At 32.7% G+C, this 72,089-nt stretch overlaps 1 protein-coding gene across 3 annotated transcripts; it reads right to left on the reverse strand.

Annotated features, from left to right (window-relative positions):
• Positions 1 to 25,762: 25,762 nt before the first annotated feature.
• LOC111403769 (formin-like protein 13) lies at positions 25,763 to 56,719 on the reverse strand. Of its 3 annotated transcripts, XR_002704530.1 has the most exons (18): positions 56,351 to 56,709; positions 54,011 to 54,711; positions 40,820 to 41,041; positions 38,843 to 40,722; positions 38,578 to 38,710; positions 38,018 to 38,089; positions 37,231 to 37,329; positions 37,008 to 37,049; positions 36,797 to 36,877; positions 36,660 to 36,710; positions 36,489 to 36,570; positions 28,555 to 28,649; positions 27,937 to 28,008; positions 27,704 to 27,820; positions 27,327 to 27,395; positions 27,158 to 27,224; positions 26,461 to 26,865; positions 25,763 to 25,927 (listed from the first exon to the last, which is right to left on the reverse strand). XR_002704530.1 is itself a non-coding variant. In XM_023032389.1 (17 exons), exons 1-17 carry the CDS (start codon positions 56,421 to 56,423, stop codon positions 26,684 to 26,686), a joined length of 4,038 nt encoding a protein of 1,345 aa, XP_022888157.1. In that variant the 5' UTR covers positions 56,424 to 56,709; the 3' UTR covers positions 26,194 to 26,683. The 3 variants fall into 3 exon arrangements, 1 of the variants encoding a protein (XP_022888157.1); XM_023032389.1 differs by lacking the exon at positions 25,763 to 25,927 and having other exon boundaries at positions 26,194 to 26,865; XR_002704531.1 differs by lacking the exons at positions 25,763 to 25,927; positions 26,461 to 26,865; positions 27,158 to 27,224; ... (1 more) ...; positions 27,704 to 27,820; positions 27,937 to 28,008 and having other exon boundaries at positions 28,597 to 28,649; positions 36,797 to 36,882; positions 56,351 to 56,719.
• Positions 56,720 to 72,089: the final 15,370 nt, after the last annotated feature.

The raw sequence follows: 72,089 nt of genomic DNA on the forward strand, positions 1-72,089 counted from the left end.
ATAATCTAAACCCTCTAACTTTCATTATTAGCAAAGCATATCCCAAATTTAAACTTGTGTCCAACTTACATATTCAAAAATTGTAGATTGTAACATAATTTAATCATTTGGTCAATTGAAGTCCTAACAAAAATAATCCACCTCATTCAATTTCAATCTTGACTTATGTTCCGATTAACTAATAATCACTTCATACATACACAACCTTTGACACTTCATGCCTACATTCATTAACTACCTCTAGCATTAACCACTACAAAGGTGGTGTCCCCTTTTTCTTATGGCCAAAAAGAATATTGAAAGTTAAATCACTATCCTACGGAAATTTAAACAAGCATAAAATTTCGGAGTATTACAGGTCGGAGGTTGACCAGCCCGTCGATCGGCCTCACGGCTGGTTGACGATCGACCAGCCTTGTTGGCCGGCAGGCCAACGTCGATCGGCCATCAACTGGCGTCGATCGGCGACACGTCGCCCGACCCAACACACAATGGGTCGAACGACACACTCATCCCCTCATTTTCGCTTTCATCGGAAAAGGAAGTGATAATGGTTTTGCACATAACAAAAAGAAAGACAAAAAAAAAAAAAAAAAAACTTAGAATAGAAAGAAAGGATGAGAGGAGTACCTTACTATTGGAAACAAAAGATTTATGAGGGAAGAAGTGAGAATGAGGGAGGGTCCCCCTCTTATATAGCCAAATATTTTGAAAATTTTGGAGGGAAGTTTCCCCCCAAAAGTACCATGCCCAGTTGAGAAATGTCATGTGTAGGGTTGTCACTACCCAACGCCACCTAGGCTGCTCGACCCATTCATATTGAGCCAACTGTGGTCGAGTATTAAAAAAAGATTCGAAGGCATGGGAAGGGAGAATAGATGCTACCCCTTACCGATAAATATCGACAAGGGGTAGAAGGGGCTAATGATATTGGACATCACTAATTACTTACAATAACTAACAAAGTTATGGGTTTTGCCGCCAGCCCACACCACTTGTGGGCATACAACACACATGGTAAAACGTCGACCCCCATGGGTGCTCTACGCCCATGCCGAGTGTCGACCCTCATGGGCACTTTCCGCTCATGCCGGGCGTCGACCCCCATGGACGCTTTGCACCCATGTCTAGACATCGACCCCCTAGGCGCTCTGCTCCCACGCCAGACGTCGAACCCCTAGGCACGCTATACCTATGCTGGGATATCGACCGCCATGGGGCTCATCACCACTATGCGGGTCAATACAACACTTAGCCAAAAATCACAACTTGGGTAGAGATCATGCGATGGTCGTTACAAATACGACTGACAATTGAACGAGCGGAGGTTACCCACTAAGAACGTGGGGGCAGCGGAAGGGTTACGTGGGACATGTGGCACCATAAGCGCCCGACCTTCACAAGACTCCAATTGCCTATAAATACTCCAAAAGGCGAAACAGGTAAAAATCTTAGAAAAACCTTGGTTATTGGAATATCTCCTTTTTTCTAACTCTCCATAATTCGATACTAATTCTCACGCCGAAGGTACAACGGGGGAGAAAGCTCTGACCTCACTTTTGCAGATAACAATTGGTCATCAGAACGGCGAAAGCACCCCACACCGCCAGGAAGGCACGGAGGTTCTTTCCTTAGCCATTTCTATTTCAATCATACATTCATACATTCAAAATTATTACTTATTATTACTTTTACATTTTCCTGCTACTATTTTTTATGTAGTTCTTCTATAAATTTCAAAATTAAGTTTAGACCAACTAATTTGGACGTAATCGATTCTTTGTACTTTGTAGCGGAGATGGATAGGGATGATAAAAATATCGATCAAACCCGATACTTGCGGAGCCCTGACTTGAAGGGGGTGAGGATTGTTTGTTTAATTGGATAATCATATGGAGTACGAGGTGGGAAATTCCACCCTAAGGCTAGTACGGGTAGCAAGGCGGCCCCCAGGCTTGCCCTCGCCCAGTTTAATTTTTTTCTTTTTATTTTTATAAAGAATTCAATACTTTAAATAGAATAACTTTACGAAATTTCATTAATTCTAAAAAAATATTGCAACTAAAATATATAAGGAATATGATAAACAATAAAAACCTTAGTCTATCAAATATATTCGAATAATTTAATTTTAAAAAATAAATTAATTAATTAAAAAATTAAATAACTATATTATTGTCTTACTTGAATTAATGAAGGCAATAAAATGATTATAAAAAAACTAATAAATAAACAAATGGGGTATGTAAACTCCCCACTCCACACCACCCATCCTTAAACGGGTAATGGGGCTCCCCCGCCCCGTTGCCAACTCTAGAGACAGACCAATGAACAAAATTACATTTTTGAAATAAGGAAAAATTGTAGCAAAGGTACCTATATTTGTTATAATTGCAAAAGGGCCTCTATATTTTAAATATGTTGACACTACCGTCCTCATTCATAAGTGTAACAGCAAAATCCTTACGATAGGAATCTAAACAAATATGAAGATTGCACGTGTTTAACATTTTAAAGGGCAAATGGGTGATACATAATTTTAGTTAATTATATTCACACAACAAAATTTTTTTCTTCTTGTTGCACCACGTTTAAATTGTATTTAGGGTCCTTGACCTTTGCTCATTTTAGCAACTATATTCCTAACTTTTTTTGTCGAATTCTTATGGACGATCTTTCATGTATTAGCATATCTCATTTTCGATGCATAATTTGTCAAGAAATTAAGTTAGCATAATTTGAAATAAATGGATTATGGTTGCGTACTTTGCATTTTTTATTTTAAAAAACATGATAGGCAAATAATCATTTTAAATGAGAACTATCATCAAAGACTGAATGTGGACAATAGGTAGATAAAAAGTCATAAATCTATGAAATATGTAAATTAAAAATATGTTTCCATTTTAATTATTCGTCTTTGTTTTTTGACTAGAAACAAATGATTGCATTCTGGAAATATATAATATTACATAAACTAATATATATATATATATGTAATATTTTCCTCTGTCTTTTTATAAATGAATTTTGTCTTTGTTCGAGATTCGATAATTACAAATGATTATTTTATCACTCTAATTATTCAACGGTCCTGTGAACCAATTACAAATGTCAAAGTTTAGCCGTCACTAAACATTGTGTGATTTATATTCGTTCAATATAAAACACATAAATGGTCACTCTATTCATATTTCAGGATGAGAGTTCCCAACACGAATTCGTGACATCCATCCACTCATCCTCACACTCTCTAACTCGCTAGCATATTTAATCAATAAAATTGATCCCTCTCATTGATAAAGCAGAGAACCATTTAACTCATGAAAAGGATATACACAACATTGTCAAGGGATTTAGATAAAATGTGTAACGACCAATTGAAATTTAATTTTCACAAGGTTATGATATAGAAACTTGATATAGGGTTCATTTGTACACTAAGTGTACTAATATCATCTTTAACTATTTATGTGATAATGACAAATCTCAAATCCAAAATTAGTCAATATTACAACATTGCAATACATTGTGAAAATCTTTATATATCGATCATAAATAGAATTACTTATAATCAAATTATAAAGTGTGTCCTACCGTGCTTCTCAACGAAAGCACCCAACTTATATTATTACAAGTGATCATATGTATTTTAATTCGCATGCTCAATATAAAATAAATACATTAAATGAATAAAATTACAATTTATTTATTGTACAATAATATTTTTGTCACAGATATACTATATAGGTTTACAATCTTACAAATCTACCACTTGCTCTAGAGTCGTACACTATCAAATCTCACAAATCCATTCGAAAACTTTGCTTGATAATCTCTTAGTAATCGTGGTTGTAAGGTTATTTCAAATAGCATGAACCACATTTTCTCTACTAATAATTTCTCTTAAGAGATGATATTTTCATTCAATGAGTGTTATCCTTCAATGATTTCTTGGTTGTTTAGCATTTGTTACTATCTCGCTGTTATCATGATATATTCTCAAAGACTGTGTAGAGGCATGACCGCCTTAATCTCCTTTAGGATTTTCTTCCCATACAATGATTTTCTTTTCATACAACTTAGTTAGTCCTTGTTTGAGCCATATTATTTTCATAAGGATGTATTTTTTTGAATAGTGTATTGATGGGAAATGTTTGGTTAAAAAATAAGGAAAAATTTTGAATTTGCGTGTAATATTATTTTATTGAAGAAAGTGTAGTTAAAATGATGTTAAATCATTGTTTAAAAAAAATATTTTTTGAAAAAAATGTGGGTCAAACAAGGCTTTAGTATCTTTATCAAGGTGCCAAATACTTGATTATCATGGTGGAATCATTAATAGATGGTTGCTTGATACTTCTCTGAACCACCACCAAGTGTAAACAACGATCTTGATGTAGACTACTAAGAGTTTGTATTAACATGGAAGTCTAAATGAATTATAGCCTATCGAAACAACATATGGTGATGAGTAAACTAGCATATGACTCCTTCTCCGGAGGTACCTAAAGATATACTTTATAGCCTTACAGTGTTTCGGCCCATGGTTAGATTGATATCAACTCACCGTATCAACATTAAAATAAATGTCAGATTTAGTGTACAACATAGCATATATAAGACTACCTAATGCCTGAGCATAAAGTATCTTACTTGTGTGTTCCATCTCTTCAAGATTTAGTGTACAACATAGCATATATAAAACTGACCTCATTCATATTGATCCGTTCTCTGATGATATAAATAGTCCACCTTCCCATACCCTATGTACTATTGATTTTTCATGTCCTATACATACACATGCTCCAGATCATGCTACCACTCCTTCTTCTATAGCTTCGCAAGTACTGCCTGAGATTGTTGATCAAGCTCCCGCTTCATCTCTTCCTCGTTATCCTCAACGTATTCGTACGTCCACTCAGTTACCTGATTTTTTATTATTCTTGTTATTCTGAGTCCTTATGCTGCTTTCTAACATCCATTCATAAGTTATTGAACCATCTTTCTATAAAGAAGCTATTTTGGATTTTCTTTGGCAACAAGCTATGGCTGATGAACTTTCTACTCTGCATAAGACAGATACTTGGGACTTGGTTGAATTGCCTTCACGTAAGCATGTTATCGGTTGTAGTTTGGATTTATAAGATTAAAACCAAAATCTGACGGTTTAGTTGAACGCTACAAGGCTAGATTGGTTGCGAAAGGTTTTAATCAATAGTAAGGTTTGGATTATGAAGAGACTTTTGCTCCTATTACCAAGATGATCACTATTTGTACACTTATTGCAGTCGCATCTGTTCGTCAGTGGAGTCTCTTTCAATTGAACGTAAAAAATGCCCTTTTGAACAGAAATCTTCAAGAAGAGGTTTACATGGTTTCTCCTCCCGGTCTTTCTCACTCTCCTAAATTTGTTTGCAAATTCAAGAAAGCACTTTATGGCCTCAAACAACCACCTCGTGCCTAGTTTGAGAAATTTTTCACTGTTATTAGCTTCTTGGTTTTATATCCAGTCATCATGACTCAGCTTTATTCTATAGATGCACTTTAGCTGGTCGCATTCTATTATGGCTATATGTTGACAATATAACTATTACTGGTGATGATGTTGATGTTGATGGAATTGTAGGTTTGAAATCAGAATTGGCTGGTCGTTTTGAAATGAAGGACTTGGGTACATTGTCGTATTTTTTGGGGATCGAAATTGCTTCTTCTTCTAGAGGTTATCTTATCTCTCAGTCCAAGTATATTATGGGTATTATTGAGCACGCTTGTCTTACTGATACTAAAACTGTTGATACTCCCCCTGAATCCAACGCTCGATATTCATCCTCTGACGGTGTACCTTGACTAATCTCACTTTATATCGCACTATTGTTGGATGTCTAGTTTATCTTACCATCACACGTCCCGATATTGCTAATGCTATTCACATTGTTAGTCAGTTTGTTCAACTCTTACTACAGTTCATTGGGCAGCAGTTGTTCGTATTTTACGCTATATTCTTGGTACATACTTTCTGAGTCTTTTGTTTCCATTGACCTCATAGTGCTCCGTGCCTACTCTGATGTTGATTGGGCCAGCGACCCCATTGATCGCAAGTCCACTACTGGTTTTTGTATATTTTTTTGTGATTCTCTTATCTTTTGGAAAAGTAAGAAGCAAACTGCTGTTTCTTGTTCCTCTACAGAAGCAGAGTATCGAATTATGGCTTCCACTACCACTAAGATTGTGTGGTTGCGATGGTTACTTGCAAATATGGGTATTTCTCATTCTTCCCCAACTCCCATGTATCATGATAATACCAGTGCTATTCAAATCTCTCATAACTTTGTGTTCCATGAACGCACAAAGCATATTGAGATTGATTGTCATCTGGTTCGTCATCATCTGCAGACTGCCACCATTTCCCTACCTTTTGTTTCTTTCTCGTTGCAGCTTGCTGACTTATTCACTAAGTCTCATCCGGTTCATCGTTTTCACTTTTTGCGTGAAAAACTCTCGCTGCTTCTTGCTTTAGCATCGCGAGTTTGAGGAGGGATGATAATATACGTGTTTATATTTATTTTATTTGGCATAATATTTAATTTCCTTATCTTAGATTTCCTATTATTTTTAGGTTTCCTTATAGTAGTATAAAAACTATATTTATTTTCATTGTAAACCCTATTTCTTGTTGCTCAATAGATTGTTGTTTTGTCTCTTTATTCTTCTTCTTTTCTTCGTTTTGGATTGATTCAACATATTGGTTTAAGATAGATCATATTGTTATTTGACATGACGGGATGCCACATATATATTACATTAGTCACGTCACCAATTCTCTTAAAATTTTGAAATGAATGTTATGACAGTGAGTAACGTGGCAATTTGATAACAGCTTGACGAGGCGTAAGCATGTGCATTCCGTTGGCCAAGTCCCAAATTCTCTTAGAGGTTTGAAATGAATGTTATGTCAGAGAGTAACATCCAGCTTTTGAATAAGTTTAGAAGTTAAAACACGTTATTTTAAACTTTAGTCAACAATAAAAAATATAGACATAAATTCATTGATTATTGGGATAATTAACTCATAAATTTTTTTGTTTTGAGAACACATTTGTAAGAAAATATATTTGCTACAAAATTTGCTTTATTTTTAAAAAAAAAAATATTTTAAGATGTAATATAGTATTGACGAAAAGTAATTCATATAACCGATCCTTGAACCGGAGTTGAAAAGAGGGATAATGTCAAAGGTTGGGATGAATTATTAGGTGATCTTTTTGGTATATATTCCTTCACTTTTATGTCAAAGGATCTGCGTTTTTACTATAACCGAGGCAGCCAAAAGTCATTAGCCTTACATGCTGCATGCAAAATAATAATAATAATAATAATAATAATAATAATAATAATAATAATAATAATAATAATAAAACACAGATTCTGCTTTAATTTTTTTCTTTTTTAAATTAAATTAGGACTAATTTCTTGAATTTAATTGGGTCAATGGTCTTATTGATATTTAATTATATGATGAACTATGAGCTAAGCTTTAGATAAACAGTTTCTAACCTAATTAGATCCATTCAATTTGAATGCACGTTCAAAAGAGTCTTGGTAATAGGGAGGAATAAGCTTAGTATTAAACTGACATAAACTCTTCTGAAGTATATGCAATAATAATATTAAATTTCCATCTTTATGGTAAAGCACTGCTTGTCATCATTGATTGGAGGTTTACTTTAAAAAAATTGTAATTATCGTATGTCACTTATTAAAAGATTTTTTTTTTATTTTTTATTTTTTTATATGGCGACAATAGTATATAGAATTTAATATAGTTTCTATTTTTTAGGTCTGTGGATAAGTGAGATTAGCATTAAAAAAGGTTTATGAGTGAAATGAACAATAATTGAAATTAACTTATCAAACAATTAGGGCAAGTGGCAATGCACTCGACTTTCTTAGATTTGTTGTTCAAATATTCTTGCACTAATTTGCGTTGTTTAATATGTTTGTTTTGATGAAAGGGATTGTTGCTTGTTGAGTCATTAGAATGTCTTTGTATTTTGAAATTATTTTTGTCAATAGACTAACTCGAATTGATCTGGTACAATTTGACCATTATGTCATCCAAGTTTTTAGATAATGAAAATCAACGACGTTAAATATAGACCTAGGATAACTCACCTAGAAGGGAATTGAATAGGTTGTGTGTATGCTTTTTTATGTCAAATTTTGAATGCTATCGGATATAGAACATGCAATTAAATAATCACAATCGATTTCAGTATCCTTAATTAGATTAATGTTTAGACAGTCTCAGTTTCATAGTTTGACAAACGTTCTAAAAGTTTGAGATTCAGAATTCGATCATTGTTTTGACAATCGAAATTCTATAGTTCGAGCATTGTTCCAACAATCAAGAAATAGTTAGTCACAACAGAATCTATTATGCACGTGCAATACGTAAAGCAGTAAATAAAGGAGAGTAACAATATAGTTATTTTACGCGGCAAACTCCACAAGAAGGGAAAATTACCACTAGAAATGCTCAAAAACAAAATTCAATTTGGAAATAAAAATGAATAGTGAACACTATAATTTCAGTTTTGTAAAATTCCAAAAACTTATTTTCTGTGATGTTTTTTAACATGCATTTCGAAAACAAAGTTAAACTTGTAACATAAAACTCAAAACATTTTTTTTTTTTTATGTTTTTAGCGTTTTCAATGAAAACATAAAAACCACTCAAAATATGAAAATTATCATTTAAATAAAAAAATTCTATAAATATAAAAATTATAAAAAATCAAATTCTATAGTTCTAAGAAAAAATAAAAACTTAATTCAAAATTAAGAAAAAATCTAAAAAATAAAAACTCTTATTGATTATTATAATAAATACTCTAAAAAATATTTAAATAAAAATAGATAAAAATTCTCAGTCCATTTTACTAGTCTTTATTATTATTTTTTATGTTGTGTCAAGTTAATTTATTATTTTTTTGTATTTTACTTTGTAACAAAAAAAAATGTAAGTTTTATCAACTTTAAAATGTACATATTTCTCAATAATGTACTAGCATAAACATATTCTATTTTATTAGAATAATTAAATTGATGAAATAAAATATCATAAGATAATTTATCAAAACTTTAAACCAAGCATGTTTTTCAATTTTTTTTTTATTTTGAGAAACAACTCTTAGGAATGGACAAATCAAATACATTTTCGGTAAACATACTCTCAAAATGTAAAATTAAAAATGAATTTAAACTCAAAATTGAAACACAAACCAAACGTGCCCTTATAATTTTGGTAGAAGTTGAATACAAGATACAGTGCAGTTTCATTAAAGCTAGATTACTCTTTATGCAATTTAACCGATGATCAATTACTTCGAGCACTCCTTGAATCACTTAAAGGAACAAACAAATCATCCATCATTATCTAAAATTACACCACATTTAATCTTTTATTTTGACCAATCAAAATAAGATGCAATTTCTCCAATTTTTAGATGACATGCAAATATAATTGTAATTGATACGAATGACTAATCATTTAAGCATGCATGCTTGTCTACCATTGAGTTATTAAATGATATAATCACTTATGACAAATCAATTAGAATTCAATTTCAACCAATCAAACAAATTGATCCAACATATGTCGTTTAATCCTCGTCTGGTCAGGAGATTTTGTTTATCTGATTATATAAACGAAATATACAAGAAATTAACTTTAGCTAGATCGTTTTCAAAATATTTAGTATTAAGAAAGCCAATTTCGATTAAAAAAATAAATATATATTAAAATTCTAATTTTTCCTTACAAACGGCTATCATAGTAAAAATATGGGGTGTGATTGTGAAAACCAAGAAAGTTTGTGGAAGGTATGGAAGGTCCTACCTCCCACGCCTTTTCATGCCAGGACAACTTCACAAATAACGTTGCATCTGAATTTCAACAGAGGTTCCACCGACACAATTTTCTTCCAACTTTTAATAACTTTAATCCTATTCAGTACTCTCCTTAGTTTTCTATAAATCTTTTCTTAGAATCACGTATAAATCCCTTTTTTTCATTTAAATTTTCACCATCTATGACACATAAACTTGAACCTGATTTCTTTTGATAAGGTTATCCGTGGCACTCCTTTATAAAATTCTTAAATTAATTTATTCCTTTTCCCCAGCATCTTTAGAAAACATCAAAAGACTTACTCCGACCAAAAGTTTTCTCTTATCTGGATCACTCAGAATTAACCTAAAAACAGTATGACTTATAGAAATTAAGTTATGATTTTATTATATGCATAGAATGAAATGATTTATCAAATATTTACATGACTAATATGCATAAAACATTAAACTAACTATAGATGCATAAAACATTAAAACATTAAACAAAGATTTATAAATTCATCTTAAAAGATTTACAACTAAAGATTTCCCTTATGGGAAGTCCCTAAAGTTCTTAAAATAAAACTTAAGAAAACAAAAGTATCTTAAAATATTCACAGGAACTTCAGTTATACAATGATTTTGGATTGAGAATTTTTTCTGTAATGAGGTTTCAAAGGGTTTTTTGGATAGCAGTGATTACACAGATTGTAAACTTCTGCCTTAACCAAATGAAACGTACTCCTTAAATAGAGAAATTTTTGGGAGCAAAAAGTCTAATCTACCCTTAATGGGAAAGGCACTCACTTCGTCGAAAAGTTTCTAGCCAATCAAAAAAGTCTCTTTAAACATTAGTGGGATTCTTTCTTTTATAAAAGTCTTCCACTATGTCGAGGAATCTTTACTGTTTTCTCTTTATGTCTTATTGAAGCATCTGCTTTTTGAAAGTTCTTTGTCTTCTTGCGTCGGCAATCTCATCTTATCATTTCATAGCATTTATGATATTTTGTTCTGCTGCAGGTGAAAATGACATTCCACTGTCTGAATTATTGAACCCTACATTTTCTGGATCTTCTTCTCCATTATTTGGTTAAGATTCGTCTTCTTTATTATTTTCTCTTTGTAAATTTTCTGGAATCTCTTTTTCTTCTTCATTTTTCTTTTCAAAGATTGTCTCAAAAACTTGTTTAACTGCTTTTCGAATTTGTTCTTTTAATTCTTCATCATTTTTCTTCTTCTTAATTTGAATCTTTTTCTTTCTTCTAGATGAAGTTTCTTCGTCTTTTTTAAATTGTTTTTGGAATTCTTCAATTTGAAAGAAAATCTTTTCTAAAGATACAACATCTTCATTTGGATTTTGGGCATATTGAAATAATGTTGGATCTTGACTGTCTTGAACAATTGTTTTACCTTTGTATTGGTTAGAATGAACTTCTTGGGTCGAAGATGAACTTGAATTATCAAAATAATATTCTGGTGGACTATATTTGACATAATAATCAAATTTACAACTGGGCTGGCCCAATAAATCCCAATTTTCTTTATCTTTATTTGTAGCGGATTTATTAGTCTGCTATGTCTAATTTTCTATTCTAGTAGAAGAATCAATAGTCCTCTGAGTCTGTTGGGCTTTTGGCAAGTCCACAGTCTTTAACGGGTTTGATAAGTATTTACCAGTTACCGTTTGAACTGGACTAGCTATTGACTTCTTGGGCTCAATAGTACCTCTAGATAAATTGAGTTTTAGCTCAATTATCTCTTTTTCAAGTTCTGTGATCTTTCTTTGTAGTGAAGATCTTTGTGTCATGAGAGTCTGGTTAGATTCATTAATTATATTAAAATTTTTCTGCATGCATTCACAATAACTACAGAAAATATGTTTGTCTTTGTTTGGTGAGAAATCAAGAGGGGGTTCTGAGTAATTTCTGAGTGAAGGAGAAACAAAGAAGTTAATCCGAATAATCTGTCTGGCTGAATCTAAAGTTTCTTGAAAATTATGAAAAACTTTGTAAAGAGGGTCTTTAAAATATTTTATGCAATCTACAACTTCTAACCATGTATGAAAAACACCAGGGTTTTTTGCCCTTGACTACTACATAAAACTTAAACTTATTCTTGTTCTGATTAAAATGTTCTGAAAGTGCATTCAAACATGCAAGAAAATACTTTTAGTCTTTTTGATTCTTATTATAAAATATCCATAAATTGTCTAATAAACATTTTTCTTCTTTATTTAAAGAGATATGTTGTAAACTTTAAAAGAAATATTACTATTAGGAAAACTTATCAATTCTTGATTACAAAATCTCATTCGTTCTTGGTACAATGGTCTGTTCTAAGTAGATGAAGTCTTTATCAATGTATTTGATGCATAAGAATTCCCTGGCGGAATTCCTGGTCTTGGAGGTGGTCTGAACATCTGCCAATATTATAATGAATTAATTTCAAAAAAAAAAATCTTTATTTTCTATCATTCTATTAAGAATATCTCCTGCTTTATTATCACTACCTTTTATATGTTCAAATTATATATTAATTTATGTATTAATAATTCTATCTATAAAATTAAACCATCTTCTCCTACTACTTTTCTTGGAGTCTAACTTAAGTTTATTTTAAAAGGAAACTATTGCAATACAATTTGTTCTAATAATTATTTCTTTTTTAGAAATACTGAAAAATTCAAAGTTATCTAAAGCATAATTTACAGCAAGTAATTCTGCATCTATACTACTCATGTTTCCTTTTTCTCTATAATTTCCACTATTATATCTACAAATTCTTTCTAAACTTTTATCAAAATATTTATTAGGTTTACAAAGTAAAACTGTACCCCATCCTAATAAACTTCCATCTGTCTCAATAATTAAATAATATGTATCTAATGGCATTGTTAATTCTGGTAAATTTTTTATTATTTTTTATTTCTTGTACTAATTTTACATCTTCTTGGTTAAAAATATTTATCCTGTTAGTGAAGTTTTTGCATATAAAGGTCATGCAATTTTTCCTAAATCTTTTATAAATGATTTAGTATAATTAACTAATCCTAAAAACTTCTGAATTTGTTTTAAATCTTCTAATTTATCTGAAAATTCTAAAGCTTTTTGAGCGATATATGGTTGTAATTTAATTTTTCCTTCTTCTATATTTACTTCTAAGAAATCTATATATTCTTTAAATAAAATCATTTTCTTGTTACTAATAATTAATCTATGTTTAATGAATTCTGAAAAACTATATGTAAATGACCTCTATGTTCTCTTCTATTTCTACTAAATACAACGATATCATCTATGTATACTACTACAAATTTATTATGCTTATCAAAAATATTTTTCATTTTTCATTGAAAAATATTTGGTGCATTCTTAATTCCAAATAGCATAACTAACCATTGAAAATGGCATTCTGGACATGTAAATGCTGTCCATTTTATACTATCCGGATGCATCTTAATCTGCCAAACTCCCGACTTTAAATCAAGCTTACTAAAAATCTTACAATCTTGAATCTTATTTATTAAAATTGTTTTGTCTGGTATATTATATGCATCATTTATTGTATTGTCATTTAATCTTTTATAATTTATTACCATTCTACTCTTTCCTCTAATAATTTCTGAATGTTTTCTTATTATAAAAGCGGCTGATCTATGAGGACTATCTGATTTTCTTATTACTCCTAATTTTATAAGTTCTTCTATATGCATTTTAAAGTCTTCAATGTCATTATTTGTAGCTTCTATATTTGTTGTCTTTATTATATACTCTGAATTTTTTATTTTTAATTCACACATTATTCTATCTTTTTCCCAATATTTTAATACATTTTCTCCTGTTATTTCCATTGTTTCTAGTTTTGGTATTAAACTTTCTATTTTTTGTTCTGTAACTAATTTATTATATATTTTTTCATTGTCTAAGATTCATAATCTATTATTTCTATTGTCTCTAGATCTATTTCATATTCTTCTTCTATATTATTTTCTATTAACTGACATTCTTTTTCTATTTTACAAGGACATTCTTTTTCTTGACTACTACTACTACCACTACCACCACCACGCTTCTCTATGCACTCTGATATAAAGTGATTAGTTTGTGTAGGTGTGAATAATGTATGTTTTTGTAAACGTACAAAATCTTTAGTAATTGTTATATTATCATTGTCTTTTAATAAAAAACTTAATCCAATAATAAAATCTATGTTTTTTTAATTTTAATGGTCTTACCCATGTAGATTCTATAGGTAATGTATATTCTGTACTTAATCCACAATTAGTTTCAAAACTAATTTTACTTTTTGGTTTTAATTTTTCTGTATAAGTATATGATTCTCCATTCATTTGTTGTGCATTAACTAGTTCTTTTGATTTTACAATATATTTATCTGGTATTAATCTTTTATTAATTACACAATTACTAAATCCTGAATCTATAAGTGCTAAGCATTTTATAATATAATTGTCTATTCTTATTTGACATTTTATTTTAATATCTTTTAACTTTTCCGAATTACAAACTACTTCTATATATTCTGTTTGTATTGAGTCTTGATTTTCTTTTATAATACTTTTTCCTTTATTATTTTCTAAGATTTCTATTCTTCTTATAAATAATTTTTGCATTTTTTCTAAATTTTCAATTCTTTTCCTAAGAATTCTTATTTCTAAAATTTCTATTTGTTCTTGAGTAAATTCTGTTTTAATTTCTTTTTTAATTATTAAATTATTATTTTCTAAACATTTTGCTCTTAATTTTCTAATTGGATACTAAAAACATAAATAACATTCTATATTATCTGTTCCTGTATTTTTCTGCCAATTATGTATGCAATCCTTTATTTCTACTAGTTCTATATCTTCTTCTGATTCTGATTCATTATTAATTTTTAAATCTAAAAATTCATCTAAAATCTCATAATCAGATTCTTCTTGTCCTATTTCTATATTTCTATCTTCAATAGATATTATACTGTATATAGATTCTTTATCTGATACATACTCATCTACCTGTATTAGATCTTCATTAGCGTATTTTATTAATGTACTCTTTTTATCATTATTATTTATTCTTTTTGGACAAGTCTTAGCTAAATGCTCATTACTATTACAAACATAACAATTAAGTTTATTTCTATAAATTCTATTTGATTTAAATTTTTTAACATGTCTTTTTTCATCTAAGTAAGGTTTTCTAATAAAATATTTTTTCCTAACTGGTCTTTTATCTATTTTATATCTTTTCTTATAATTCTTTGAACTAGAGGCTCCATATGTTTGTGGTGTAAAAATATCTTTACAAAATTTATAATCTGTCTTTTTAAGTTGTTTTTGGACTTGTAGTTCTACACATTTTCCCTCTAAACATCTTATTACATGTTGAATTCTATGTCCTATACTCCATAGTTTTTCTGGATGTTCTTTTACTGAATTTAAATTATTCCATGAGTCTGTTATTTCTAATCCTAATGGTCCTGATAATTTATGAAATAACTTATTTCCTATTTCTTGATTAAATGTATTTCCTAAAATTGAACTAAATAATAATATTCATTTAAAAATCTCTTTACATGTCTACCTTTAGTCCATTTATATAAACTAAGTTGTTCTAAGTCTCTCATTGCTTTCCTTTGTATACTCATATGTCCTGAATTTGTATTTGCTCCAGTAATTAATATATGAATTTTATTAACAAAATTATAAGGGTTACTTCCTAGGCTTACTAATTGTTCAAATTCTTCTTTTCTTTCTGTTTTAAATGCTTCTCATATTGCTTTAGTACTTTCTCCTAAAAATGTTTCTAAATACCTATACATATCTAAAGGTTCAATTTCTTGGAAATTTCTAATAAAATGTCCTATTATAGTATTTTTTCCATACATCTATTACATCTGTCCATGTCTGTGGATCATGTGCAGTAATATTTAAGATTTGTGCTTTATTGACTACTTGAAATTCTATTTTATTTTCTAATGGTCTTTCACTTCCTCTAGAAACATATTTAGTATTTTTTGGTGGGTTATTATAATTATTATAATCTCCTCTTGGAGGATAACAATATTCATAAGTTAATGTCTCATGTTTTATGGTTCTATCAAAAGGTGTCTCGTCAAAAGATTTATAAACATTTTCATCATCCATAAGTTCTTTGTAATCAGATTTTTCTGATCTTGTTTCTTCTATTTCTTCTTTACTTATTCCTATCTTAATTTCTTCTGAAAAATCTTTTATAGTTATTAAAAAATTTGGATTACAATAAATTATTTCATTATTGCTATTCATGTCTACTTCCATACTAGCTATTTGACTTTTATCTCTATTATTAATTCTTTCATCATATATAGTAATTAAAACTTTACATCCTAAATTTTTTCTCATTAATCCCTTAATACCTATAACTATAAGTCCTAAATGCATAAATCTAAAATTTTTCTTTCTTAATTCTTTTTTAGATCTTGCATTCCTATCAATGAAAGACGAGCCTCTATAACTAAACATAAGATAATGGAATCTAAGCCTCGATTGAAGATTCCCTTGAATCGGATTGCTCGAGCCGCGATTTTCTATACTCTATATATATATATATATATATATATATATATGTATATATATGTATATATAGCTAATAAGCTTAAGAAACTATAATTACTTTAATCATATATAATCTTTTTTGAAACTTGAAAGAATACTCTACATATTGTAATACCCTTTTTTTTTTTTTTGTACTTTCAAATTAAAAGTTACTTATCAAGTAATTTTTATATTACCGGCAAAATAACTAAATAATTTTTATTTTAACTATTTACTTGTAAGTGACCTTTTTAGGTGTAGGCAAATATGCTTCCGGTGGTTAATAACTTTATACTTTAGTGTCTTTCTTTTGTATGAAAAGTAAGAACAATTTCATTAAAAAACCTGGTGGATGAATATGATACCTTACTCCTGTTTTGTTTGGTAGGGGATTAAAAATCATATTTTCATTAAATTTTTATGAAAGTTGATAAAATGAACCGTGCGTTTGAAAAATTGTGAATCTTAGAAATATGATATTTAAATTAATTACTAATTTTTACTTAGATTAAAATATGAATTTAATTTTTCGCCGGGGCTTAGATTAGAACGTGATATTAGCCCTAATCCCAGACCGACGTTGAGGGCACGGAACAATAAGTCAATTAAATGAAGCATTTGTGCAAAACGCAACAAACTGAGTTTAGGATCTCGAGTCCTCACTATTTAATTTATATGGTAAGTTTCAGCAGGTGGCCCCAATTTGAACACCACGAACGATGTTTAGTGCGAAATTTATTTTTTTCTTGCTTTTATATTATTGTGATGTCAGTGCGCAGTTTACTTATTAAGTTATAATCGGGTCGTAGTTGGATAGAAACTTTTGCTGATAACAACGTGAATAAGAGGGAAAGAGAGAAGCATCCATCACCCTTTTGCCGTTAATGTGGATTATGAAGCTATCATCTTCATCAGCATTTGAAGGTAAACATATTGGGCGCTTTACAACATTGAAAAGTGTTGTTTTGACGCTTGATTTTGCTTATCTCAAATAACGCGATTTATTTTAAAGAGCATATCAAAATATAAAATCATGTTGATTTTATGTTATATAAATAGTGAATAGACCTCTTTATTTGTTAATTTCATAAATAATTATGATTAAACTTTTTTCACCCCATTCAAAGAAGTGCTGGAAAAGTTGTGTAATTTCATGTGAAAACATTAAAATTATTAAGTTTGGCTATTTTATATAGCTCATAATTAAACTCTTTAAATTAGTAAGATTGACTCTTTAGAATAAGGAGAATATGAGAAATAAAAAATTCATTGAAGACACAAAATTCATTGGAGATGCTCTTTCTTTGAAAGTGAAATGCTTTTATTTTAAATAGTTTTGAAATAAGGCTCCCCATACACACTCTAATAAACTTTTTAAAATAGAGTGGTTTTTGGGTACCTACATTTTGAGAGTCAATTCCATTCTTTATTTTTTATTTTAACTTGATTGCATTTAATAAAATTACAATTTTTAATGTTTCTCTATTTAATTATTCATATTATATATTTTAGGTATTAACACACAAATTTTGAAAAGGGAGGAAAAATAATGTGATTATTAAAAAGTAAAAAAAAAAAGGAAATAAGAAAAAGGGAATTTATTAGAGTGAATAAAATAATTTACTATTTGTATTTTAGTAATCTTTATTATGACCAAAATGATATATTAAAAATTAAATAAAAAAAACCTCTTAAATATGTTCTAATTGCAGCTCTTTTCCGTGTATAGTCTTATCATCAAACTTCTATTTCCCAAAAGGAGCAGATGATGCTTTTTCGAGATATCATTCTCTTGAGTGCGAATTAATGTGGCCAAAGGTAGGACTAGACACTAAAAAAGAAGAGGAAAAAAATCGGAAAATCAACTAAACCAATCAAATTGAACCAACTCAAGCTGGTTCAGGTCGCTTTAATACAGGTAATTGGTTTGATTTGGATTTCTTTTACTCAAAATATGGTGCATCGGTTCAGTCATAGTTTGAAGTCTCAAACTGGTGATTAACCAAACTTATTCAAATCATTTAAATGCTTACCTTTTTTTTAAATAAAAAAAATTAAATTAAAAGACAAGTCTTAATTTCATAACTATATTTTGATTCCATCCAATTTATAATTTTGCCGGTAAATAATAACATTGAGAATTTTCTTTTACAAGCTCATTATGTTATATTTAGCATTTTTTCTCTTCTCAGATAGTCAGGTTACATAATGCACAAAAAACAATAAAATTTTTAAGTTTACTATTAATCCATATCTATTAATTTTATTTTATTTGTTAGTCAATAGTTTTTGTAATTTAAAGTTATTTAGTTATTTTAGTTCTTGTAATTTAAATAGACCCAAAATTTTCAACAATTTAAAAAAAAAAAAAATCAATTTGGACTAAAAGTCCAAATCAACTAACTAAAAAGAACCAAATCAGCTTGGTTTGATTTAAAAGTTACAGTAGGTTATTTTGAGTTGAAATTCACCAAAATCGACTAATTGGATTTTGGTTTCGAGTTGAAGTCGAAATCGATTCAAACCATAGCTTTCCCCAAACCTAGCCAAAGGTTTGGAAAAGCTTGTGAACTTCCAATCTCCTAACAAAGTGTAACTATTATGTTCATTAATTACATGAATTATATTCAAGTATTATTTATTAATTATTGTGCTATTATTTCACTAGAGAGAGTACTAACTTCTAACCGTCGGCAAAAATTGATATAAGATTTTTGGTCTGTTAAAGAATGCGTGTTTTATTGGTTATTTATGTAACCAAGGCGTTAATTGTCCAACGTGTTGCGTTTCTTCAACAGAGCGAAACACACAGTCCTTAATTATTATGATTCACAGTTTCAGCTAAATTCGTACAATTTATTTGTGTCAACACGTGAATTTGAAATAGTCAAAATTTTAATTGTTTTATTTTGAAGTATTTTATTGATATTTTAGGTCCTGTTTGGAAGCCATTTTTTTAAAATGTATTTTTCTCTCTTTTTTCAACCACACATTCTTTATTAAAATAATATTACACGTAAATAAAAAACATTTCTTTATTTCTCAACCACAAATTTCACATCAATTTACTATTCTAAAATGTATTTTTTACATAAAAATGCTTATCAAACACCCTCTTAATTTTGAAATGGATTTTGAGAATTCTTAACCCTTGCCCTTGTCAAGTTTAATTTTTTTTCGTTTAGTTTATTAAATAATTAAATACTTTTGAATTAAAAAACTTTACGAAATTCCATAAATTCTAATAAAATATGGCAATTAAGATTATTTAAGAAATATAATAAACAATAAAAACCTTAGTGTACCAAATATATTCGAATAATTTAACTTTAAAAAATAAATAAATTAAATAATTATATTATTGTCTCACTTGAATGAATATAGAGAATAAAATAAATTATTAAAAACTAAAAAAAATAAAAATAAAAATAAACAGAGTACGTAAAAGGGGCAACCACCCTACCTTAAACGAGTAACGGGCGCAAGGGGCGGGGGAGCCCGCCTGAGCCTGTCCCGTTGCCAACCCTAGAGATAGACCAATGAACAAAATTACATTTTTGAAATAAGGAAAAATTGCAACAAATGTACCTATATTTGTTATAATTGCAAAAAGGACCTCTAAATTTTAAATATGTTGATACTACCATCCTCATTCATACGCGTAACAGCAGAATCCTTACGATTGGAATCTAAACTAACAATTCAAGATTGTACATGTTTAACATTTTAAGAGCAAATGGGTGATACATAGTTTTAGTTAATTATATTCACACAACAATTTTTTTCTTCTTATTGCACCAAATTTAAATTGTATTTAGGGTCCTCGACCTTTGCTCATTGTAGCAACTATATTCCTAACTTTTTATCGAATTCTTATGGACAATCTTTCATTTATTAGCATATCTCATCTTCGATAATGGTTTACATCAAAATATTAAGTTAGCATAATTTTAAATAAATGGATTATGGTTGTCGCACTTTGCATTTAATATTTTTAAAACTATGATAGGCAAATAAATCGTTTTGAATGAGAAATATTATCGGAGACTGATTGTGGTTAAAAAGTGGATAAAAAGTCATGAATCTATGAAATATGTGAATTAAAAATACGTTTCATTTTTAATTATTCGTCTTTGTTTTTTCACTAAAAACAAAAAACTGCATTCTTGAAATATATAATATTACAGAAACTAACATATATCTATAATATTTTCCTCTGTCTTTTCATAAATGAATTCTGTCCTCATATGAGATCCGATAGTTAGGTATGGATACAAATGATCATTTTATCACTCTAATTATTCTCATTACTTAAGTACCATTATATTAATGTCAAAGTTTAACCATCACTAAACATTGTGTGATTTATTTTCATTCAATAGAAAACACATAAGTAGTCACTCTGCCCATATTTCTGAGATATAGTTCCCAACATGAATTCATGATATCCACCCGCTCATCCTTAAACTCTCTAACTCACCAACATATTTGATCAATAAAATTGATCACTCTCATTGATAAATCAAAGAACAATTAAACATATGAAAAGATATACCCTACATTGTCAAGGGATTTAGATAAAATGTCTGACGATCAAGTGAAATTTAGTTTTTCGCATGGTTATGATATAGAAACTCGATACAGGGTTCATTTCAATATATATTATGTGTACTAGTGTCATCTTTAACTATTTATGTGATAATGACAAATTTCAAACCCAAAATTAGTCAATATTACAATATTCCAATACAATGTGAAAATCTTTATATATTGATCATAAATAAAATTACTTATGATCAAATTATAAATTGTGTCATACTGTGCTTCTCAATGAAAGCGTCCAACTTATATTATTGATCATATGTATTTTAATTTGCACGCTCAATATTAAATAAATACATTAAATGAATAAGTATTTAAATTATTTATTGCACAATATTATTTTTATCACAGATATACTATATAGGTATACAATATTACAAATCTCTAACTTGCTGTAGAGTATATGTGCTATGTCTTGCAATATCAAATCTTGCAAATTCGTTCGAAAACTTTACTTGATAAGCTCTTAGTAATCATAGTTGTTAGGTTAGTTCAAATAGCAATCAAATTGAACCACATTTTGTCTACTGACAATCTCTCTTAAGAGATGATATTTTCATCCAATGTGTTTATCCTTCGATGATTTCTTGTTATTTAGCATTTTTTACTTTCTCACCGTTATCATGATATAGTTTCAAAGACTGTGTAGAGTCATGACCACCTTAATCTCCTTTAGGATTTTCTTTTCATACAACTTATTTAGCCCCTGTTTGAGCTACATTATTTTTATAAGAATGTATTTTTGAATAGTGTATTGATGGAAAATGTGTGATTAAAAAATAAGAAAAAATTTTGAATTTGCATATAATATTATTTTATTGGCGAATGTGTAGATGAAATGATGTCAAATCATTGTTTAAGAATATTTTTTTTTTGAAAAAATGTGGGTCAAACAGCATATGACTCCTTCTCCGGAGCTACTTAAGGATATGCTTTACAGCCTTACAATGTTTCAGCCCATGGTTAAATTGATATCGACTCACCAATCAACATTATAATTAATGTCAAATTTAGTGTACAACATAGCATACATGAGACTACCAAATGCCTAAGCATAAGGTATCTTACTTCTGTGTTTCATCTCTTCAAGAGTTTTAGGAAATTGCTCCTTAGAAAGCTGGATTTCATATCTGGAAGGCAATTTTTCCTTATTGGAATTTTGCAAGATAAGTTTAACAAGTAAATCTTGTCAATATATGAAGCTTAGAATAGAGTTATCGACTTGTTCTTTCGATCTCTCAAGATCTATATGCTAGAACATAACTAGTTTTATCCAGGTCTTTCGTATGAAACTTTTAAGCGAACGGCAATCAGACTCCACTATAAATAAAATTCCAAACCTACCTATCAAGATCTGGTTCATGTCCAACCTTAGATGTTCCAAGTCCTCCTTTTGTGAGCCAAATCAGATCCTGATACAGGTATGTGCAACCCACGTAGACCTTGTCTGAGTGTGCACAGAAAGCTCTTTGCATAAAATATGAAAAAGCTAAGCGCCACTTGTGGATTCTGCTTGCAGGTGCATAGACACTTTATGAGATGCACGAAACGAGATTATTTTTCCCGACTCTTGAATTCTTCATCGATTGGTCTTTCCATCTTCAATCAATTTAAAAGAATTCCTAAAATTAAAAGAATTAAAAAATTGGAAAAACTTACATTGGATCTTGAAACTGAAAAGTTGATTAAATCAAAATGATATAGTTGTAATCCACATATTTTGTTACAAACTCCAAATAACGAATTATAATGAAGAACGTAACTCAATAATTGAGTCACAATTAAAAATAATTTCAATCATTCCATCAGTATAAAATAAAATATTTATAGACATCAATTGACTAGAACATGCAATCAAAATTCAGAAATAACAAATACTTGAACGATTTAGATTTCTCTAACACCAGTTTTTGGAAGGATTATTCTCTTTGTACCGAGGGGGGTTTACCGAAGCGTTTACCCCCTCTCACAAAAACGCGGGCCCCGCATGTATTTAATAATGTTGAGCCGTGGTCCCTACTTTGATGATGTGAGTAGGGTGTAAACGGTTAGGTAAACCATTATGTACGTGTAGCACGGTCCTTTTTGGAATGAGGAATAAATAATAACTAGGAAAACAATTTTATTTTTAATTAAAGAATTCAAGATCGTTACTAGATGTCCACATGTGCGTTATAATAAAAAAAATAAGGATTAAGAATTTACCACATTCCCTAATCATGTTTTTATATTATTTGAATCCTGGATTTCAGTTTTTGGATCACGAGCTCTTAGCTTTAACTTTCAAGAACTTGGTGCATTAAGCCTTTAAATCTTTTATAATATTCTTCGAACAAAATTACAATAGTGTGTGAACACCCTCTTTTAATTAAATTAATGAACTAATTTCGGAATTGACAAATGAAGAAAAGAAGAAAACATTTTTTCCTCTTTTTCTCTTTCTAAATTCGGATGCTATGAAAAAACTAATATTTTAGATTTTGGTTCCATCTAATTTCTATTTGTCAATATAAAAGAGTTTAAGAAATCCAAATAGGTTTCCCAATTGAAATTTAAATGGGAGTTCCAATTAAAATTCAAGTACGGTTAGTCTGTAACTTAGTTAACTACAAGTATAGTCCTAGAACTTAAATGACAAATAAAATTAAGTCTAACAACTTTTATAAAAATAACAATCAAGTCCAAAACTTTTGTAGTAATTGCAATTAAGTCTATATTTTATAGTGCTACCACAAGGATCTGATTGGATATATATTATACAAGCTGCAATAATTAAATCATAATTTGTTGATCATGAATCATCCAACCTACTTACTAGTCTTTATCTTTTCCATTGAAGGCAAAATATTGCACATTCGAAATTTATAAGAACATAGAAACTAATATATATATATATATATATATATATATATATATATATTTGTAATACTTTTATCTGACATATTGTATCTATATTTTATCCTCATTTGAGATCCATTTAATCATGTAGGGATACAAATTACCATTTGCCCTCTCTAATTATTATCTCTAACTTAAGTACTATTTTCTTCAATTATCTTGTGAACCAATCATAGATGACAAAGTTTAATCATCATTAAACGTAGAGTTCATATTTATAATCGTTCAATATAAAATATTTTAAGTAGTCACCCTACCATTTTTAGGTCAACTATTTTCAACACACATCATGTTCTTCGTTCAACTCATTCTCAAACACCAAACTTGTCGAAACATTAGACCAATTAAATTGATCTCACCCTTGGTGAATTAAAAAACCATTGAACTCATAAAAAAGGACATATACAACCTTGTTGAAGAATTTAGATGACATACTCGACTATTGAGTGAAATTTAATTCTCTATACCATCATGTTATAGAATTAAACTCGACACATGATTCGTTCAATACACTCTAATTTTACAAATGTCATATTTAATTATTTTCGCCATAAGGACAACTCACAAACTTAAAAAGTGAATCGGTCAACATTATAACCTTTCAGTATAAGGCAACAACCCTTATACTTCAATCATGAACAAATTATTTATGATCAAAATGTATGTTGTGTCACACTATGCTTCAAAATGCAAGCACCCAACTTATGTTACCGTAAGTGATCAAAAGTATTTTAATTCGAGTATTAAATATTAAATAAATAAAATAAAATAAATTATATAACAGAATTTATCTATTATAAAATATAATTTTATCACTACAAAATATACCATATGGGAACATATCCGAACAATATACTTTCTATAGGAATGAGAAGATATGGTCGAAAATTATGGCTATGAGCTATCACAAAATTCATTACAAAAAGCTGTTCAACAGCTGAAAGACATTCAGATTTGAACCCAAATTCAATCTTACATTTTCGTGCCTCATTCAGTGGGAGGGGTTGCTAACGCTTTCATTGCGAGTAAAGTCGCAGACTTCCAATGGATTTTCAATTGAGCAAAAGTTAAAGAATTATAATTGATGGATGGCGTGTTCTTGACAATGGGCCAGTGTGCGCCTCAGTTGAAAAAAAAAAGAAAAAAAGAATAAAGAATAAAAAAAAGTGATTTTGATTTAATGATTTTTCTATAATGTATATATATAACTTTATAATTGGCAATAGTAAATTGGATTTAATTTTCTACATTGCCTAGAATCTGTATATATAGATTTTTATATAGTGTTTCATGAATTATTTTTATTTACTTGATTATTTGTGATTTCTCCCCTTTTGTAATTGTATACTCACGTATATTACGTATTCAAGAAGCCCCTCTTTATTTTTTTCTTCTTATATGAATATCAAAATTCAGCTTGGACCAACTAAACCTTTCACAGTGACATCAATTTTTTTTTTCTTTTCTCATAACATAACACTGGAAATATCATTTTATCATCTACCATTCTCAAGAAAAATCTTACTCAAAATTATTTTCTGTAGCAATTTTTTTGCCGTTTAACTCTAAACTAGCACAAACCACCTTCCATTGGTTGCAGTAACGAAATGAATTATGTTATTTGTATATAAAAATGGTATATAAGTAACTACATAAAATGATGTGGAGGAAAAAGATTAGACGAAAAAGTTGACTTCATTTTAAACTTGAAAATGATAAAGCGAAAAGGTTGATGTACATGTAGCAAAATCTTTACAAAATAGTAATATGAGTTCCAACGTTGAATGCCTAAATTACGAAAAAAAAAAGTACGAAAAATTGGATGAACAACAAATAGCCTTTAAAAAACACTATTTTTGGGAAACATATATGTATATTGCTGAAACTTGATGTAGTTTATGCTGCCTGATTATTTCTGCATTTGCTCATACGTGTTGATATCTTGAAAAACAAATCTTCCTGTTTGACAATGAAATTTCAATAAATAATTACCCTTTCATCCTTAACTGTCTCGAAAAGCAAAACTATGTTTGAGGAAAATTTTAATGCCAACACTCAGCACAGTCTGCCATAATCATATAACGATAGGGATGAATAATCCAGTATTTTGCTGGTTGAAGCCTTTAAATAAGAAACTATGGCTAGAGGGATAGCAAGAGACTAGATTGGCATGGTAATAACTTAGCAATATAGCTACAACTTGAAAAGTATATTGTACAAGGTGATGGCTGGAAACAAATCCAAGTTGATAAAAAAAATGTACTGAATCTTTAAAGGAAAAGGAATACCACATCCTTCTGTCAAAATATCTTACATTTTCATTCTTTCGCTAACAAAATATATACAAGATAATGACACGAACAAACTTGGCGTCCCCAGATTCTACCGAAAAATTGACACCAATTACACTGGAATTAACTAACTTCCTTGTCATAGATAAGTTCTGATTTAAAACAAAAACTATAATAGAATGACAAATTTCAAAGATGTACCTTTCTAGATAGGTATCCAACATTGTCCAGATATTCCATCGCCCATTTCTCCTGCTCCAAACTTCCAACATAGCAAGATATGTATCCTTTACCACTTTCACCATCAACAAGAACATTTTTCTAATACCCAATAATATCTAGTAAGGGTATGAGAAAGCTGGTGACAATAATTTTATCTTCAGTTGATGCCAAATAGGCTACTGTTGTCATATCGAAGATTTGGTTACTTGATACTTTTGACTTGAGAATGTATCGAGTGTCCAATTTCCTTTTCTGAAGCATTTATCTTCAGCTTCTCAGTTACAGCTTCCTTCTCTGCTTTCTTTTTCTCTAACTCCAGCTGCTTGCAATTTTCTTCATGGGCTTTCTTGAACATTCTCACAAAGTTGAACAGAGTTGAAATCACTGCAGCAAAAGAGAAATAAGAAGTAACATTAAAGGTCTTACATTTGCAGATTAGGATAAAAAAAGTACCCCTGCATGATGCTAGAATGGATTGTCTGCGTGATGCTAGAATGGATTGCATAAGCATGATACAAGCAATGTTTTGGTTTTTATTGAACTAAGAACCACATATTGCACTAAAATGAATAAACTGAGAAAAAAGAGGTCAGATTCTTCTCAAGCTAGATAAATTAAATTCCTCGAAACTGCCTTACGAACATCCAATTCCTTATTTTGCAAGTGATAAAAGTACCTTGTTCAAATTGGCAGCGTGATGGGTCTTCTCCAAAGTAAAGAATCAAGGCATCCACATTTCTACCCTGTATAAGGTCGATTTGATACACACCAGACAAGGAAATGTTAATGTGCTTAAATGTCAAAAAATTACAAATATGAATGTTTTGCTAATGGGTGATACATACCACTGCAGAATAAAGTGAAGCCAAGGACCTTACTTCACCTTCAGCAAAACAAAGAAATTCCTTCAAGGCCTGAGACAGAGAGTTCACTCAGTATATGGAATCACTAGAAATGCAGCTGTTCATTTGAAAAACATGGACACAACAGGAATATGAAACTCAAAAGTTTCAGAGCCCCCAACAACTTATTTAGTTTTCTAGCTACAATCATAATGATTCCGAATAGCATACTACTCTACAATCAATAAATTCTCTTGCTCATTTAAAAAATAAAAAAATAAAATCAACTGCTGTTGAAACTATAAAATATTAATCGAAAATCAATTAAAATACAGACACATACATCTTTGAAACTTTCATCTCATTTGTTTCATAATTACCTTACGAAAATTTTCTGACACACTACCATCATTTTCAGACATGGACAATTCCTGCACAATTTTTTCCAGTCCTTTGCTAACTGCTTGCATTTCTTCCGCCAAAAATCTCAATTGGATCTGGACGGAATTTTCATGGTCCAGTCAACATAACCCAGTTATATCACTAAATTGACTATTGCTTCAGACTCTGGAAAAAATAATCTGAGATAATCATGGGAAATTCCATTAGGTACCTTTGATGCAGGTTCCAAGTCAGAAAGGTCTTTCCAGAAATCAAGAAGCTCTGGCAGTTTATCAGCAAGCACCTGGTAATAATTAAACAGAAGAGTTCGCTATTTCTTGTTGAGATGGACTTAAATCATGCACGAATAACTACTTGATGTAGCTCTAACAAAAGCTGAGACAAATATTCATGGAAACATAAAATTGAGTGAGGATAATTATTCAGTGGAAAGCCTGGCGAGTCCCTTGATTGAATTAATTCGTCATTTTCCTCATAAAGGAGGGCAAGAAAAGCAGCATTTACGATATTTTCTGGTGTCAAACCCACGTATAATCAGAAAAGGAACAAGAAAATTTTTATAAATTGGAAGTATGTGTTGCCAGCGCATATCATCTTTATTGCTTACTTAAATCAAACATAATAAGATAAAACACAACTCAGTCTAGATAGTAATAGGAAAAGCATTTGTTGGTTGAAAGAATCTCTTCACTCATTCACAATGCCTTTATACAACAGATAAGAAAGCCATGATTATTTTCACATGGGAATACGATTAGACTGTTAGTCTGATGGACCAAAGCAACATTTAATGTAGAAAGGAGCCACAAAAAGAAGTGCTAATTTGTACCTTGCAAAGATAATGCATGAGTGTCATTTTGTTGTTTTTAGCACGCGTGTCGGTCAGTTTGAGAAGGCTGTCTAACTTGAACCCAACTGCTGAGCCTGCAACAACAACATTAGATGAGATTTAAGTAAATTGCAGGTCTAACATTTGATATCACACACAATTCAAAAATATAGATGAGGTCACAACATCAAACACAGAAATTCGAAAGAGTTGAAGCTTATGTACTTTGTGTAAGTATATACACAAAGCTGTATGATTAAAACTCTCCATTAATTTGGTACCAACTATAGTCTTGCATGTTTACTAATTTTCTGAAGGCAGAGCTAAGTGTTTCTTGTGATAGTATTTTGATTTTCCTGGAATGGTCACTTAAGGCATGCATCTTTAGTACTTTAGCAACCCCTTGACAAGGGAATGAACTATAATGCACTTGTAATGCTCTATGGATCAATAATACCAAACTATAATCATATAATTATGTAAACTGATCACTAGACAAACCCAAAAAATCCCATAAGTTGCTCCTAATACACGAAGTTGGACAATAATTCATTTCTCTTGGGAATTGTACAAGGTGGACCTTTCAATTCAAGATTGTTACATCCATAATACCAAACTATAATCAGATAATTATGTAAACAGATCACTAGACAAACCCACAAAATTCCCATAAGCTGCCCCTAATACACCTAATTCGACAATAATTCATTTCTCTTGGGAATTGTACAAGGTGGACTTCTAGATTCAAGATTGAATCAAATTTTGAGATTTCCATACATAATCACAAATGAAATTTTTCGTCCAACTCCATGATTATCTTGATAAAGAATATCTAATATTTCAAATTTCATCCTCACTTTTGCCTTACCTTATATTATATTAGTAGAGGGCGAACGAGGGGCATGTGCCTTTTGTTTCTTTATCTCACTCAGTCACCTCAATGTCTACAATTTGAGAGATATTAGAAGAGGCTTTTCTCGAATTCAAAAATGTGACATAATTGATTTTGGAAGGAGAAAGATTTCAAGTCCTGCTCGAATCAACATGTGCGTAGAACCAAAGCATATTCTGGAAAACATGTGTACAATAGTTGTCATATAGTCATGTTGAATAGGTTTAATTGTAGGGTTAAGTATATTTAATTGTATGCATAAATGTAGGATAGAATTATTTATAATTAATTGCACGCGAGAATATGTAGCTTAATTGTTGGAGGAAATCTTATTAACTTTGTGTGTGTATATCCCAACTCCTTTTTAATGTTATGTACAATGAGATGAAATAAAGTTCAAAAGTTTCCACATGGTATAAGAGCAGGGCTCAGCCTAATTTGTTTTCCGGCCTAAATTGCTAGAACTTTTGTCTTCTTACCAGCTGTTTTTGGTTGAAATTTCATTACTATAGCAAACAAAGTTGTTTTTCCCAACGTTATGAAAATCGGATTGGACAGACCAGTACAATGGGGAAACCAAGAACTGGCCTCTAATCTGATCCAGTCATAATATATTAACCAGAAATAGAGAAAACGATCAATGAACCATTGGAACGACCAATTTAACCGTGAACCAGAAAACTGTTATGATTTTACCGATCAATCAAGTTCTTTTTTACAAAAATTTCAATTGTTTTAATATGTTCATGTATTGCATTTATACGCCCAATATTTCAATTTTCTCCCAAGTGCTACTCCTTTTAAAAGATACTCCTACATGTGGTGTGGGATTTAGAAAAAAAAAAAAAAAAATGTATCCAATTGCTAATTTAAATGATTACAATTTATTTAATTCTTTCCATTAGCAAATCATGGCCCCCAACAAAGTCTATGGTACAAATAATTCCAATTTGAACAAATTTAGACATATTGATTGTTAGTTTTTGAAGTTTTGAAATAAATAAGATAATAAATCTAACTAATAACACATGGATTTATGTTTACTTTGAATTAGTAATACTAAAACTAAAAAATCTTTTGTTACTATAATATTTTTAGTTTGTGGTTGCATTTGTTTATTTAGCCTGTGTTTGAGCCCCATTATTTGGTAAAGAATGCATTTTTGAATAGTAGATTAATTAAAAATGCGTGGTTAAAAAATAAGGAAAAGTTATGAATTTTCGTGTAATATTATTTTATTGAAAAATGTGTAGTTGAAAAGAAGAGAGTGAAAAATGTATTTTGAAAATAATAAGGGATAAAACCAGGGCAAAATTTTGGCTACAATGACATCGGTTCGACCCCGATTGAACTTTTTTACCCTTGATCCTTTATCTTTTCCAGGTTGATGCCTTAATTGATTTTCAAAAAAAAAAAATTCCTCCATTTCTAGGCACCCTATTTTGAGCATTTCAGCATATTTCTAGGTCGTTTTAGCATGTTTCTTGGTTGTTCTGGTTGTTTCAACACATTTTAAGCAAGTTCAGCACATGCAGATCAGATGTATTCAAAGCTGGTTAAGTTTTTTTTTTACCAATTTATACCTTTACAATATTGGTTTCTCATTTTTTTAATTCTTTAATTTTGGCTATTTTATGCCGATTTAGGCTATCTGTTGATTTTTTCAAGCATATTTCAAGTTTTAATGTTCATCGATAATCTTATTTGTCAATCGTCTTCTAAAACAATTGTGCTTCCCTTTTTTCCCCAATTACTAAAGGTCAATAAGTCTTATATCCTCAATTTCAAGTTTTAATGTTCATTGGTAATCTTATTTGTCAATCGTCTTCTAAAACAATTGTGCTTCCCTTTTTTCCCCAATTACTAAAGGTCAATAAGTCTTATATCCTCAATTTCAAGTTTTAATGTTCATTGGTAATCTTATTTGTCAATCGTCTTCTAAAACAATTGTGCATCCCTTTTTTCCCTTTTATGTTTCTTATGCTCCTCTTTCAGGTAGAGAGAGTTAAAATTGTCCACAAGTCTTTATCCTCAATTGCCGGAAAATGGTGTATTTCTCTTTCAGATACTACCTCATTTGACCCAGCTTCACATGCCCTAAAATTTTTGTATAATCTGCTTTTAATTAAGTCTAATCACTATAAGTCTTGTGATGCTAAGTTTTTCAATAATTATTTTGAATTTCAGGACTCGTGCACAGGAAAGGTGACAGGTGTTGGAAAGGAGATTGATGGACTTCATTACTTCAAAGTTGGACCTATTAGTTCACGTACTCTATCTCATACCCACTTTAGTTCTTCTCAGTCAACTTCAAATCAAGAAATTCAACTTGGGCATACCCAACTTTCCTTATTTGAAAAGATTTTTTTTCCTACTTTATTAAAAGATAAGGATACCCATAACTTCCAATGGGAAATATATGAGCTTTCCAAACATCATCAGGCTCATTTTCCTTCACAAATATATAAAATGTCACATCCTTTTTCCCTTAGATACATAGTGACATTTGGGGACTTCCAAATGTTCAAAACATATTTGGGGCTAGGTGGTTAATTACATTTATGAATGATCATTTCGTGTGAGTTAGACCTAGTTGCTCAAAGAAAAATCAGCAGCAGTACAAACTTTCCAAATTTCCACCATATGATAAAGACTTGATTCCAAGCTAATCCCCAAATTCTTTGGACTGATAATAGCTCAATTCAAGGTTCGTATCTAACTCATTATGGAATTATACACCAAAGTTCTTGTGTAGATACACCTCAACAAAATATAATAGTTGAGAAGAACAGCAGACATCTGAAGTGGCTAGTGTGTTAATTTTTACCATGGCAGTTCCTAAATATTTAGGAGAAAGTTGTTCTCAAAGCTACGTACATTATCAATAGGATACCATCAAGGGTCATAAATTTAAAATACCACTCAACATTCTAAAAAGCAAATACTTATCATCCCTTAATTTTCTATTTCACCAATACTTTTTTGTCATGTAGCATTTGTCCACATACATGACCATAATAGGAGAAAACGGGATCCAGGGGCTCCTCATTGTGTTTTCTTAGGATATTCTCATACTCAAAAAGGTTACAAGTGTTATTATCCTCCAACAAGGAAAAACTTTTGTGTCTATGGATGTTACCTTTTCTGAGAATACTTCTTTTCAACAAAACTTCTCTGCAGAGAGAGAATAATCATTTGAAAGATTCATTTTGATCTTGCATCCTACTATCCCTGTGTCCCCTTCTCATATTTCCTATGTTCTACCCACAACCATATCTGACATTTCTTAGATTCTCAGGAAGAATAATCAATTTATATGCTTCTCTCTAGTTCCCGTAACTCCTCCCGTTCCCATAACTCCACTTGAGTGTGTTCAATATAGAGAACGAAAACTAAAAGTTTATTTGAGAATGAAAAATACACATCTTCCTCAACGTCACAATCATCTGAATGAAAACATAGGTAATTCCTCAGTTCCTAATCTTTCAGAGTCTTGACTGATAATGTTCCAATTGCTCACAGGAAAGGTGTTACATCTTGTACTATTCATCTATTTCAAATTATGTTTCCCATCAGAGGTCGTCTTCTTCTTTCAAAGCTTTTACTGCTAATATGTCCTCATGTTAACCTTCCAAGTACTATACATGAAGCTTTTGCTGTTCCAAAGAGTAAAGAGCTATATATGAGAAAATGAGGGCTTTGAAAAAGAACGGTTCATGAGAATTTGTTGATCTTTCACTAGCAAAGAGGCCAGTGGGATGTAAACGAGTAATCACAATGAAACACAAGCTAGATAGGATAGCTGAAAGATATAAAAGGAGAGTTGTTGCAAAGGGGATTACACAGGCTTACGGGCTTCACTATCAGGAAACTTTTGCTCATGTCGCAAAAATAAATTCAATTCAAGTTCTATTATCTCTTGTAGCAATTTAACTGGCATCTTAAGTAATTTGATGTGAGGAATGCATTCTTGCGCAGGTATTTAGAAGAGGAAGGATACCTGGAGTTACCACATGGCTTTAAGGATGTTCTAGGGCAAAAGAAAGTACGTAGGTTCATAGAATGAACTAAAGTAATCACCCTGGGCTTGGTTTAAGAAGTTTACCAAGGTAATTAGTTGGTTTGAACATACACAAAGCCAAGGTGATCATACTTTGTTCTTTAAGCACTCTAAATGTGAAAAAAATTACTATTTTGATTGTTTACATTGAAGATATCATTGTTAGTAAAACTTAAAAAATGCTTGCCAAGGAATTCGAGAACAAGTACTTTGGAAAGTTGAGATATTTTTGGTTATCAAGGCTATCACAAAGAATGTAGTCTCAGATATTCGCAAGGAAACATGTATGTTGGGTTACAAACCAAGTGATATTCTAACTGATCCAAACCATGACTCAGGAGCTACTATCAAGAGTTGTGTAGTTGACAAAGCGCAATATCAAAGATTTGTTTGTAAGCTAATATATTTGTCTAACACTAGACCTGATATTGCATTAGTTGCAAGTGCAAGTCAATTTATGCACTCTCCTTGTGAGATCCTTATGGAGAGTTTTAAAAACCCTACAATATTGAAAATAACACTTGAAAAGGGCTTACTTCTCCTAAAGAATCATCTTCTTCATGTAGAAGCTTATATGGATGCTAATTGCGCAGGCTTGATAGATAACAGCAGGTCAACATATGGCTATTGTACATTTATTGGAGGAAATCTAATTACTTGGAGAATTAAGAAACAATCTATGGTTGCTAGTTCCAATGCAAAAGCCAAGTTTAGAACGACACGAGAACTATGTGAGTTGATGTAGTTAAAGATAATGCTCAAAGAACTATAAGTTGCAAAGATCAAAACAATAAAATTCTATGCTAATAATAAAGGTTCTATCGGCACTGCTCACAATCATGTTCAGCATGACACAACTAAATATGTTGAAATTGATAGATAATTTATCAAGGAGAAAGTATATAGTGGTCAAATTTATATTTCATTTGTCACTAGTGAAAAAACAAGTATGTGTTTTACCAAAGGGTTGTCTCACCTGTGTTTCTTTCATCTCTTGGCGAGTCGGGAATAATATATATCTTCGAACCAGTTTAAGGGGGAGTATGGAAAACAAGTGTAAAATAGTTGTCATATAGTTGTATGTGACTAGACTTAATTATGTTTAATTTTATGCTTAAATGTAGGAGAAAATTATGTAGCTTAATTGTAGGAAAGAATTTTGTTAACTTTGTGTATATATACCAGCTACATTGTAATGGTTATGCACAACGAGCTGAAATATAATTCGGATAGTTTCACATATAATTTCAACTATGAACCATGAAATAACATACTGTCTATCGTCATCAAAACAAGGCAGCAAAATATATTTCAATCTCAATCAAGAGACAAGCAAAGGTAATAAAAAGTAGGGGCATATTATTTCCGAAAACTAACATTTACCTTTTTTGACACAGAGTGGAATGAGAACAATGAAATCAATCAAGATATTGTAATGGTAGTGTGTTAATTGGGCTATCAGACGAGGAAGATGAAATCCAATAACCGACGTCCAAAATGCATGGTGATTTTGTGGGTTTGACAGGTGAGAAATAGATCCTAAGGGCATGCCATTATATTTAAAGCACACCTTCCATGGTTATAACTGCCACGGGTAAGCATGCTTCCCCGAGAAACAAGCTCCATGGATTGGAATTACAGATACCAATAGAAACCTCACATAATTGAGGGAAAGGAAAAAAACTCATTATCTTAAAAGCTTTTTATAACTGCTACACTTGTTGCATGCTTCCCTGAGAAACAAGCTCCATGGGTTGGAATTACAGAAACCAATAGAAAGCTCACAACTGTGTACAATTTAAATTCTCGAGGCTTCTCACAGACATGAACTTACAAGATGCCAACCATCTTGTCTTCAAGCTGTCACCTAAATTTTTTTGTTATCCAATGCTTATACCTTATCTCAAACCAGCAAAATATCTGAAAGCTTTTTCAATTTCCATTGGTAACTTTTAACTGACATTCTTTATGCAGCATCCAATTTAGGCCTTCAAGTCATACTAAAATTCAACAGTTGGACAGTTTCAAAGCCATTTCACACACAAAGCAGTTGCTCAATGCTTTTGCTAAAGATCAGGTTTATAAGTATTAAATTAAGCTGCCCTTTCTCTCATTCTTCAGGAACACTCCGTAAGTATTAAGAGTGCTTAGATTGATGATATAAAATGTTCTGCCAGGACTCAATGTATCTTCTCTAGAAGTTTGATTTTGCAATCAACAAATTCGGATCTTCCTTTTCCCCTAACATCTCTCTCCCTGGTCTTCTATCAGCAGCCAGTTTCAGTCCCAAGACCATGAGCACCCAGATCAGATGTATGCAATCACCTCTCCAAATCTACACTGGGGATTTAAGCAGCTAAGTATCATCAGGGAGAAATGAAACCAAAGGATATCCTAAAGCTAAGAGGAAGACAAACAAGGCTGACGATACTATCAATTCTGACAAACTAGGTGAACCAACTTGTAGCTACGATTGTTTCTTCAATCCTCTAATTGCAAAAATTGAGAATTCAACCATAACCAAGATAACATTGAAAATACTATTTATAGGTTATTTCGTCTTACAAATTTTAGCTCAGGGTTACATAAGATAATGAATATCCAGAGGCCATTTCAAGTATATACTCAAAAGCACCAACACCATAACAATAACAATAACTGTAATAAAATACAGTAGCAACAAAAATAACGACATCATCAATGATAACAGCAGCCATATTATATTAATAGTAAAATAATATTAAAATTCTAGTAGTAGTAATAATAATAATAATCAAGTTCTAACTGTACGGATGTGTAGATTGTCCTTGTGTTACCAACTTCCATACAAGATTATTCATTTCACATTTTCGCTTGTTTATCATATACTTGGAGATTATGTCAAGAGGCAAAGGAAAAAACTCAGCAAAATGTATTGGAAAACTGGAACATGGAAACCAAAGAAGATACCACGATAGTAGATGAACAAGAAGGTTAACTTACCTCTCGCAGTTCCCTGGTTCAAAGCATTACCCAGAGAGAGAATTGTTTGCATGATTCTTTTCAATTTAGCAGAACCCCTGATCTGAGGATACCGCAATAGCTAATATAAATAAGAAAGGACTTGTATTTGATCATCTAAAATAGTAAGACATTAATGATAAATTTATTTGCCTGGTCAGCAGCTGAATTTACAACATTCAGACTACTCCTTAGGTCAGAAACCTGAGAGGGAAAAAAACAGGGAGAAGTATACGTTAAAACAAAATCTGAAAATGTGGCAAGTAGGCAACTTATACTGTTATTCTGACCTGCGAGCGAAACTGAATCTTAAATGAGAAAACTCTCAGTTTTGATTCTATTCGTGGTACTTGCATCAACTCCAAGAAGAACTGAACTTCATAAAAAGAACAACAAACAAATTTTTAATCTTGTAATGTAAGTTGTACACACAATTGAATCACCTGACAAAACAGACACCAGCATACTAAATGAACAAATCAGAAACCATACACTACAAACCTGTTCACATTTTCCTAACTTATCCTTCTCTCCTTTATAACCCTGAAAGCAGGAATGACCAGTTAAAATATGACACAAAGAAAGCAGGGAAATTTGTATTATACCCTGTATGGCGTGTCTACCAACTAAGGCATAAATGTGTCTACCAACTAAGGCATAAATGAACATGGATGCTTCTGAGAGCACTATAAAAATCAAGCAAATTAATTTAGGCTTGTCTCACCTTAAGAAGTTCCATTTCCTCTTTCGTTGGACAAAACTTGATGAGATTATCGACCTGATCAACATCTAATGCTGTGTCTTCCAACGCAAGCACTGAATTCTGAAACAGTACATAAGATTGTATTGCATAAAGAACTAGAACCCAAACCTACTGCTGAGAAGATTATGTGCTTATTTGGTAGGAATTTTGATAATTGATCTTTTGATGGTTAGAGATAAAGTGGGTCTTACCTGTGAAAGAAGAATTCAAAAATAACAATTGAAATAGTGAAATAACGGTTAAAAAAATTGATTTTAATTGGCTTTTAAGCTATACCAAACAAGATCTATATGCAGACGGAATAATAAAATTGCAATTAAACACTACACAAATGGAAACGAAGCCGTGTATAAAGGCATACAAGAAATTGTCAAGATTTATGACCAACGAGACCCAGCAAGTTCCATAATTTTGTACATAGGAAAGTAGACAGCATGGTTAAAAGCTATGAAACAAGTATGCGGTAGTAATTGGCACAATATCGCGAAGTGGCCACCCTTGCTCAATTTGGGTCGGACCTTGATGTTGCGACTCAGGCATTACAACTCACGTTCGAGGCTGACAGCACTACCGAAACAGCCACAATATGCACCATTTCCAATTGAAAAACAAATTCTAGTCATTTATGATCTCTACGATGAACGATGTTGGAGAATGACTTGTGTAAGAAGATTTACAGCTTGACAAAATATTTAGGCAAATTCAGGCTCAAAAATAAGTGCAAATAGACGTATAAAATTTAGCTCACCATCAAGTCATGCAATGGTATCTTTACTTTCGAAAGCATAATTTCACAATTGTAAGCACGCCTATGATCTATCTGCAGGAGAGAGAAACAATGTTTAAATTTCACCATCAGTAACCATAAAAATCAATCCTCTTTCTTTTCTGTCAACAAGTAGAAAAGGGATAGAGGACGAAACTCACACCCGAAGCCCAAAGAGAGGGACTATGTGGTAAGTTAATCATTCAACAGTCGTATTGAGTGATTAGAAAATAAGACAACTGGATGTTATTAGGTTGACTGATCAAGAAACACATTGTAACAAAAGAAACACACATAGACAATGAATACTGAGAAGGAAAAAAACAATTTTCAGGTAACGATGCTAAAAATTATTCCTCAAACATGGACCATTTAACAACTTGCACGTGCAATCTCATCCAATAAAGGTTTTTTTAATCAATGAGCCAGAATGTTAAAACTCGTTAACAGTATAATCAAATAATGTCTTTGTATTTGTTTGTTTATTTTAGGACTAATAATACACATACCGCACAGATAAAAACAGGAAGAATATAGCTCACCAGTTGCACTTTTTCAGATTTCTGTCCCAGTGTAGCTCGTGAACCTCCTTTTCTTCCTGAGCCTCCTTGATCGGAATTTGGAACTGCAGCTGAGAAGAGAGATTCAAGCTCTGAAAAATCAATCTCTGGTGGCCTGTTGAACACAAAGAACAAAATGTAAAAGAATAAAAGCAACATTTATAATGGAAACATCCAAGTTATACCCAGAAAGGAAGGTTGTTTAGTGGATAAAACTTTCCAGTCTTATTTATTAAGCATAACATACTTTGAAGCTTCGCCAGATTTTTGAGCCTCTGCCCACAAGCTTCCTTGAACTGCTCTCGTTAATTTTAACCAATGTAATGGCTTCAGTTTCTTTGTCTGACTGTTCCTTGAAGTTACAGTCCGTCCCAACGAATTTCTTCCTTTCGTGCCAGGGGGAGGAATAGAAGGTGGTGGAGGAGATGGAGACCCAGAAAAATTAGTACCTCTACTATTACTAGTTGAAGAAGAATTTGACAAATTAGTAGCCTCTTTATTCGGAGCGACGGGAGGAGATGGTGCCGAAGGTACAGAATGTGGTGCTAAAGATGCCGGGGCAGGAGGAGGGGGTGGTGGAGACATTGATGATGAACTTGTCGCCTTTGCACCTGGCCCAGAATGCAGAGGAGGAGGTGGAGGAGGCAGGGGGCCTCTTCTAATAGAGGAACTCTCCTTAGGAGCCATTGGAGGCCGTGGAGGGGGCCCTACACTAATAGAGGAACTTTCCTTATAAGGCATTGGAGGAGGTGGAGGAGGTGAATGTGCCGCTCTGGTAGCTGCATTTTCTACTATAGGTGGGGTTGGGGGTGGAGGAGGGGACCACGGACCAGGGCCACCTACAAAAGCTAAATTATCCTTTGGAGGGATAGGAGGAGAAGATGGGTATATATTTGATTGAGGAGGAGCGGGACTTGCACTTTTAACAGATACATCTTCTATTATGGGAGAAGCGAAATGGGGAGCAGGTGGTGGAGGAGGTCCAACTCTAGTACATCTAACAGCATCTGCTGTTGACGTCAATATTGTCCAGAGAGGAGGTGGAGGTGGAGGTGGAGGTGGAGGTGGGGTTGGAATTGGATCTGAAGCTGGAGGACCAACAGTATTTATAATCACATCTGTTTCTGAGGGAGTATTGGCTGGAGGAAGTGGAGGTGATGGAGGACGACCAACTCTAGTGGCTTTAACTGCACCTTCGGTTGGAGAGGTAGTGGAAGGAGGAGGAGAAGAATGTGGAGATGGAGGAGGACGGTCTGCAGTTGCTTTATCATGCCTCTTCGGGCTTAAAGGAACACTTGCTAAGGGAAGAGACATCAATAAGCCAGGCCGAGACATATCTTCCTTCAAAGGCAGAGTTGAAGCATTTGGCATTTTAGGAGGAGAAGCTACCATGCCTATCTTATCTTTCAATGGGGGAGTAAGAGGAGGCAGTGATAATAGAGATGATGAAGGCTGTCCAGGATCAACACCAGCATCTTTAGGAGGTCGAAGTGGAGTAGGAGTTAAAGAAACTGTCTTCGGAGACAAAGCCTCAGTTACAGGGAGTGGTGAAACCACTTTAGCCATCCCACTTTCTTGTGCATTGGTGTCGGACTGTTTAGTGACCGAACAATGTAGAGTTACTCCCGTTGAAAGATGATAAGTTGGTGTCGCTGACAAGGATGGAGAAGCACTTGATTCCACAGGCCTTATGGAAAATGAATGTTCTGTGGGAGGAATAGGTGTAGTCCTTGGTGATATTGTTGCCCCACTTTCAGTAATTAGATTCTGGTCCTCAGCCTGCTTTTTACCCTCGTCTGCATTTACGGACGATTTTGGAGAACTGGACGGCTTCTCTAACACAAAAGATCTTGGGCTAATAGAACTAGATTCTAATGCAGCAGAACATTTACTCTGAGCTTTTTCAACATGAGCGTAAGTTCCCATCTTTTCGAGGACAATATTTGATGCAGTTAGATGTTGGAGCACGTCAACTGCAGCATCCCCCTTTGGGACTAACCAATCCACATTGCTAAAGATTTCGTGAACCTTAGAAAATGCCTCAACTGGAAGTCCATCTTTATCTTCAAAGCAGGAAAAATCTACAGGAACTATAGAAGCAACAGCATCCATTTCCGAGAAAAGAACCTTCATCCAAACAATAATATGCATGAATAAGGCTAATTCACTGTTAAGAAAAAGAACTAAAAATTTGGCACTTCTAAACAGTTGTAGAGAAACATACCTCTGCTCTGAAGTCCTTGGGAAATTGATGCTTTGCATCCCACAATATGTCAATTTCATCCCCGTTGAGTATTAAGATATTTGACCTAATAAAAGCTGTGTTAAACATGACACGAAACATCATCTCTTCTCGCTCCATGTCATCATGCAAGCTGATACACTCCAGTACGACATCACCTTGGATATGGCAATTGATATCAATCTTAACTAATTCACATTCCACCTGGAAAACAGACAGAGGCCAAATACCAAAATTTCAAGAACATTTATGGCGTGTACATAGAGAGAGAGAATTATTATATACTTTCAAATAATATATCGGACACAATAAATAACTAGAATATATAAAATGATCACTCTTAGAAGCCAAAATGAGAATAATTGCGGGAATATAAATAAAACTTGAAGTTTAAGAATAAAAATTTCTACAGTTCATAATTCATATTATTTTCCTGGAAAACATTAAGAAAATATTTTTATAAGTCACCACTCGCTATCTTGTCTCGAATGAAATGACAATCATCTTCAATGTGCTTGAGCTTGGCAACTATGACCATGTGTCTTTTCCTTTTAGAACTGTTAGCTGTGTTTCTCGTGTGCATGAACTAGTTCATTATGATGTTTGAGAACCAATCAATATTTTCTCTACTAAATTTCAGTATTTTTTTACTGCCATGAATAATTGTTCTCGTATGACTTGTTATTCTTCTAGGTTACTATCTTTCGAATCTTCCGTACATTGTTCAAAACTCAGTTTAACCAGAAAATCTGTAGTTTACAATCTAATAATGTCAAAGAATATATGTCGACTTCCTTCGCATCCTCTCTCTCTTTCAAAAACATTACTCATCAAACATTTTATGCATATGCTCCACAACAAAATGGAGTTGCCAAATGCAAAAATCATCATTTGTTAGAGTTTAATCGTGCTCTTCTTTATCATGTGCATATCACTAAATATTTTTGGAGTGAGGATGTCTTCACTGCATACTATTTCATTAATTGCATGCCATCCTCTGTTTTTTGAAGGTGCATTTCCCTTATCTTTTTTGTTTTCATCCTCTACTCTACAACGCTACTTACATACAGAAGTGCAAATATCACCTTCGACAAGTCCACGTCCTATTTTTCTGATCATGGTACGTCTCTCGAATGTACTCGGATCCCATTAGCTTACCCCTTCCATATCACCTAATTGGCATTCCTCTACCTCCAAAACCAGACTTGTCTCCATCTACTGCACCAGAGTTGTCACCTCTTTCATAAAAACCATCACCTCCTTTACAAGTTTATACTCGACGATCTAAGCCACCAACTCTTGCGTCCCCATGCATCACCTTACGATCTAAAGATATTGCATCCACCATCTCTTCTGATCTTGAGTTGTTGCCATTGCCCTTCGCAAACGTAAATGTACTTGTGTAACTAAACATCCTATTAGTTACTATATCACCAATGATTCATTGTTGCCTTCATTTTCCTGTTTTACATTATAGATTTCCAGTGTTTTTGTACCAAAGTAGTAACATAAGCTTTCCTTTGATACCATATTGAGACAAAGGTTGGTATAAACATTGAAAAAAAGAAGATGATTATCTTTCTCTCCTCTACTTTCATTATAAAGAAAAGGTAAGAGTACACACATGAAAACACAATAAATACAATTACTCTCTTGTCTAATCTATGTGGTTCTTGATTAATTTACTTCCTTAACAAGGGACATAAACAAAACCTCCAATTCATCCTATTTTCCTCGAAAGAAATTTAAAAAAAAAAATGTAGCTCTATTGTCAATCTGCAAAAAAAGAAGCCTACGTCATTGCATCAGTTCTCTCTTGAATGACAAATGAATCACATTTTCCTTACAACTTACAAGAATTGAGAGCAGTGAAGCATGGTACTTCTGAAACTATTTTTATTGCATGATAGATACTCAATCCCTGATGTGAGCCCATGATGCTCCGACTCGGATACGAGTATTGCGTATGGGTAAGTATCCAAATGTTGAATCTTTTATTTTCTAAAATATAGGATACATGGACATGACTAAAAAGAGCCCAAATTTCGGATACAAGTACATGGGTACGTCTTTCACATTTTAATTTTTTACTAACTCAAGATATTTTAAATAGACTAAAATCAATTATTCAGAAAAAATGAAATGATTATTGAATAATAAGTTAAAATGAATAAAACAAAATTTTGAGGTTTAGTGTTCAATTATGAAAAATTAATTATTAAATGTTATATAAAATAGAAAGTGAGGAGATTGATTGCAATTTGGACTTAGTGGAGCACTAAGGATCCCTATATGGAACCCATTTTCATTTCATACAAACAAAACCCTAAATCACCGATACAGAGAGGGAAAGAAGAAAAAAGTAGGAAAGGGAAAGAAAAAAGAAAGGGGAAGCAAAAAGGCGAAGTGTCCAGTTGAAACTTCGAGGATCCGACACATATTTAATCCCGTACCCATGTCGTGTCATGTCCGACACGAGTATTCCAACCATTTCAAAGAGTTCGTACATTAGAGATGTGAGCATACAAGTTTTTCTATTGAATAGATAAATAAAAAAAAATTCAATAAATATCATATACAACTTATAGAAAATCATTGAGAAATGGGGAAAAAAAAGAAGAAAAAAGAAGAAAAAAACCAGTTATATTAATTGTAATTAATTAGGGATTATATTCTTTTTGGTTATTCGGTAGACTAATTTGTTTCCTAGTTTAGGTGATTAGTTTTCTTTTCCTCCTCCTCTGCGTATGTATATAAGAAGGATCGCTAAATTTATTGAGAAGAAAAATTATTCTCTCATTTTTGTAATCTTTTCATGGTCTCAGAGCCAGATTACTCTAACCTAGTAATCTATGGCTGAATTCCCCGCCAACAATACCGGGTCAATCATCTCCGACATTGAAGCAGAGGTTCACTCCTCAATTGGTTCCAATGCGTTCGAAAGTTCATCGTTCCAACTTACCGTTGAGAAATTGAATAGAAAAAACTTTCGAAAATGGGCTCAATCAATTAAATTAATAATTAAGGAAAGGGGAAAGCTAGGATATCTTATCGATGAGACAAAGAAGCCGGCTAATCGTACCCAACTACAACGATGGACATTTGAAAATTTCATGGTAATCGCTTGGCTTGTAAACTCCATAAAGTCGTCGATAGGGAAAGCCTATCTCTTCCTTCCAACAACGAAAGGTGTCTGGGATGCCGTAAATGAGACTTATTCAGACGTCGGTAATGCTGCACAAATTTTCGAGCTCAAGACTCGTTTATGGCATACCAAATAGGGGACAAGAGACGTCGCTGAGCATTTCATAGAGATGACTTCTTTGAGGTAGGACCTTGACCTAAGCAGTGAAGAGGAGGGGAAGTGCCCTGAAGATGTCGCCTTGTACAAGAAGAAGCAGGAAAAAGAGTGTGAATTTCTCGCATGCCTGAATCAAGAGTTGGACGAGGTCAGAGGCCGGATATTAGGGCAAAGCCCACAACCATCTACCCATGAGGTGTTCGCGAAAGTGCGCCAGGAAGAAGCTTGCCAACATGTGATGTTAAAAAAAGTCACTGGAAGAGAAGTGTCGACCTTGGCAAGGAAGAAGAATGGACCGTTGAACTCTTCAGAACATGGGCTTCTTGGACAAGGTAAGTTTAATAGGCCAACACGTGGGCCATAAACTGAAAATACTAATGGGGCTTCAATTGGAAGTGGAGCTTTGGGCGTTTCAAAAGGAGGTATAAATGGGCCAACCCAAAAACAACGGGAAAGCTCTGGTGGGAGCATTGTCGTAGGCTGGGTCATAAAATACACACATGTTGAGAAATTAATGGGAAGCCCAACAACTGGAAACCAAAGCAAAACATGAGGAGCCGAGGGTATCCAGCAGAAACTAAAAGTAACCCAACTTCAAGTGGTGCATTCAATTTAGAACAGCTAGAACAAATTTATCAACTATTCTCAAGCTTCCAAACATCTGGTCAACCATCCCCTAAAGGTAGAGTTCATTAGCCCATAACTTTCTTAGAGCCTTAAATACTTCATGATATAAAAATGTGTGGATCATAGACTCCGGTGCATCTGATCACATGACGGATACGTATCATCTATTTTCTTCATACTCAACTTATCCTGGGAATATTAGAGTCAAAATTGCAAATGGCTCAATTTCACCTGTTGCGGGACAAGGGAGTATTCGCATCTTTGAGGCCATAACACTAGATCCTGTAATTTATGTATCAAATTTGTCTTGTGACTTGCTATTTATTAGTCAACTGACAAAAAACTTTAATTGCTCTGCTAACTTTCTTCCATCATGTTGTATCTTTCACGACTTTTCATTGAGAGACAATTGACGGTGCTAAAGAATGTGAAGGATTATACTATTTTGAGGAAGCTGATGTGAGTAAACTAAGTCAACTCTCAAGTTGTAATTCTGCATTTACTCCTAGGGATAGTGAAATTTTGTTTGGCACAATAAAATGGGCCTAGCTTATAATATCTTTCCTTCAATCTTCCTGAATAAAAAATCTATTGACTTTCAATATGAAAGTTGTGAATTTGCAAAGCATCAACGTACATCATTTCTAAAATCCACGTATAAACCATCTAAATCATTTTCCTTAATTCACAGTGATCTATGGGGACCTTCTCGCGATCCTAATCGTACCCAAACAAAGTGGCTTGTCACATTTATCGACAACCACACTTAGGTATGCTAGGTCTATCTACTAAAGAAAAAAATGGAGGTTCGATCAATTTTATAAATTTCCACTCCATGATTCAGACACAATTTGAAACACAACTCCAAATTTTTCAAACTAACAATGGCATAGAATACTTCATTACCACTTTACAAGACTATCTAAAAAAATGGGATAGTTCACCAAATTTCATGTGTTAATACCCCTTACAAAATGGAATTGTTGAATGGAAAATAGACACATACTAGAGGTTGTTCATGCTTTGACGTTCACTACAAATATGCCAAAAACATTCTGGGGAGATGTCATTCTGATATATACATATCTCATCAACCGACTGCCAAGTCGAACGTCGAACTCCCTCCTTCAACCAAAGATTCCAAAAATACTTTCCAACTTCTCAACTTTCTTCAAACTTACCACTAAAAGTGTTCGGCAACACTGCATTTGTACACGTTCACTCCTCGCATTGAAATAAACTAGAACCCTATGCAATCAAATGTGTGTTTATTGGGCACTCCTCTACTAAAAAATGCTACAAATGCTTTGAACCATCCAAAGAAAAAGGTCATTGTTAGCCTTGATGTCACCTTCTTCGAAAAACACCTTACTTTCCCAAACCTTCTCTTCAAGAAGAGAACTCAAGGGAAGATCAGGTCTCAACAGTGTTGATACACTGTTACAAAAAGTGATGCTCCCAAAATATTAGTAATTCATTTCACAATATTTTGTTAATTTTTGCAAATCATAATATTTTTTAACAAAATATAGTACAAAAGAAAATTCCTTACCCTCTCTAGAAGTTCAGATGTTCAAAAGAGGCAACTTGACATTGTATTAGAGGGAGAAAATGTTTTGAACATTTATAAAAATTCAGCGTGTTAAGACTTTTGTAGAAAACGATCCCACAAGAGAAGTGTTTGAAGATATAAGCAACTGCATGTTTCATCCTCATCCTATACTTAAAACTTCAATGAGCAATTCACTCCCCATTGAATTTTCTTGGCATTTAATTATCAACTTTCCTCGATTAAGTTGTTAAATCATCTCATGTTTCTTTGAGACAATTGTGCTCTTATTTTATTTTTGAATATTAAATTTGAAAAACAAAAAAACTTTTTTTTTTCCTCTCCCTTTATTGCCTATAGGTGAGATGAGACAGGGTTTGTAAGGGGGAAAGAAGGTGAGGAAAAGGGACAAGAGTGGAGCAAGGAGTGGCCAAAAGTTGGAAAGACATGCTAGACCTGAGCAAGGAAGAGAAGGGCAATGGGAGGCAGTATAATGGAAGACAGTGGAGTGCTGGGGTGGGGAGCGCTGGAGGGGCAACAGGAAGAGACTGGAATAGGAGTTCGGGAAGGGACTGGAGAAAGACTGATTATTTTTCTTTTCTTTTCAGAATTACCAAATATGCCTGGGGTGTGTGCTATAACAGTAAATTTCATACGTGTTTGCAAAAATTATTGATCTATTAGCAAGAACCAGACATAGATTCAGGCACAATAAATCTTTACAGAGATCTTCCAGGTGAAGAGATTAAAGACCTGAACTTTTGAGCTATTTCATTTCACCAAATTAAAACACACCAGCCTCATTCCTTAAAATTGGTAGCAAAAATCAACTTATTCCTCACAAGATCCAAAGAAGGAATGAGAGTCTACTTCCCAAGAGATGGTAGCGCGGATAGTTTCTCTTATTTCTCATTATTACTCATTAGGGAAACTTAGCTAAGTATTACTTATGATGTGTTTCTCATTTATACAAGTGTAGCATCAACGTTCCAACACTATTTGTTGTGCATGTAGCTCATATAGAGTGGAACATAGGCCCTGGATAAAATGGGCCGATGCCGGCGCGGAGCAGAGTGAGAGGAGCGAAGCGACGGCATCGGCATTGCACGGGTTTAATTCATTGTTTGGTTGTTAGGGACGCTGAATGGGTTGGGGGTGTAGGGGCAACGCCCCCGCGGTACGGTACAGGAGTATTTTCTGTACGGGCCTTAAAGTCTTATATGGGCCCAGGCTAGGGTTAGTATAAATAATATGTTGTAACCCTATTTTTCATAACTGAATAAAAGAAATCTCCGCTTCTCTCTTGTAGACGTCGAACCACGTAAAATTCTTGTGTTGATTTTCGTTTTCAGCTCTTTAATATTGCGCATAAAATCCAACAACTGGTATCAGAGCTAGGTTCAGATGGCGAGTTCTTCGATTGCAAAATTTGATGTGATGAAATTTAACGGATCTGGGAACTTCGGATTACGGCAGCGAAGGGTGAAGGATTTGTTGGCGCAGCAAGGGATGATGAAGGCACTATCTGGGAAGAAACCATAGGGTACGTCAGATGCCGATTGGGAAGAGCTCGAGGCGTGAGCAGTTGGTACAATTCGGCTTTGTTTGGCGGACGAAATCATGTATCACATCATGGAAGTTGAGTCTCCGGCGGAGGTTTGGGAGAAATTGGAGAGTCGTTATATGTCAAAGTCTCTCACGAACAAGCTGCATCTAAAGCAGCGACTGTATGGGCTAAAAATGTTGGAGGGCACGGATCTGATTCAACACACCAATGTGTTCAATCAAATCATCAGCGATCTATTGCGACTTGAAATCAAGTTTGATGATGAAGACGAGGCAATGATTTTGTTGTGCTCACTTCCTCCTTCGTATGACCATCTGGTTACCACGTTGACATGGGGTAAAGAGACTCTCGAGTTGGAGGAAGTCACATCAGCCCTGTTAGCCTACAACCAGCCCAGGTGAAGAGATTAAAGACCTGAACTTTTGAGCTATTTCATTTCACCAAATTAAAACACACCAGCCTCATTCCTTAAAATTGGTAGCAAAAATCAACTTATTCCTCACAAGATCCAAAGAAGGAATGAGAGTCTACTTCCCAAGAGATGGTAGCGCGGATAGTTTCTCTTATTTCTCATTATTACTCATTAGGGAAACTTAGCTAAGTATTACTTATGATGTGTTTCTCATTTATACAAGTGTAGCATCAACGTTCCAACACTATTTGTTGTGCATGTAGCTCATATAGAGTGGAACATAGGCCCTGGATAAAATGGGCCGATGCCGGCGCGGAGCAGAGTGAGAGGAGCGAAGCGACGGCATCGGCATTGCACGGGTTTAATTCATTGTTTGGTTGTTAGGGACGCTGAATGGGTTGGGGGTGTGGGGGCAACGCCCCTGTGGTATGGTACATGGGTATTTTCTGTACAGGCTTTAAAGTCTTATATGGGCCCAGGCTAGGGTTAGTATAAATAATATGTTGTAACCCTATTTTTATAATTGAATAAAGAAATCTTCGCTTCGCTCTCATGGACGTAGGCACATCGCCGAACCACGTAAAATTCTTGTGTTGATTTCCGTTTTTTTATCTCTTTAATATTGCGCATAAAATCCAACAACTGGTATCAGAGTTAGGTTCAGATGGCGAGTTCTTCGATTGCAAAATTTGATGTGATGAAATTTAACGGATCTGGGAACTTCGGATTACGGCAGCGAAGGGTAAAGGATTTGTTGGCGCAGCAAGGGATGATGAAGGCACTATCTGGGAAGAAACCATAGGGTACGTCAGATGCCGATTGGGAAGAGCTCGAGGCGTGAGCAGTTGGTACAATTCGGCTTTGTTTGGCGGACGAAATCATGTATCACATCATGGAAGTTGAGTCTCCGGCGGAGGTTTGGGAGAAATTGGAGAGTCGTTATATGTCAAAGTCTCTCACGAACAAGCTGCATCTAAAGCAGCGACTGTATGGGCTAAAAATGTTGGAGGGCACGGATCTGATTCAACACACCAATGTGTTCAATCAAATCATCAGCGATCTATTGCGACTTGAAATCAAGTTTGATGATGAAGACGAGGCAATGATTTTGTTGTGCTCACTTCCTCCTTCGTATGACCATCTGGTTACCACGTTGACATGGGGTAAAGAGACTCTCGAGTTGGAGGAAGTCACATCAGCCCTGTTAGCCTACAACCAGCGGAAACTGCGTACTGGTGAAACTTCACAGGGTGAAGGGTTGATCGTAAAGGGCTACCAGGATCGTGGGAGAAGGAAGGACAGGGGTGTTTCTTTTAGAGGAAACACAAGATCAAAATCTAGGAATCAAAATAAGAAAAACGTCAAGTACCACAAATGCCATCAGATGGGCCACTTTAAGAGAGACTGTCCCAATAAGAAGCAGAGTGATGAAAGGAAAGGTGATGAGTTCTCAAACTCAGCTAGTGTTGTAGAAGGAGACTCGGATTCTGGAGATGAAGACATGTTATCAGTCTCTGCAGGTAATTCTGTAAAATTAAATGGCTGTTAGGTACTTGATTCGGCATGTTCATATCACATGCGTCCTCCCCGAGATTGGTTTCATTCATATCGTTTTGGTAATTTTGGATCTGTTCTGATGGGTAATGATGCATCATGTAAGGTCATTGGAATGGGGTCCATAAAATTTAAAATGTTCGATTGTGTGATAAGGACCTTAGAAAATGTTAGGCATGTACCTGAGTTGAAAAAGAATCTAATTTCTTTAGGCACTTTAGACACAAATGGTTACTCTTATAAGTCAGAGTGTGGGGCTCTAACAGGGAAGAAAGAGGCTATGATTGTGATGAAGGGTCAGAAATTAGTAGGGAATATCTACAAACTACTTAGGGATACAGTTGTAGGTGGAGTTGCTACAGCAAAATCTGAGTCAGATGACACTCTTCTATGGCATATGCGACTGGGGCATATAGGAGAACTTGAGCTTCACAAGAGGAATTTGTTGAAGGGGGTAAAATCATGCAAGTTGAATTTCTGCAAGTTCTGTGTACTTGGAAAACAATCCAGAGTACAGTTCAAGATGGGAAAGCACAAGCCAGAGGGAATTCTTGATTACGTGCACTCAGATGTTTGGGGACCAGTGAGGGAGTTGTTCAAAGGTAGATCTCAGTATTTTATAACTTTCATTGATGACTTCTCTAGAAAAGTTTGGGTATATTTCATGAAGCACAAGTCTGAAGCCTTTGCCAAATTCAAATTATGGAAAGCAGAAGTAGAGAACCAGATGGGCAGAAAAATTAAGTATCTGAGTACAGATAACGGTACAGAGTATACAGATTCACAGTTTCTGAGATTTTGTGAGGAGCATGGTATTCAGCGGCACTATACAGTTCGCAAGACACCGCAACAGATTGGTGTTGCGGAAAGGATGAACAGAACAATTGCAGAACGGGCAAGATGTTTGAGGCTGAATGCAGGGTTCTCGAAGAGTTTTTGGGCAGAACCAGTGAACATGGCATGTTATGTCATAAACAGATCACCACGAGCAGCACTAGATGGGAAAGTTGCAGAGGAAGTTTGGACAGGTGATGAAGTTGATTATTCTGAATTGAGAGTCTTTGGTTGTCCGGCGTATGTGCATGTATCTAGTGATCAGCGATCCAAACTTGATCCGAAATCAAGAAAATGCATTTTTCTGGGCTATGTTAAAGGTGTAAAGGCATACAAGTTTTGGGATCCAAAGACAAGGAAAATGGTGATAAGTAGGGATGCAGTATTTGATGAAGCATTCATGCTTAAAGCTTCTATAGACAAACAGAAGCTCAATTCAGACGAGGGCAGAGGTAATAGCCAAGTGGTGCAAGTAGAGCTAGAGAATGTTAACACAGAAATTAATGCTCACGGAGCAGATAGTTCTGGGTCAGAGGTGGAGCAGTATCATAGTGTTGCCTTAGATAAACCACGTCGCACTACCAAGCCACCAGCAAAGTATGGATTTGAGGATTCGGTTTCTTATGCACTCATTACCAGCAATAGCGATCCTATAACTTTTCAGGATGCCATTGGTAGTCAGGAGAAAGGTAAATGGATAGAGGCTATGACGGAGGAAATTGAGTCACTGCATAAAAATGATACTTGGGATTACGTGGAGCTTCCAGAGGGGAAGAAACAGATAGGGTGTAAGTGAGTGTAGAAAGAAAGAAACAATGTCAGAAAAGGAAGGAGAAAGATACAAGGCTCGATTAGTAGCAAAGGGATACTCACAGAGGAAGGGAGTAGATTATGATGAAATTTTCTCTCCGGTCGTCAGACACACTTCTATCAGGATTGTTTTGGCAATGGTGGCTAATTTTGACTTGGAGTTAGAGCAGCTAGATGTGAAGACTGCTTTCCTTCATGGTGATTTGGAGGAACAGATTTTCAGGGACCAGCCAGAAGGGTTTTTGGAACCAAGAACAGAAAATCTTGTGTGTAAACTGAAGTAGTCTTTATACGGGCTTAAGCAGTACCACAGCAATGGTACAAGAAGTTCGACTCTCAAATGATTCAGATTGGCTACAGTCGTTGTGAGTATGATTGTTGCGTATACTACAGAGTTCTTGAGGATAACTCATATATTTTCTTGATGTTGTATGTGGACGACATGTTAATTGCTGCTAAGAACATGGATGAGGTAAATAAATTGAAATCGTTGTTGAGCAGTAAGTTTGATATGAAAGACATGGGACCGGCTAAGAAAATTCTTGGCATGGAGATCAACAGAGATAGGAAAGCCAGAAAATTATGGGGGTCTCAGAAAATTATTTGAAGTAAGTGTTAGAAAGGTTTAGCCTGTCAGATGCAAAATCAGTTGCCACACCACTTGCAAATCACTTCAGATTGTCTAATAATCAGTGTCCAAAGAGTGAAGAAGATGTTGCAGAGATGTCAAAAGTACCTTATACCAGCGTAGTTGGATGTTTGATGTATGCAATGGTATGTACTAGACCAGATTTAGCACATACAGTCGGTGTGATTAGTAAGTATATGGCTAATCCTGGTAGAGAGCATTGGAAAGCTGTAAAGTGGATTTTCAAGTACTTGAAAGGTACAATGGAGTGTGGGATCATGTTTGAGAGACAACATGGTGATATTTAGTTCAAGGATATGTAAATGCAAATTACGCAGGGGACTTGGATGACAGAAGGTCCCATACAGGTTATATTTTCACACTCGCAGGTGGGCCCATATGTTGGAGGTCAATGGTGCAATCACTTGTGGCATTATCTACAACTGAAGCAGAGTACATGGCGGCAACTGAGGCAGCCAAGGAATTATTGTGGTTGAAAAGGCTTGTCAGGGAACTTAGAATCAAGCAAGATGGAATGAAGCTGTACTGTGATAGTCAGAGCGCCATCTTCCTAGCTAAGAATCAGATTTATCATGCAAGAACTAAGCAGATTGATGTGAGATTTCATAAGATAAGAGAGTTGGTTACTTCAGAAGAGCTGTTGTTACAGAAGGTGTATACCTCAGAGAACGCAGCAGACATGATGACAAAGTCGATCACAATGGATAGGTTCAAGCATTGCTTGAATTTGATTAACATCTCTAACTGTTAGAGAGGATGTGTCCCAACCCATTGGTCCTAGATGGTGTGATTTTTTCCAGGTTATGTTTTTTCTCCTAAGGGGTGAATATGGCCTTGTGCGGGTTTAATTCACTGTCTGGTTGTTAGGGACGCTGAATGGGTTGGGGGTGTGGGGGCAACGCCCCCGCGGTACAATACAGGGGTATTTTCTATACGGGCCCACGCTAGGGTTAGTATAAATAATATATTGTAACCCTATTTTTCACAACTGAATAAAAGAAATCTCCACTTCGCTCTCGTGGACGTAGGCACACCGCCGAACCACGTAAAATTCTTGTATTGATTTTCGTTTTCATCTCTTTAATATTGCGCATAAAATCGAACACTATTTAAGGAGCATCCAATGGTCTTGTCCATAAGTTTGATCCCTACTTTCATTTAAGAATCAATCAAAATAGTGCCAGAAACATAAGGATCCATATTATACATGTGTTCTGGATACTTAGCTATCTTGAGAGCTTCACTCAATATGACTTTAAAATGTATATGGCAAATGATTTTGAGTTTTTCCAATGATGTTAACTTCCCTGAGATTTCAGGGACCACACAGATAACATACATGCTGACTGCTGAGTTGTTGACATGAGGATAACATGTCCCAGTTGCATCCTACCATTTCAACCAGGCATCAGTGCCACTGGACGTTATGTCTTCTAAGTAACTCCATCCACAACAAGGATGAGTCATGTACCCAACTCATTTAGGCTACAAGAACATACATCAGAGTATCCTACTTTGAGAAAGAGTTAGAAAATGTTAAATTTGCAGCTAACTGGTACCTTCTTGCCTTCTACCTTCCCATTCCTTATCTTGTCCAGCAATGGTATGGACTTTACTAGACATACTCAAGTAAATTTGAGGCTTTAGTAGTCATCCAAACCATTTTCACAATTCGCACAAACTTTCACAGAAGCTTTGAGAAACGATTACATGTACCCACAACATAGAAGCAATAATTCTTAAGGTAACCACAAAATTAAGAACATATCAGCAGCATAAACAAAATATCATTTCCATTTTGAAGCGTTTCAGAAAGAAGTGAATATCTTGGCACACTTATATGAAAGTATTATAAAACATAAGAGCTCACCTGCCTGTAATGTCGAACACCTTTACTCTTTTTTGGAGTTGAGAATAGAAGCTTAGGAGCTCGATCTGAGACAAGAAAAGGATCCTGTCCATATATACGAAATACGGGTCGGCACCCACCCTCTCCATCAAAATCAGGAATCATTCTAATAATGACACAATCCAGGGTGAGTGCCCTGTCTAGTGGGGGCCATTCTGAGACAACATTCCTCCTAGAGACATACTGCAAGTACCTTATCTGAGAAGGAATGGGATTCAGTGGGGACAGAAAGTGCAAAAGCTCACGAGGAGCTTGCTTATAAACCATGTCCAAGGTCTTCTGTTCTCCACTATAGTGCTTCCTATATATCAACAATGCAGCCAACATGAAAGCCAAAACTGGCCAACCACCCCGTTCACAGTGCATCAAAAGTACATTTTGCAGACCAAGTGAAAGCCAGCTCTCACTAGATCTAAGAAAATGGTGGATCACCTCCATTGGAAGCAAAGGACAACCCTCATAGTGCCGTGGATACTCCATTATGGTCATATCATATTCTGACAGAGCATTTGCCATCTGGCTTTGTGTCACCCCCTCTCGAAAATTAAAAACTAAGATTGAAGCATCAGGGTAGTGTTCCCTAAGTTGACCAATGATTCCTCCCACATAGCCTTTATAATTTTGTTCTTCCCAAGCATCAGTGGTGAAACAGCAATCAAACACTGCTTTACACAAACATGCAATTGTCAATCATTGAGCCCAACATATCAATCGAGATTGAACTTGTAAAATTCTTAAATGGTGTGAGATACATAACACATGACTTAATCCAAACAACTGTTTATTTTCTGCCACAAACAATTAACATCAGCACGCCAAATAAGATTACCATCATTACAACCTAAATCATAATTCGGAGCTTTTTAGACAGTATAGTTCAGCTAACCTGAATTTCTCATTGTTTTCAACTATTTCCCTGCAACTCATTTTTTTTAATTTTATATTCTAAATGGTCTCAAATAATTAAATCTCAAGTAAAATACTAACTAACCCATCGAAGTCCACAAGCATAGGAAAAAGTTACCAAAATTACCTTCCTCAAATTGTATTACTATATAGTTCCAAGCATAAGAAATGTTAATAGCATCCAAATCATTCAACGATAACTCCCATAAATTTCAAGTAAAGACTTCTTCAAATGATTTAATGCAATTCCCTATCCATGTTAATAACATAATTTCTATCTCGGGTTATCTTGTGAAGACATCACTTACCAATAATGGATGTGGTTGACATCAAAATTCTAAAACTACCTGTGTACTCTAAGCAATGGAAAATGAGAATATCTGATATGCACATGGTAAAATATCATTTCAACACGTTTGATCGAGAATGGAGATAGGTTTACAATAAAGTGTTTTGATAAAGGGCATATTTTCTTAATATACTTGACCTCAAAGACAGACAATATCATCAAACAGTTGCTTCTAATTGTGCACCAAATATCTAAAGTAAATATCCAATCTATAAATCCCTAAAAATTACTGGTCAAAATTGCATATGAGATCCTTCACAGTATGCATTTGATTTACTAATCAGATAATATGTAACTACAGACGGAAAAATGTACGTGTACAAGTATATGCATTTGAATTCATCAATTGTTTTTAAAGCAGCCTGCACCAAACCCCCAATGCCTAGTTCTAAAACCTTTAATTCAATGGTAATACAATGTCACTTGCAGTATCACAACTCAATCACTGCAATTGCATGTAGGAGCCCGTACTAGTTCTTGGTGGGTCTGATGAATTTGACTTGTAATGTTAGTTAATTGTGCATAGTATGTTTCACGGTAAAACTCAATCTTCTCCCATATCTCATTTTGGAATTTCGCATTTAATAATCCAATGGTTTTCCCCTGCCCGAAAAGCAAAAAGCTATAAACCAAGCATACATGGTTGAAAATTTTGCTGTTTGTGCACTCATATCACCTAATGCAACATTTAAAACTTTACATAAACACGTGTGTATTATATTCCAACATTGATTGTAAAATGAATTTTCATTCGTGGTGCATTCATTGATGGGTGGTCAGATAGACAAAAGTGAAGCAAAATTGCCTAAATTTGAACACCAAACGTCTCCAAAAAACAAAAAAAAAGAACACATTTTTATCCAATTTCTCGAAATAATGAGAACAAATTTCTCAACTTTCCACAGAATAAAAAAAAAGATTAGAGACGGTACAACAAAATCCACATAGAAATTCGGACAAACTAGTTTATATAGAAATTTCAAAAAACGAAAGAAGAAATGAAAGAAAGCAGCGGTGAAGAAACAGAAAAAGGAGCCAAACCGCACCGTAAACCCTTTCACAGATCTCAAGAAGTCCATCTGGCGGCTTCCGAAAAAACAACTTCCGTAGCAATGCCATTCAATTAACACTCCTACCTTATATATTCTCAATCTCTGTGTTGTTTTTGGAGAGCAAACTGATTACTACAAATTTCTGTGTAAAATCTATATGTCAATTTTGCAGTGAATTTTGTTTCTTGCGATTAATTTCGGGTTTCTGTTTGTTAAGAAATAGGTAGCTGAAGGGGACTATATTTCCTCTTGCCGCGGGCATGAAATGAAAATTAGCAACCGACTATTGATTCTTGGATTAAAGTCCAAGTACCACGTCAGCTCACGTATTTATCATAATCTCTTGGAGACCGGATCTTCTGCGGCGGGTGATTTCACTTTCATTCCTTGGCTTGCTTTAAAACATTGTACATACAGAATTTAAAGTGACTTGTCAAACTAGTTTTCGCAGTTGTACATAAAGTACAGGAATTTTTTCGTTCTCAGAGGATTTGCCTACGACTGCACACTCAAAATTCAGTTTCTAAACGTAGCCAGATTAGTTATTATCTTCTCTTGTACTGTTAAATGGGTCAGTCCAGATATTAAATGAAATCATTAAGCTCTGTTTCGTACGAGAAACTCTATGGTGTAACTATCGCACCGTCCTATGTGGTGTGACCGTCCAATAGGAGCTCCATTTCATCGGGTGGTCCATCCTCACCCAATGAGATAAGGCCACCTCAGGATTTGAGGTAGAGAGAGAAAAAAAAAAATTCAAGTATTGAGGTAGTCTCACTTCATTGGGGGAAGATGGGTCATCTGATGAGGTGGGAGCTCCTCGTTAGGAAGTCACACCACGTAGGACGCTGCGTCCTACCAAAGTTTTTATCATTTGGTACATATTATTTAAATTATTTTTTTAAAACTCTAGTTAAAATAATTTTGTATGTCAACTTGTAATTTTTCCTATTTTTAATCCCACATTTTCATAAAATTCAATTTTTAGAAAATTATTCTTGAAAAATCTACATCAAACAGGTCTTAAATGCAAGTTGGACCGCGCTTTTAAATGCTTATTAATTGTGGATCTAACGAGAGTGTAAACAAATAATTAATTAATCTACAAATTTGTGAATCAAAAGTACGTCTAATCAACTTAAATTATAATTTAAACTTGACCAAACATGCTCTAAAATCCCTTTGTCCCCCACCCAAAAACTCCACTGTTGTTTAATTCTCAAATTTGTGAAGAAGTTGGGTGAGTGGCTAGATAAGTTAACAAAAAGAACCCTTGCTTTAAGGGATGGCCGAAGTTTGCGCTTTAAAGGTAACCAAGCACATGTTGCCGAACCGGGGAAGAAACACGTGTCTCTAATTCTTCTATTTTTCCCATTTGGACCGAACCGTCAAATGTGAAAAGATGATACGTCTTGGACATATATTTCAAGAGTTTTGGTTGAAGTTTTAAGTTTTCGATTTTGTTGAGTGCTTGTTTGGTAGGAATTTTGATAATTGATTTTTTAATCATTAGAGATAAAAATAGATCTTATATCTTTGAAAAGAATTCAAAAATGACAGTTGGAATAGTGAAATGACGGTCAAAAAATTGATTTTAATTGACTTAAAATCTGTTCCAAACATGCTCTGAGTCAGTCAATGGTAAAATTTAAATCGACTAATTTAGAGAGGACTAGCTAAGCATTGTGCAATTAATAGTTTAACAAATATATGGATTTAGAGCTTGTACAGAACAAGCCTACATATTAGGAAGCTATAATACAGAACGATAGGCTAGGGATATTGAGATTGAGACTTGTAATGTGAAAAACGGGTATTTTTATGAACTTTTTATTTCTTACATTAGTTGTTGGAATGGTTTTAAGTTAGTGATATTGGTCAACTTTGAGTTCCAATTTTAGTACGATTCATATTCCAAATGCTAATGAGATTAAGCATATTGACGTTCTACTCCACGAGGTGATTCACGTAATATATTTATTTATCCAAAATCATTTGGAATGAAATATTATATTTCAAAGTTACCCACTTGAAATTTGAAATAAATGATAAATTTGATTTAATTGAAAAATGCAAAACTTTTGTTCCACGTTGGAAATCTTAGAGACTTTTGTGTGGTTTATATAGTGGATGGTTTGGTAATTAGGTTTGGACCAGAATGGATACCAATACTGTTTGGAAAAGGAAGACCTATATCATATTGAGTTTGGTCATAAGTCCACTTGTATGCGTCGCCACACTTTGACCGACCGATCGACTCAACACGGCATAAGCACAAGGATTGTCTGAACAGTAATGACTATTCCGAAAAGGCTTGAAGAAGAGTGTTCTAACATCCACAAATATATTTATAAATAGCCTATCTTGGTGTCAAAAATTTTACACCATTTCCATTGCAGTCATTCTCTACTTTGAATCTCACTCCGTCTCTCATATCCTAATATTGTTCTTCGAAGTTTAAACATTTCTTTGAACTTGTTGGAACTTCTACAGATTATTGTACCGTTTCCGTATGAGACAAAATTCATTCTATCCTGGGAGACGATTTCTAAACGGTTTTAGCACTATTGAAGGGAGTAAATTCATCTAATGAAAACATCGTGAAGTTGGTGAGCTCGAATAAACATTTTTGGCCCTGTTGATCATTGCATTACTCTGCTCTGCAAGTGTAAATATCTTTAAAATGTTCTAAAGAGAAAATTATACTCTAGAAGCAACAGTTGTAATATTGTGCCACCTGTTTCACACCAATATTGGCCAGATCTATTAAAGTTAACTTCACTCAAATATAAAAGATGAATGTGAAGCAACTTTGCAGTTAGATCTAAAAATGACCAACTCTGTGATATTTCATAAATCAATTGTCGTTGAACTATAGATATCTTGTCAGTACATGTAATTACTAAGCCCAATGTGAACAATTTATAAACTACTCAAAGCAAGTATAAATATTTTATTGTGCAGTAACAGTTTCTTATCTATCGAAATAATTTTTTTTCTCTTTGGAGATTAATGATGTGGTGCTTGTGCTTTTATTCCAGCGTCTGATAAGCCAGGAGAACGAGTTAAAGTATTTCATTGGAATTCACTAGTATTAACGTGATAGTGAATATTAAAATTGGCTTGATTAGGGTTTGTGAGATGGCAAGTGAAGGATCTTTTTGTTATTAATTGTATTTAAAAAATAAATAAATAAAATCACTAGTTAAGAACATTCGTACTGCACGTGATTTTATAATAATATTATGGATATGATCTGTTTAAATTTTTAAATAGTTATGATTTAAACAAACGAAAATTCGACCACATTCAAAATTTATTACGCACTAAAAAGAGTACTTTGATAAAATATATTATTTTTAGCGCTACTAATTAAAATTGTCATTAATGAATGCAGTAATTCTTGAAATATCATATATCATAAGTTTGGGTATAATTAAAATGGAAAAGATAATGCGATAATAAATATAGCCCTTGTTTTGAGCCCCATTCTTTTGGAAAAATATATTTTTCAACAATATTTAGACATCATTTCAATTACGCATTCTTTAATAAAATAATATTACATGCATATCCAAAAAAAATTTTATTTTTTAACCACACATTTTTCATCAATACACTATTCAAAAATTCATTTTTTCCCAAAAAAAAATGAAGCTCAAACAAGGGCATAGTGACTAGAGAGACGCTTCTAAAATTTCTACCTTTGAAAATGTTAACATGGTTGGATACTTGGATTGTCGCACCATTTTACTTGGCTTTTTGGACTATACTTTGTTCTTGAGCTGCCTATTCACTACTATATAAAAAGGACTGTAGAAAGAACAGTAAATACTTCCATTTTGTCTCACTATAGCTTCTTTTTTTTTATTGAGAGAAAGAAACGACGTCGTTTATCTTACGTGTTGTTGCTTTTCCTCAATTTACGCGGCGTGGAGGATTATGTCATAGAACCCTCTTTACTCTTTCTTCATTTTTACACACTACAGTCATGCCTCTCTATTTTTCCACACTATCTCTTTCACCATAGAAAGTTTATTTTTGAGCACATAAATAAGTTTAAATAAAAATATTATTTTTATATATGTACGTAAAAGGTATATAGTAACCTTTGGTTGACCAAAAAATAATATCAATTAAAATTATTACTAATCGTTTAAATAATAATTTATTGTAGGGATTAATTCAAAAGCAAAAGTGTGAATTCCATAAATATATGATTGAAAATATGTTTGAAGAAAAATAAATTTTAAAAAATGAAGACCAAATATGTTAACAAATGAATATATTTATTTTTTGAGAAATGGGTTTTTATTACCATTTCATTTTTATCATGAAATGATTCTAATATTAATATGTTAGATTGTGCTTCAAAATTACATAATCTATCAAATATATAATTTTTACAAAGTAATATGTTTTTATAATTTTTTTTTTTTAGTAAAGTAATAATGAAGGCTAGCATCCGTGTAACGGAGGAGGCTCATGTTATGGAGGCTCAAGATGAGCCTCCATAATAATGGAGGAAATTATGTACACGAAGTCTCATGTTATGAAGGCTCAAGCATGAGCCTCCATTCTGCTTGAGCCTCCATAACATATTATATTATAAAATTAATAAAATTTTAATTATTTTATATTTTTTAGTACTATTATATTATACCTTCCAAAAAAAATTATAAAAACATATTACTTTTAATTTTAAAAATTATATTTGATAGATTATATAATTTTGAAGTACAATCTAACATATTAAGATTAGAATCATTTTATAATAAAAATGAAATAGTAATAAAAACTCATTTCTCGAAAGACAAATATATTCATTTGTTAACATGTTTGGTTTTCATTTTTTAAATCTTATTTTTCTTCAAACATATTTTCAATCATATATTTATGGAATTCACATTTTTGCTCTTAAATTAACCCTCTCAATAAATTATTATTTAAACGGTTCGTAAATATTTTGATTGATATTTGGCTACTATATACCTTTTACTTACATATATAAAAATAATATTTTTATTTAAACTTACTTATGTGTTAAAAAATAAGCTTTCTAAAGATACATGATTGATGGCGTGAGAAAATAGTGAAAGAGATAGTGTGGATAAATAGAGAAGCATGGTTGTAGCGTGTAAAAATGGAGAAAGAGTAAGCCTCCATTATTTTATGTATTTTTATTTTAAGAATATTAAAAAAATTAAGTTGATTAATTGAAATTAAATTATTGTACTGAGAGTCAATGAAGGAAAAAAGAAAATAAAAAAATGAACGTTGGAGCCTCCGCTAAGCACACATGAGCCTCTGTTATTATGGAAGCGTCCATAAAGGCTCCGTAATACGGAGGCTCTATCATGCCTCCATAATATATATATATATATATACTAAAATTATTATTAATTTTTTATCAAATATAATTTTTAAAATTAATTTTTATAAAGTAATATGTTTTAATGAATTTTTTTTTTAATAAAGTAATAATGGAGGCTCATGCTTGAGCCTCCATAATTGTTATGGAGGCTCATACATATTATATTATAAAATTAATAAAGTTTTAATTATTTTATATTTTTTAGTACTATTATATTATACCTTCCAAAAAAAAATCATAAAAACATATTACTTTGTAAAAATTAGTTTTAAAAATTATATTTGATAGATTATGTAATTTTGAAGTACAATCTAACATATTAAGATTAGAATCATTTTATAATAAAAATGAAATGGTAATAAAAACTCATTTCTCAAAAAATAAATATATTCATTTGTTAACATGTTTGGTCTTCATTTTTTAAAATTTATTTTTCTTCCAACATATTTTCAATCATATATTTATGGAATTCACACTTTTGCTCTTGAATTAACCCCCTCAATAAATTATTATTTAAATGGTTCGTAAACATTTTAATTGATATTATTTTTTGGTCATCTAAATAGTTACTACATACCTTTTACATACATATATAAAAATAATGTTTTTTTTTAAACTTACTTATGTGCTCAAAAATAAACTTTCTAAAGATACATGGTTGATATCGTGAGAAAATGGTGAAAGAGATAGTGTGGAGAAATAGAGAAGCATAGTTGTAGCGTATAAAAATGGAGAAAGTATAAGCCTCCATTATTTTATGTATTTTTATTTTAAGAATATTAAAAATTAAGTTGATTAAATGAAATTAAATTATTGTACTGAGAGCCAATTAAGGGGAAAAAAAAAAGTAAAAAAATGCACGTTAGAGGCTCATACTTGAGCTATCTCCATGAACCTTCCGTATTATGAAGGTAAAGGCTTTATGGAGGCCTCCATAAAGCCTCCGTAATACAGAGACTCTATCATAATAGAGCCTCTGTATTATGGAGGCTTTCCTTTATAATATGGGGGCCTTGCCATATATATATGTTTTTTATTTTTTTTTAATATATACTAAATTTTTTTTTTTTTAATTTTGTTGGCATGATGCGTGTGTGGAAGAATATTTGCCAATCACGATGAACAAATTCTTCACAAAATACAAAAAATAAAAATGCATAATAAATCTTCTTATTACGCTAATAAAATTACAATAATTTTTTTTTTTTACAAATAACATAAAAAAATCATTTTTATTTTCAACAAAAAAAACATTTAAAAATTAGCAATTTCATAACCAATTTTTTTTAATTTTCTAAAATACAATTATAAAAAAAGAAACAATATTGAATTACAACATTTAATACTTAAGAAATTCAATATTAAATAAATTTTATACATTTATAATAAATTATAATTCCATATATGCAGCTTATCATATTTGCAGGCAGGTTATCGTATATGATGCCTACCGTATTTACAAATAACTTACCGTATATGCTATCTATCGTATTTGCAACTTGCTATATTTTTATATACGGATTTTTGCACTTAAAAATACTGAGAATACAGAACACCGTACATTCACTTACCAAACCAGATTTCAAAAAAAAAATCAGATTTTTATTTTTTCAACATAAACATAAAATAAATATTAAATATATATGAAGCACAAAATATAAATACATATGAATATGGTGCCGAGAGAAATTAGTATCGTAGTTTTACGTTACAAATAATTTTTTTTTCAATTTAAAATTCTTTTTAATTCTTTTCTCTTCAAATTTTTTACTTACAAGTAACTTTTTGTAAAATAATTTTTGTCTTATACTATCTTTATTTTTTAATTTTTTGGGAGGTATGAAAATTGCGTGTTGCAATGTTTTCTTACAGTATAAATATTTTTTAATTAAAATTGAAAAAATTAAGTTTTTTCATAAAGAAAAAAGAGTTAAAAAGTATTTTAAATCGAAAAAAATATTTATAATATGAATAAAACAAATAAAAAATAAATAAATGCGGAAAAAGATAAAAAATGAAAAAGAAATCTCTATCCATCCTGCACTAATGTAATGAACCAAACGATTATAGTTCACCAAATACTTCGAATCTTCAATCAATTTTGAAAAATCTACAATTTGGATGCTAATAAAAATACAATAAATAAAAAACTCGTATAACGCATGTGTCAAAGACTAGTTTTAAAAATCAACTTGGAACCCATCTGGTAAAATCGAGTTTTATAAAAAGACAACTTTGCCTCTTTTTAAATGGGTTGTGATCTACCATCCATGTAGCTTATGTTGGGAATTTACTTAACATGCGCCGCAGAAAATTAAAATAATTTTCGATTCCCACCAAGAATCGCCTTTATGTTTAGATAGAAATTGTGATAAAGATCCATCTTTACAAGATCTGCAAACTCCTTTGCTATATCTTTGTTCCAACAACTTGGATCTGTCTCCCACAGCTGTCCAATTGTCCAGCCTCCAACGACGATCCACACAGAGAACAAGATTGTAGCATTAGGGTTTTCTTCTTGTGCTAGTAAGAATAATGAAATCTCTACAATTTTGAAAACCCTAATCATATTTATATAAACCCAAACGGGTTTGGCCTGACCCGATCCAATATTTAATTAACCCATTTAATTAAATCCGATTCGTGAACTAATTATCCAATTAATTAAGTCGGGCCTATAAATATACAACCCAATTAATTTATCCAACGCTTGTTAAATTAATTAATTGATAAATTACAATCTTTCAATTCTCCTTTTGTGTGCGACCCATCAGGTTCTCGATCACTATGCCTAACGACGTGAAATATTATTTTGATCTAATCAAAACTGATAAATTAAAACACCCTTTTAAGTTATCATCAATTTACACTCGCTCCCAGATTGACATCTAGCAATGTGTCAAGGTAATACATATGACGGGAAATGTCACGTGGTATGACAAAACCAAACTTGTTCGTTTTCTGTGAAACTATAATCCCTTCGTCAATATGATCCGATCAATTACGAGATATGAAAGTGCGTCAATCTCGATTATCGATCATATTTTTCACTCCACTATTAAGTCAATATAAGTCGAAAACTTCTTTTCGACTTATGAGTACACATTGGCCAAGGATTTCATCATTGACTTAATTGAATGAAATACAGATCATAATCTCCTACTATTTAAGAGTGACGAATCTTTTATTGGTCAATCACAACCTTTATAGATTCTTGACGTACCCGAACGATATCGTATTAGCGACCCTTTGCAGAGCAACATCCAACACTGTTAAAGTATGACTGTCCTCATATAAGGTACCATGACGACCTCAAGTCAAAGGACCAATTTCACTACCGAACGTTAGAAATTAACCACTGACACTCAGATAGTTATTCATGTGGAATCTCTCGACGGGTCTCCAATGTTTTGTTCTGTAACAAAACATCCACGTGTTCATTTAAATGTCATCATAATTTGTGAGATCAGCTACTTACTTCACAAGTAAGAAATGCCACACGTGATGGTCTATCCGTAATAACGATATCCGTATCTCGTTATTACTTACGACCACGGACGATTTAAGATTCAATCATATGTAATTTGTATCTCACAATCACAACTCCTTGTGATTAACAAATTACGAAGATTTGAATCTACGAACTCTATTATTTAATTTAATTGCTTATTAATTAAATAAGGGATCTGTCATTAAATTGCATTAATTATATATCAAAAGTATTTATATTCAAAGTTTATTGGACTTAGGGCATAACACTTACAGCTTATTCTTGACCCTAGATTACATTTGACAATATGGATTGATACTTACACCTGGGCCTTTCGACTCCTTCATTGGAGAGAGTGGTTCTTCGTTTTCTCTATGTAAGATAGGATTTCTTTGAAATCTGTAACTGTGATTTTTGTGTTTAATATTTGTTTCTTTCAGTAATAGTGAGGATTACTTTGTGTAATCCTTGTGAGATTATGAGTGTTTTGGTTACCAACTGTAAATAGAGAGGCTAAATATTAGTGGATTTAGAGTAATATCTCTTGACAAATGTTCAACGATCATTAGGTTTTACTATCGAACATTCATGCCCTTTTAGGGCAAAATAATTCTTGTATTCTCGAGTATTTAGATATTCTGCATCTTTACAAAAATTTTCATTTTTACGAACATCAAAATTTTTCTGAACTTTATGGGAATAACATAAAACATAACCACTAAATAGTAAATTTTCACTTGCGAAGTAGAAAAATGATTTTCATTAGATCATTTAAATTTATTTCTAAACATGTTAAAATACCTTTTTTTCCCCTAAAATAAATGCTGGTTACCATTTAGAAAAATGCAATTTTGAAAGGAAAGTAAGAATGCATAAAATGATATCAAGACGAGGGTAGTTTGTTTACTCGTAAGATTTTTTTTTTAATTTTTAATTTTTTTATCCCAAAATTCTAGATATTTTTCGTCTTTCACTTTAAAATCAAAAGTTAGTTATTATAAAAGTAAGTCATGTTTAATTGTCGAGCAACTTATATTTATTTTGATCAATGAAATGAAAGCAAAGCAACTTATATCAACGTAAGAAGACTTTGCAAAAGTGATAATTTTTTCTCATATGATTACCAAATAAATCCTTTTGTAAAAATTGCCAAATTCTCTCTATGCCTAAGATTACATAGTACAAATGATTGGTGTATAAAATCTCGAGGTCAAACCTAACTTTCAAGAAAAGCTTTGTAAGTGATACACCCTAATCAACGGTAATGATAATTAGAGGAAAATTTTGATGAAGCCTATTAACTTAAAAAATCAAAATTGAAATCTCAAAATTGCTTTGTAGAAAATCAAGCTTCGAATTACACACATGAGATCTCAAATGTAGAATTTTAAAGTAAATGCAGAAATTTAGTCTCTATGTCCAATTGTAGAATAGGTGAAATGATGAATTTTCGATGGTCAAATATCGATTTTGTAGAATATGTTGAGTTAGCAAGTCAAATTTCAAGTTTGCTTTGAAAATCGTAAATTTTCTGTGCAAAAACCCAGTATGCTTGGTAAATATCGAGTTTGGTGTGCAAATCTTAGGCTGTTAACAAATCTCGAGTTGGCTCGAATGTCTAACTTCAAATGAACATAGCTTTAATGCACAATTCTGAATTATACTCATTTTTTTATGTTGTAGTTTCAATTATCTTTTCAATGATATATTATTTTTACCTCTTTTGATTATTTTATGTCCAAACTTCCCAATAACTGGAGATTCTACAATTTAATTTTTTTTTCTTTTATGAAATCAAGATTTCACACCATTCCAAGATTACACAGAATTCGGGTGTCACAACATTTCGAAACTCTCCAAAAATCAATATTAGGATAAGCTTGAATTTGAAGAATCACGAAATGTTATGAAATTTCAAAATGTGGAAAATCTCAAATTTTATAGGAACTCTAAACTATAAAATCTCGATTTTTGTAGCGAATTGAGCATATTTCTAACTCTTTTGCTAAATTGAATGTCAGAATTGAGTGAAACGAAGGCTCAAAGGGTATACCAGTTACCTTTCGAGAAGAGGCTTTTAAAATCCAGTGTTTACATTTCTTAATTTTCTTACAGTCTGCTCTCACTAGAGAATCACTTCCTGTAATAAAGAAACACGCCTCCTATGCATGTTAAAACTTCATATATACTAGCTTTATGTTGTTGTAATTACTAAGATCAACCAAAGATCAAGAAACATTTAAAAATAGCACATGATTACATGATCCATATGTAATTAACGTAGCCCTTTTCCTCAATTCTGAATGCAGCCTATGCAATGAGAAATAACTCGTGGTAAAGTCTATTGTAATGAAAATCTGTAATACAGGTAATAGAAGTAAATCTGATATCCCTTATGTTAAGAGGATGATTATAGAACTGCTTTTTCATTTTTTGGGGTTATGAAAATAAAAATAAGTTAGTTAATCTAATTTGAATTCTGTTGAGTTTGAGTAGTCACGCCAATGTTGCAATTCAGTCCTTTTTTTTTTTTTGAGCTACCGTGTCATTGCAGGTTTTTACCACACGTAAACAAAGGATATAGTGGTGCTGATCGCAACGACAAAGCCAAGGTTGGAGAACCAAGAAGCCATTGACACTATTATTGTTTTAAGAACCCCACTATGCGTATAGATGGGACTTCACAGAGGTCTTACAGAATACACACAAGGGGGAAGTCGATTTTTTTTTTTATCATCCATGGGTCTCGCATGGGGCCGACCTCATGTGTCTGCTCTGGAGGGCTTCACAGAACCCCTCCTTTGTACAAATGGCTTTGGCCATTGTTTCAATGCTGGAAGATCTAAAGGAGGTACTGATAATATATTCGATTTTTCCTTTTTTCAACAAATTTGAGTTTCAATACATAGATTTTAAAATGTGAGCATGTCATGCCCCACTTTGATGTTGTGATGGTAGCGAGATCTTTAGTCATCCTCTTGGCGATCTTCTCGTGCACAAAATATTCCTATTCAATAAAGCTTAAAGGGTCATATTATTTCATTAATTTTGGAAGCAAATACTTTTTTTCGACTTTATAATTACTGATTAATTTGCTTTTCATTTGACTATTTTCTGAAAAGCACATGCTGGAAGCTCACTTCCTCCCATTTCAATCCAACAGATAAAAGTACATCTCTAAAATACATAGATCCATATGGTAAAATGCATTGAGCGAAGGTACACCATAGTAGGGAAGTAGTATATTTGTCCCTCAGGGCATAGTCCAATAGTGCAAAGGACAGAAGTGAAGTTATCTCACGTCTTACTGACAGCCGCAATATGGGGGTTCAATTCCTGAAATATGGAATTGGACTCCTTGTAGACGCAGTGTACGGACAACTTTTGTTCCCTAGCCTGTTGGGGCATATTCCACAATTTACCCCCCTCACAAAGCTTTAGGAGCGGGATGGTAGGGAGTCTCAAGGTTAGGGTTCAACCTTTTTAGGTAAGTAATATATTTAATAAGTCTTAACATTTTCTCTGTCAGGATATTTAATTCAGTATATCTGACATTCTTAATATGATTTTTCACAGATTCTTCATCTAGCACATAACAAATAAAAAATTGAAAGAATAGTACATTCCATAATTGACAAATTTGCGGAATGTGGGCTTCGTGTCCCCTTGCAGTGATGTGCCAAGTAGTACAGTGATGTGCCAAGTAGTATAACTTTTAAAACCTAACTGTTTAGTCCATATCTCCCTTAGCGATAATAATGAATTATTAGGCTTTTTCTCTTTTAGGAAGTACCTTCTGGCACCAAAGATGGTCTGGTAGCCCTTGAGAATTTGTTAGCCTTTTTTCACTTTCTAACCCTCCTCGTCATAACAGTGCCGAAGCAATTAGGAAAGCCCTTGATCTTGGTGTGAGTGTCCAGATGATAACAGGTCTATGCCACTGCTGCTTAATGAATATATTATGTGCGCTTTAGACCTAGAATTCGCATATTGTTGATAGATATTTGACTAATACAAAAATAACTTGGAAGAGATAAATAAATATAGTGACATGTCTAAGGGCCGACCTATCCAGTATAAATTGCTCTTTATATGTGAACATGTTACAAAAAATTCATTGTGCATGTGTAAATGTACAGGTAATATATTATCAACGTTGGGAAGAAAGCAAATTTTGTTACATAATATAGTGTGCCATCCTTTTCTTTAAGGAATATTAGCACGAATGCCTTGTCATTCAATTATGATAGTAATTCATTATTGTGAATCTTTGCAAGTGCATAATTGGCAATTGCTAATGAAACAGGAAGATGACTCGAGATGGGCACAAATATGTACACTTCTGCATCATCTTTGCTCAATAACCATAAGTATGATCGTTGCCCTTCATTTTAGTTAGCACAAAACTAAATAGTAAGGTTGCTTTAAACTAAACATCTATTTATGTTTTGGACATAGTAAGATTGCTTTAAGTATTTTGATGTCATTTTTGTATTCCAAAATGTATATACTCTAAAGTGCTAACAAAGACTATTTGTACAACGACCGCAATGATACATAGAACTATTTTTACTATTATTCAAATTCTTTCTATGCCCTCACAATAGCAAAATATACAACAATTCTGTTAACCACTTTGAATAATTCTTGGAGAATTCCTGAAATTCTTTAGCATATAAAACAACCAAGCATTCTAATATTTCCTTAAAAAGAACACATGTTTGTGCATTGTAGGGGCATCCAACTAGTGTAAAAAGATAAGAATACGCCACTTATTTTATTGATGAGATTCCATACAAATGACAACAATATATTATTTCTTGCAAGAGCTTAAATTATCAATACTAAGAATTTTTATAGTAGTGTTATATTGAAAAGAGGGATAATACTTTTTAACAGTATTATACATTAACTTTTTCAAAAAAGTGACATTTACCTCCATAAAGATGAAGACATTAATTTTGTTCATAATTGCAAAAAGAATATAAATGAAATAATATGAGACTTCTCTCTCTCTTTTTTTTTTTTTTTAAAAAAAGTGACACAATATATCACTTCTAAATTCAACTATATGAGATAGCTAGCATACGACTTTCTTAAAGAAAAATTGACATTTAAATTTCTGCTCCATAATTCATATGCAAAGATAAGTAATATGTTACACCGTGTCACTTTTTAATTTGAAACAAAGTTTGAATTTATATTCACATACATGCGTCTCTTTAATAGATCCAAAAAGAATTAAAATGATATACTCAGTCTCCAACTTTTTATTATAAAAAAAAAAAGTGATAGAAAATATCACTTTTAAATTCTAGCATCTTAATTCATGTGCAAAAGTCAAAATAAAAGTGTTATATTATCTCATTTTTAATGTAAAGCAAATTTGAAGTTATATTTATATTTAGATTTTCACAAACACAGGTATGTATCTCTTTAATTGATGAAAAGAATCCAACGAGATGGTTTGTGATTTTTTGAAAAAAAATGGGACATATCAATTACTTTCAAATACTAGTGACTTAAATCATTTGCAAAAGATAAATAAAGTGTTACATCATATCACTTTTTAGTTGAAAGCAAAGTTTGTATTTATATTCATATTTAAATTTTCACAAAAGGTTTGTGATTTTTTGAAAAAAAATGGGACATATCAATTACTTTCAAATACTAGTGACTTAAATCATTTGCAAAAGATAAATAAAGTGTTACATCATATCACTTTTTAGTTGAAAGCAAAGTTTGTATTTATATTCATATTTAAATTTTCACAAAAACACATGCATGTTGCATTTATTTAGTTGATTCAAAAAGAATTTAAATTAGATAGTTTGTGACCTTTTTAAAAAAGTGATAGAGTATGTCACTTTCTCTTCCTCATTTTTGTACGAATTCAAATTAGATAGTTTGCAACCTTCTTAGAAAAAGTAACAGAGCATATCACTTTTTTCCTACTCATATCTGTATTTACATTTTTAGAAACACTTAGCATGTGTCACTTAAATTGATCAAAATTTGAATTTTCATATACACTAAATCAATGCAATTCATACGAAACTGAATTTTAATATATCCCAACTCAAAACTATTAATATAAAAATAAAATTTCTTATGTACTAGAACAAATAAATCTCAACAACATCAAAATCAAGGTGGAAATTATGTTTATGATTCTAACAGTTGCATTAATTAGTAGTTTTCATTAGAAATTACCCTATAATTACTTTCCTTCTATTGAAAAATCAAGAACTATATAATTTGTTTCTCAATAATAAAACAAAATATGAACTAATTCAATCAAAATTAAGAAATTACAAACTTATCGGTTTGTGTTGATTATTTACAGATTTGGAAAGAAAGCTTTGAAGGAAAGCTAGTTTAAGTAGCCCTTGATCTTGTTTAACCTTGATTTGTGTAAGATTTCTTTTATGATTTCGATTTTGGTTGATTTGGAGGATTTTGGCATTTGTTTTTCATGCCCTTGTTTTTCAATTTATGTTTTTCACGTATCAATTACGATTTGATGATAAGCATTGGAGTATTTTACAGGGACAATAACGGTTGAGGTCCCTAATCTTTCAAAACTTAGTAGAAAATAACCAAACCTTTCCTTATGGTAGCTGAGATCCCAAACCTTAGTTACCATTGCAGATGGAGGATGCATGGATGGAATCCGTCCATCCATTCGTTTGTTGACCAAGAAATTTCCCTTTTTCCCCTTATTTTGACCATTTAAGTGAACGACAAATTGGTTATATATAAATAGTTAAAATATTAAGCCCCTGTTTGTCTCCCATTATTTGGCTATTAAAATGAAAAATATGACTGTTATCCATCATATCAAGCCACTATATTTGAATTTCTACTTC

This window comes from Olea europaea, chromosome 11 (genome assembly GCF_002742605.1).
Source record: "Olea europaea var. sylvestris chromosome 11, O_europaea_v1, whole genome shotgun sequence".
NCBI lineage: Eukaryota > Viridiplantae > Streptophyta > Magnoliopsida > Lamiales > Oleaceae > Olea > Olea europaea.

What these genes read in the sequence shown, in the direction of transcription:
- LOC111403769 (XM_023032389.1), bottom strand. Translation starts at nt 56,423, where the DNA reads ATGGCATTGCTACGGAAGTTGTTTTTTCGGAAGCCGCCAGATGGACTT. An exon ending in CCAAGGACTTCAGAGCAGAG is followed by an intron (nt 40,723 to 40,819) that starts GTATGTTTCTCT and finishes GTTTGGATGAAG; the next exon opens with GTTCTTTTCTCGGAAATGGA. An exon ending in AGATTCAGTTTCGCTCGCAG is followed by an intron (nt 36,711 to 36,796) that starts GTCAGAATAACA and finishes TTTCCCTCTCAG; the next exon opens with GTTTCTGACCTAAGGAGTAG.